Below are 72,089 nucleotides of genomic sequence, written 5' to 3' on the forward strand. Positions count from 1 at the left end.
TTTCCCAAAATGATTTCTTATATTTTAGATTCTTCCAGCACCTACTACGAGCTTTATATCTTAACAGCCTTTAATGTGGGAAACGGGTACAAGAAACGTAGAACGAAAAGATTATTAAGAAAGGACTGAATTGTCACGTAGCTGGTTGTTTCTCTATGAAGTTGACTCACTTGATCAAAGATGAATTCTTTTAGATGAACGAATTGGACATGTACAAAAAAAATAATAAGTGATATTACATTGATGTATCTGTAGCTTGGTTGTCTAGTCGATGGAATTGGTGATAGCAAGTTGGAATTACTACAAGATAATTCCATGGACTCCCCATAGGATTAACTTAAATTAAGTTAAATTTGGGGAAAACCCCGAAAATCCTCAAATATGAAATGTAACCAAGCAGAATTAGAGCACACGCTCAACGAGGAATCGGAGCACGTGCTTCGCTCGTTATCTGGGTGATCTTTCTTTTCCTTCGAAGTACAGTAGTGGCAAAAAAAAACCAGACCGACCCTTGTAGCTGATTTCAGAGCCTTGTTCACTCCAGAGCACGATAGACTGGTAACTAAGACTTTAGTGGTTCGAATTCTGCCTGGGAAGGAAACATTTTCTTCTTAATAATAATAATAATAATAATAATAATAATAATAATAATAATAATAATCATTTATTTAACCTGGCAGAGTTAAGGCCATACGGCCTTCTCTAACACTCAACCAGGAGTAAAGACTGCGTTACAAAAACTCTACAAATTTACAAATTACACTACAATTTTACACACAAAACTGAATAAGATAATAATAATAATAATAATAATAATAATAATAATAAATAAACAACAAATAAGAAGAAATCAAACATAATATATAACATACAGAAAGAAAGAAAAAAGCATAATAATATGTGAACAGCAGGTCAAAATAAATGAGGCATACAAAAAAAAGACAATTATTCGTAATAATAATAATAATAATAATAATAATAATAATAATAATAATAATAATAATAATAATAATAAGAATAAGAATAGTAATAATGATGATGATAATAATAATAATAATAATAATAATAATACTAATAGTAGTAATAAAATAGTGCAGTACAAAGTATACAGTGAATACAATATTTCTAAGTACACACAATAAGGAAAATTAAGATTATATATAGCTCAACTTATCACATTAGAGATATAACATTATCGGAAAATATGAAAACAAAAATATAAAATAAGTTGAATATCATTAGAACATAAAAAAAATGTGAATACGTGGAAACATGCAATACAACACTTGTCATAATAGTAAGTTAGTTTGGCAACTCGTCATAAGATAATTTTCTAACTTGGATTTGAAAGAATTCAATGTTCGGCAGCCCTTGACTTCAGGCGGCAGAGAGTTCCAGTGACGAGAGGTAGCAACAGTGAAGGATGAGGAATACAGAGACGATGCGTGAAGTGAAATTTCTAGCGTGTTATCGCGTTGTGATCGAGTATTAATATTATGATAGCGAGAGAGAGTATGAAATCGAGCGAATAAATAACAGGGGGATGAAGAGTGCATAATTCGATATAAGAGAGAAAGTGAGTGCAGATTTCTCCTCTCATGTAACCTAAGCCACGATAACTTCTTGAAAGAAGGTGAGATATGATCATAGTATCGAACATTACAAATGAAGCGGACGCACGCGTTATGAACACGCTGTAGTTTCTGAGCGGAATCAATCCTGAGATCACTGAACAAAACGTCGCAATAATCGAAGTGAGGTAGAATGAGCGTCTGTACCAGCGCCTGTTTTAATTTAGTTGGATAATGATACAATCTTTTTAGTGAATGGAGAATAGAGAATGCCTTCTTACATGTATATTTAATATGCGTATCCCAATTGAGATTAGATTCGAAATGTACTCCGAGATTTTTGACGGTAGAGCTAAACGGGATGATTGTTTTATTCAGTTTCACAGGTGGAATATTCAGGTCGTTGACTTCAGGAATTAATCTACGGTTCGCGAACAGAATAGCCTGTGATTTACATGCGTTTAGGTTAAGCCCAAATTGTTGAGACCAGGAAGAGATGGAATCAAGATCTTCATTCAGACTATTAATGCTATCGTTTAGTGCGTCGGGACGGGCTGAAATATACAATTGAACGTCGTCTGCATATATTTGATATCTGCAGTGCTTAAATGAGTTGGAAATTCCATTTATATAAATAGAGAAGAGCAAGGGGCCTAATACTGATCCCTGAGGAACTCCTGTATCTACAGTACGCCAGGATGAGAAACGATTATTAGATATGACACGCTGCTGGCGGCCAGTAAGGTAGGAGTACATCCAGGTGATAGCACTATCAGAAAGGTGTAGCGTTTGTAGTTTAGTTAATAGTAGATCGAAGTCAACAGAATCAAAGGCTTTGCTATAGTCCAATAAAACTAGTACAGTAGCCTGTCGTTTATCCATGGCTGCGCGTATGTCCTCAGTAACATTCAACAAAGCAGTAGAAGTGCTATGGCCATTTCTGAAACCTGATTGTAAAGGGTCTAAAAGATTAAATTCTATTAGGTAGTCTGACAACTGCTTATGAATGATGCGTTCCAGAGCTTTAGATAAAACGGGAAGAATGGAGATTGGCCTATAGTCTTTTGCAGAAGTAGGTGAATTTACTTTAGGAAGTGGGCGTACCAAAGCTGTTTTCCAGAGTTGCGGATAAACAGACGTGATAACTGAAGAATTGAAAATATGGGTTATTACAGGAAGCACGATATCAACTAACTTATTGATAAAGACTATGCTTATGTTGTCAGAGCCTTGTGCTTTAGATTTAATGCTTTTAAGAGCCCTTCTTACTTCAGAATCAGTAATGTGCGAGAAGAAAAATTTTTCGCGAGAAGGTGGAGGATTAGCTAGGAGAGTATTAATTGTATTTCGTTTTGACTGTTTTTCAGGTCGTATAGTGGGAGGTGAGGTAAAGTATTCATTGAGTTTATCAAGCGGTATGTTTATAACTTCAGCTTCTGATGCTTTCTTCCCTACTCCCATATCACGTAAGTTATTCCAAAGACACCGAGGGGAAATGGACGGGTCGACGAGACTCAGGGCGTGACGGCGTTTAGCATTCCTAATGCTTTGTGTGGTTTTGTTTCTAAGTTTTTTGTAGTTAAAGTTTTCGGCAGATTTGTTGTGTCTGTACTTCCGGAAAGCAGCGTCACGTGACGTCATAAGATTACGAATACTGTCATTCAGCCATGGGGCAGGTCGGTGAGTGACACGTCTCTTCTTTAAAGGTGCATGTTTGTCGAATAATTGTATTACCATGTCATTAAAGGTGGCAACTTTTTCGTCAACTGTGATTAAATTAAAAATAGTATGCCATGGCATTTGTAGGGCGTCAGAAATTAGTTGGTCGTTGTCAATGCCTTTTAGATCTCTGTAAGTAATTACCTTAGCTGCATTTTTTGGGTACTGAAGAGAGTACTCGGCAAAAATAAGATCATGACCAGATATTCCCGGAACTGGTAACTGTCCTGAGGTTAGAATTCTATCAGAATTATTCGTAATGATTAGGTCAATTAAAGTATCAGAAGTAGGTGTGTGGTGGGTAGGATTGAGTGGAAGAATTGTTAGATTGAAAGTTTCGAACAAATTACGCAGTTGATTAGTCCCATTTGATCTGACAGCCAGAAGATTAATATTGAAATCCCCCATAAGTAAGATATGTTCATATTGCGGTAAAAGATCGGCTAACGGGCTTTCTAAATCGGATAAATGTCCAGCTTTGGGAGGCTTATAAATAACTGCTAAGAGACATTTATGAAGACTTGCTTGTATTTCTACGAACAAATATTCGGGTCGTAATGCATCGCCTTGTGATTTTAGAATAATTTTAGGGTGCAGATCATTCCTAATATATGCGCAAACTCCACCCCCTCGTTTGTATAATCTGTCATTTCTACATAACGTATAGCCGTTTAAGTGAACGAGTGAGGAAGACAACGAGGGTTTTAGCCACGTCTCGCTAACAAGAATACATTGGACATCTATATTAGTGAAAATAGAAGAGAATTCCTGGAAGTGAGGAGTAATGCTTTGACAATTTAAATGTGCTATTTTCAAAGATTTGGGGTCAGGTGAGAAAGACTGCTTTAACAGCTGAGAGGTAGACAATAGAGGGGTTGGGGAGGATGACAGACAAGTGGACAGAGTTGTGGGAACAGGTTGTCGACAGTGAGGAGGGTCGGGGAGGCTAGACGAGCCATCAGCCTGAGGGCATGCCACAGAAAGCGGGACGATATAGGCAATAGTGCCAACCTAACTAAAAATAGACTAAATTTACTGAGGTTCCTTATTAAAATTTATTCCCAATACTTTTCGATTGCTGGTAATATTCATGTTCTGGGAATAATAAGTTAATTAAGTAGTAAAATATCGCTGCAATCGAAAAGCATTGGGAATAAATTTGAATAAAGAACAAAAAAAGTTTCCTTCCTAGGCAGGATTCGAACCACGAAAATCTTAGTTACCAGTCTATCGTGCTCTGGAATGAACAATGGGTTCGGTTTTTTTGCCACTATTGTGCATTCATTTGCTTACCATTTTTATTCCGCTCTTTTAATATTGTTACTTCTTCCTATTGAAGATGTAGGTAGACAGCTACAGAAACACTTCAGCACAAATGTCCTGCATTGCATCCCATAAAGTAGAAACCATTACAGGGGACCCTAATGGGTGACCAGATTGACGATGCTCCTGGGTTTGATTTCCAGAATCTTCTGTGCAAGAAACTATTTATCCGAGATACCATTGCCTCTATGGGGCCCAATACATGCATATTTTCAAATGACAATATCCAGTCAGAAGTCAGGTTGTCCATTTGAATTTCTCCTTTCCAGACCCAGAATTAGTTAAGTCAGATATAGGTTCGCCGATAAGGAGTTTGTCTGGTGCTGATCTCCATGCCCTCAGTCTCATCTTCAGTAGAAGCTGTTTTATTATGTAATGAAGAAATATCGAGATAATACAGTATGGTTCCGGACCATAGCACTGCAACCACTGCATACTTGAACCAAAGTAAGTTGTGCTTTATTATTTCTTGATAGGTTTTCCAGGGTGATTCTTTTTTCGTCAACCAGCCTTGAGTCTACTCTGAACGCGCTTCTTGCACGCGTAGTAGTCCCTCTATCAGAACAAATCTAGATACTCATACATTTGCATGACCTGTTTAGGTTTTCCTGAGCGCGCACAAATAGCTGACGCTTCAGATTGAGCTAATATTACCACACTCAGCGATTCTGAATAGACTGCAAAAATTGTCTTCAAATAATGAACTAGGAAGGGAGAGGACTAAGAAATGGAGTTGAAATGTGACACTATTTTGAGCATGAGCGTAGCTGTAGTGTAAATCAGACTCTAAACGTAAAGCTGGTTGTGCTGAATTGGGATGGACTTGTGGAGTGTGATCAGAATAGATACATAAAACGTGATGAGTCTATTCTCGACGTCAGGGTAGCGATGATGCGGAATCAATATCTTGGAAGAAGACGAGGGCAGAATCCGCCGCCAGATCGGCCGATGTGACAGATGTCTGTTGTTACAGAAAGAATTTGACAACGTAATTGGATATATACCAACAAATAAAATGATTTCGTATTATGACATGCTGAAATATGTGGTTCACAGTTTCGAAAGTTAGAATGAATCCGAGTAGTGAACTGAAGTTAACTCCATCATTTAGAGACACAAGATACACATCGAATGATTTTTGTAATTTGTTTTGTGAACACAGCCACTGATGAGAAATCGCAATTATTTTTTCGAATCCCACGCCGAAATTTACATGTTTTTACTTTAGCAGTGAGGCGACGTGTGTCGTACTAGATCAGTGCCGGCGAGCAATACTCCCCGTTTTGGCAATACAGAACTGGAGCGTGCCCATATGGGAACATAGCTGAGTGGTGACGTGCACTGTGGCTCTACAGTTGTGATGTACATTAGCGGCGCAGTGGTGAAAGGTCATGCTTATATCTTACCAGTAGTAGAGCCCGATCGCAAACTCGTGGCATCTGCGCGAAAGACGAATTGGCATCCACTTACATGGACTCGCCCAAGAGTCTTGGTGTTTGAACAGTACGCTCTATGAGTAAGCAGTCGCCTGCACACACAGAACCCCCCACTCCGAAGCCTCAGAAAGAAGTTCGCGCATGTTGGAGCCACGAGTTTGTGATCGGGCTCTACCACAGCTTGATTGTAAATAATTGTAACTAATAAAATAATCAGTAGGCTAACAAGAGAAACGAACTAAATTAACAGTAACTAACCATGTCTATTCTACTCGTATTAAATTATAATAGTATTTACTATGCTTGAATAGTGGTAGTGGTAGTAAAATTATAGTAAACAAATCACAGCTTTTACGTTAAATTTCTTGTCAAAGAAAATAACATTATCGCAGTTTATAAAATCTAAAACTTAAAAAAAAAAAAACATAAGCGTACCTAGTAAACAAGCACATTATAGTGAAAATAATAACGTAACAGAAACGAATACATAAAGTTCATACACGTAAACATTGAAAATCAGAATACAAAATAATAAATATATCTTATTGCCAAAAAAAAAAAAAACACACACAGATTTACAAAGGACTTACAAGCTTCTGGTGTACTTTTCAAATTTCAGAGATTCTAGAAATAAAGGACAGTGCTTGCTCGTGGATAAAATAGTGTAGAAACAATTGATACGACTGAAATTAAACAAAATATTAGTTTAATATTTTCAAAATATTTTCTTTAGAATTATGTATTGTCGTCGTAAATTGGTATCAATTAAACATTTATTGTACGAGTAATACACACAAAGGCGTACACTGACTTCTTAATAATTATATATTTATTTCTGTAAATATATTGTGAGTTTATTTCAACTCAACAAAGGATTTTATTCTTCCAACAATAATTCCTTTCTACAATTCACCTTAAACGCTCTCGTCAACAATAGGATTTTCACTCAACACAGCATTCGTTATAGCACTCCACTGATGGCAATGACAATTTACTTGAACTATTACGAACAACAATGAACTATTAATCTTAACTAATATTTACAAACCACTATTTACAAATCATAACTATCAGTTCTCAGTTCACAGTTCTTCTATCTCGGTCACTCGAGTTCACAGTATCTCGAACCACAGACCTTCAGAGACAGTTCACTGTACTCGAACTCAGGTCCCTCAAACTGCGGACCAGTGCACTCGAACTCAGGCCTTCGGATGCTGACGCATTTGCGGACGCACACTCGAGTCGAACTCCGGTACACAAGACTGGCTTGCTCTGTTCACTGGCTTACTGACTGAACTAACCATGAATGACACACACACTCCTTCGCGTCCGTAATTTATAACCACAGCAACGTAACCGAGAGACTTCGAATTCGCGATTTTTCCACTTCGACGGGCTTCTGGAAGAGTCGGGAAGGTCCGTTCCCCCTTTACTCCGTAAGCAGCTGCGCGCGCGATCTCTCTCTCCACTCTCTCGCCGCGTAGGCCCTTTCCCCTTTCCCCTTTCCCCGCCGCGCGCCGACCCTCAGTACTCCGTGAAGCCCGCGCGATATGCTCTCTCGCGGGACGCTGGTCGTGAGTTCGAATCTCACGTCGCTGTCACAATATTTACATGTTCCAAATATACCCATTCAGATATAAAACTATTTATTTCTAATTGCGACGACTCCGTGAAAAGAACCATAAGAAGACCGTCTTGCAATGACCACTCAGTCCAGCGGTCATCAGCACAGAGCACCCTAGTGCTAGCGTCTCTTACCCGCGGATAAGAGACTGCACTATGGTGCATCCGTAGCTGCTGGCGGGTATGCTCTCTCCCTCTCTGCCTCCTGCACGACGGGACATATGATGTTGCACCAAATACCCTTTACCCATTTCAGCTAGGGCTGCCAACCACAGACTTAGTCAATGCATAATATATAGAACCCATCGGTTCGTGACATCAGATCTTGGAGCTCAATATAAGTTTATTGTGTTGAAGAAGTGTACATAGTGTAAAAGAAATAACTTATCTGGTGAACATAAAGTTGCAGATTTGAGAGATATTGAAGACGAAGGAAAAAATGTTGGTGGTTATGATGACTATGTTAAGAAAGATCAAGACTATGATGTGAGTGAAGATGAATATTATGGTAAAATTGAAGGTGGGATAAAGTGGGATAAAGTTCATTATGATCAACGTAAATATACAGGGTGTTTAAAAAATACGGGGCATAATTTCAGGTATGTATTTCCCACATGTAGACAATCAAAATAGTTCATTACAACATGTGTCCGGAAATGCTTTATTTCCGAGTTATGGCCTTCACAACATTGAAATTCACCGGAACGTTTTTCTTTCAGCAGGTCGTTGCCGTCAAAGGAGACATCAAGAGGGCACTCTGACAGTTCATTCCGAGGCGAAGGTTACATTCAGTGTTGTGTAGGCGTTAGACTGTGCGATATGTATTCAAATCAAGAGCTGGCAGAGATACACTTCATGTACGGTAAAGCGGACGGCAATGTTGCGCTGGCTCGTCTTTTGTACCAGGAGAGGTACAAACAGCGACAATGTCCAGATCGGAGGACATTTGTACGTCTCCATTACCGTCTGTACGAGTATGGAAAATTTAATTCTCCTGGTTTGGGAAGGGGACGACCAAGATCTACAACTTCAGAAGTACAGGAGGAGATTCTGGAGGCTGTGAACATGACTCCTTCTATCAGCACACGAAGGGTAGCGTTGCAAGTCAAATGTTCCTCATACGACTGTCTGGAGACTGTTGAAAGAGTATCAATTGTATCCTTATCATTTGCAACGTGTACAGGCCCTGTCACCAGCAGATTACCCTGCACGAGTTAGGTTCTGTCAGTGGTTCTTGCAGCAGTGTGGTGTAAATCCGAACTTTCCTGCCTTAGTATTATGAAGCACAGTTCACACGAGATGGCATAACAAATTTCCACAAACAGCATGTATGGGCATATGAAAACTCACGTGCAACGGTTCCATCTCATCACCAGGTGCGGTTCTCCCTCAACATGTGGGGCGGTATCATTGGTGATCGATTAGTTGGACCCCATGTACTTGTAAACAGACTTACGGAGCAGGCGTACACAAACTTCCTGGAAAACACCATACCTCATATTTTAGAAGACACTCCACTGATCAATCGTCAACACATTCACTTCTTGCATGATGGCGCTCCTGCACACTTCAGTCGTACGGCTCGCCGGTACTTGGATCGAAGGTTTCCTGATCGATGGATAGGTAGAGGTGGCCCAATTGCTTGGCCTCCACGCTCACCTGATCTGAACCCTCTCGATTTCTACTTGTGGGGCCATTTAAAATCATTGGTTTATTCGTCTCCGGTGCGTGATTTGGAATCCCTTCGGAATCGAATTGTGGCATGTTCTGAGGACATACGCAATACACCTGGAGTTTGGGATCGTGTTCGCAGGTCAATGAGACATCGATGTGAGGTCTGTATTCAAGCAGGAGGTGGACATTTTGAACGTCTTCTGTAATGACAACGACCTGCGGAAAGAAAAACGTTCCGGTGAATTTCAATGTTGTGAAGGCCATAACTCGGAAATGAAGCATTTCCGGACACATGTTGTAATGAACTATTTTAATTGTCTACATGTGGGAAATACATACCTGAAATTATGCCCCGTATTTTTTAAACACCCTGTATAGAATTGGCAAAGAAGAGACTGATACTATAATATTGAATGTGAAAAGGATATTTATTTCGAAGAATCATTTTGACAGATATATTCTTCAAATGGATTTTGATCGCTGGCATAAATAAAGTGGTTGAGACTATCCTAATCATTATTGTGGTCATGGTAATGATAGGCCTATAATAAAGAAGAGTTTGAAAGCAATAATGAAGATGAAAGGGACATTGATTTCAAAGAAAATTTTTGGTACTGCTGTTCAAGTACATTTTCTTCACAGGCGTAATGCAGTGGCTAGGTCTCTCTCCATTGTTATTATTATATTCGTGGTAAATGTAAAGATGACGACAAATAGGATTTTGATGATGATAATAATTATGGCAAAATTAATACAGATTTTGACGGAAGATTTTGGAACGGGTGCTCTTAAAGTGGTTTTTTTTCCTCAAGCACTCTTTGGATTGTCTTTTTATGATCATGGTGCAGATAAAAGTCATGACAACAAAGAGATAGATGACAATAATGAAGGTGTAAACGATATTCAATTCGAATAACATTTTGGAACGACAGCTCTTCATGTGGATTTTGTTTTCAGGCACAGTAAAGTAACTGAGAATCTCCCGATCGTTATTAGTTATTGTTATGGTCATGATGATGATGAAATAGAAGAGGTTGATAATAGTAATGACAGTGAAAAGGATATTAGTTTTGAAGAATCAATTTGACAAGTAGATCTTCAAGTAGATTTTGGTCGCAGATTAAGGAAGTTGGCTGGGACTTTCTCAAACATTATGGTCATGGTGATGAAAATGGTTATGACAGAGGAGAATTTGATGGCAATAATGAAGATGAAATTGGCTGAGTCCTGCGCCGACGCGACGCCTCGTGGTCAATGACATCATGCCTAGGACTCGCATTACGCAATGATTACTGATTCGAGCCCTCAAGTAGAGGGATACTTTCTCATAATATTTCGGCACACCCAACATCGTGATGAATTTGGGTAGCTACAATACCCATAGATAGCGAAATTCGTTTAATAAAAACAAGCTATGTAATGGTTGGATGATCATAGTGCTCAACACGATATCTCCGTTCTAGTTGAATGATCATTCACCACTGCTGAGGCATATGGACGTGAGGCCAGCAGTAAGTTGATCGGTCTTGGCCCTTTATAGGCTGTTCCAACACGGATTAATAAAGGTGAAGTGGAGATTGATTTCGAAGAATCATTTTGGTATGACTGTTCAGGTGGATTTTGTTCCTTTAAAAGTATTTATATCTAAATACAACATTTTGACATGTTTGAGTTCTTTATTCAAAATCTCTCAATCAATTTTAATTGCAGTTGTGCGCCTGCTTTGAAAAATTATGTGTACAAAGTAAAGCGTAAGTAATGTCATTAAATGCAGGAGTTATTCTTTGTGATATTAAAAAAAGAGTTAATTAAAATTTTGCTCGTTTTTGCTTTCTTTTCGAGATATTTTTTTATGAAAGAGTTCATAGTGTGTTTTGAGAAAGCCATTGATTAATTCACAATATGCTCAGTCAATTTAAAAGAGCAGTGCATTATGATGATAAATTACTGAAAGAATTTTAGTGTTGTGCAGAAATTTGATCAGAACAAATGTATCTTTTCGTTGTGCAAAGGAATTTTACAATGTAGTATTTGTTCGGATCAAATTCTGCATATTGAAAGGACAACATTAAAATTCTTTCAATCATTCATTATCAAAATACACTGCTCTCTCAAATTGAATGAGCACGTTAGGAATCAAATCAATGGCTTTCCAAAAGCACGCGATGAAATGTTTCATATAAAACAATTTTTATCTCGAAAAGAAAACAAAACCAGCAAAATTTATTAAACTTTATTGTTTGAAATATCTTAAAGGATAACCCCCTGAAATTAATAACATTAGTTTCGGTTCACCCTGTATGTATGTATGTGTGTGTGTGTGTGTGTGTGTGTGTGTGTGTGTGTGTGTATATATATATATATATATATATATATATATATATATATATATATATATTCTATTTACTAGGTAGTCCTAATAAATACCAGTTGAGATTTTATTTTGCATAGGTAAATTTCCCCGTAATTAAAATTCGTCCTAAATTTATCGGTAAATTGGAAACATGTCGTTGCACTACCCATTATGTTAAACACCGACATTCTTATTCCTCATAAAATCATAGCACAGCATCTGTGGCTGTGACTCATCCCTTTGTTCCGAGACAGGGAACAGAGCTGAGATGAATTGTGTTTGACAAGGGGTGTTTAGGAGAATGAACGGCAGGCTTCTTAACTCCATACCATTAATATCCTCTTGGAAGTCCTCTTCAAGACGATCGACTTTCTCCCTCACTACGGCAGCAAGTACATACGCAGTCGAAGTCTGAAAGTAAATGGATCATTCTTGTCTTCGCACGATAGCTTTAAAATTACCACAACATATGTGCATATCCTGGAATTCTTCTTCATCTAACACGTTAGATTTACACCCGGTGAGACTTGTTACGTCGGTGAACATGATTCAGAATGACTCCTTAATTTCTTTTTAGAATAATAATTGCAGCTCTGACATAAAAAAACAATCTTTGACAACATAAAGAACTTTATGAATTGTCATATACAGTATTTCATATAGGTATTTCCTTTTCCATATTTGAGTTTTGAATATCATTATAGAATAGAATAGAATGTTTTATTTTCGCTGGCAGAGTTAAGCTCATAAGGCCATCTCTTCCACTCAACCAGCCTTAATCAGTACAATAGTTACATAGATATTTAAATTATTTATATTTACAATACACTTAAAAGATTCTCCAGCAATATTCTTCAGTTAAGTTTTAACGACTAGTACAAGTTTATTTAAATTGAGATAAAAGTTTAAGATAAAATAATAAATTAATTTATGAACTAATTTCATTCAATCCAGTGTATATGCAATATGTAAAGAATTATAATTAATTTGAGATAGCTAGTTGGTTAAAATGATGATGCATACATACATACATACATACATACATACATACTTATATACATGCATGCATACATACATACATACATACATACATACATACATACATACATACATACATACATACATACATACTGGTCTGCCAGATGGCAGGTCTTTCTCTGTAAACCCAGCATTCTCCAGTCTTTCCTATTTTCTGTCTTTCTCTTAGTCTCCGCGTATGATCCATATAACTTAATGTCGTCTATCATCTGATACCTTCTTCTCCCGTTCACCATTCCTTCCAGTGCATCCTTCAGTAGACAGTTTCTTCTCAGCCAGTGACCCAACCAATTCCTTTTTCTCTTCCTGATCAGTTTCAGCTTCATTCTTTCTTCGCAAACTCTTTCCAACCTAGTGTCATCACTATACATATATCCATTAATAATTTTAGAAAGTATATAGTCCAGTGCTTATTACAATATTTTTGAAAAGCGAGAACAAGTTCCCATTTTGAACTCAGTTCTCCAATTGAAAAAAAAAAGTTATTTTATTTAACGACGCTAGCATCTGCCGAGGTTATATCAGCGTCGCCAGTGTGCCGGAATTTTTGTTCCGCAGTTCTTTTACATGCCAGTAAATACTGACATGAGCCTATCGCATTTAAGCACACTTAAATGCCATCAACCTGGCCCGGGATCGAACCCGCAATCTCGGGCATAGAAGGCCAGCTCTATACCAACTGCGCCAACCAGGCCGACTCTCCGCTTAATTAATTATAAATTTGTTTTCTCTGATTATCATAATTTGATGTCGTCTATTTAGGCGAATACAACCGAATATGTATGTAGAAACAATAGCCTACAATGGCAATAAAATTACGTAGAGGTCGTTTAGATTTTAAGCCTTCATAGTTGTAAGATGGTTGTAAGTTGTGTATCTTACGCCATGTCAAGGAGGGACAGTCCCCTCTTTGACGCGGCGCATATACCCAAAAACTTTACTGCGGAGTTTTGATTGGAAGCCCCGAGGGAAAATGACGACTAGGGTGGCCGAGACGAAGAGGGGGGAGAAATATTAGGATGGTTTTGGGGGGAGTGAGTTGTGATGTGAAATGAATCCACTCAGTTCAAAATAGGGTCCAGTGGCGGACTAGGGCAGGAAGCTGAAGTGAATTCTTCATTGAACTTAGGGGAATTTGGTTGTTAAGCCATATGAAAGTTTGAAAATATAAAATATATCCCCGGCGCCGGAGCGAATTTTTCTCCTAAATATTAAGTGTCAATATTACAGATAAATTCTGTAGGACAATTTAATATATTTATGATCGACCATGCCGAAATGTAGTAATTGTACACCTGGTAGCAGTCCTTTAATGCATGTCGTTAAAGTACACCTATTCATTAAAGTTTAGGTTTTCGATTATTCTCGGATATGCAATCGAAAGACAACGAGGGAAACGTCACGGAGGCTGCAAATCCAATATTGTCGCAGAAGGTTATGTTCTGTTACTATAATAATTAACGTTAATTGTAAATAATATTCAAATAAATTCAATTTGTCATCTCGTTTTTCAATTCTAAATCAATTTCCAGGCTATATCAAAATTAGTTCATGTTACATTACATCAAGGTCATTGACATTATTGTTCCTCGAAAAAAATCAATACATTCGCGTCTGCGCACATCTTACGAGCTATGAACAAGGTCATTTCCGATCTTCTGTCAGATACAAATAAAATGAATACTTCTGAATAATTTCAAGTTAGAAATATGGTCGAGCATAAAAAGTGGTATGAAACTTGCCTATAATGGTAATTAAAACGCTCGTATGAAAATTATGAAACTCGCTTGCGCTCGTTTCATAAACAAACATACTCGCGTCTTAATTACTATCATTATAGGCTCGTTGCATAATGTACTATTATAATAGTCTCTTAGCTAGCAGTGCATAATAACTGCGGATTCCCGACCAACAGGTCACTCAGCTGAGTGCGCTACTAGTATAATGGCAGTTGACATTAGATGCACGTCAACATATATATGTCTAACTTGGAGTCAGGCCAGAAAGGGAAACATCGAAGGAGGAAGGTTCGATCCAGTGCTTTTGGATTGAATTCGGCGTAGCTCAGTGGTCAGAGCGCTTGGTGCGTAGAACCAAGGACCCGGGTTCGATCCCCGGCGCCGGAGCCAATTTTTCTCCTAAAATATTAGGGTAATGTTGCCTATTTCCGTGATACCCGTAATCCTGTAATACTTTTTTAAAAATTTAATGTCAGTCAAAGCTTTGCCATTCTACTATAGCGACAGACATCTTTCTCGAAAGATTGCATCTTTCGCCTACTTTTGAGACATCGGTGAACTTCCTAGCAAGATACCCAACCCCGTGACATTCAGTGAAAAACGTATCACGGGATTAGGAGTATCACGGAATTAGACAACTTTACCCTACATGTTAGCTTAAATGTATATCAGAGTAACAGTCTTAATACAAAATATTAAATTACTTAGCATATTCTGTGCAATGAAATAAATTGATTACTATTCTCCAGGTATCCAAAGTCAGGGCATAATGTAATCCGTTAAATTGAATCCCAAGTTTACTACAGGTATTCTACAAGCAAAACTCAGCTCGGACTCCTCGCGGCGCGCATGCTATACCCCTCTTACCCACGTGCAGTAGGCGTGAGAGCATGCTGGAAACGGGAGCATACGTCATCTGCGCGAGACAGTCTCACCCGCTGGTTTCCTTGTTGGATGTCTATAGTTCCAAGCTTGATTGTAGGTTATTATTATATAAGGTACTTCGAGCCACCGGTGTAGATCATGCGGTAGCGCGTTTGTCTGCTGATTCAGAATTGTGCTCGAGCGTGGGTTCGATTCCCTCTCGGGCTGATTACCTGGTTCGGTTTTTGCTAGGTTTTCCCCAACCGTAAGCCGAATATCAGGTAATAAATCGCGAATCCTCGGCCTCATCTCGCAAAATACCATCTCACTGTCACCAATTCCATCGACGCTAAATAACCGAATAGTTGATACAGCGTCGTTAATTGACCAAGTAAAAAGGTACTATTTATTATTATTATTATTATTATTATTATTATTATTATTATTATTATTTATACTACTATTGTTTTTATTTTCTTCACTAAATTCTTCGTTAGAGTACCATTATTTTTTTCAGGATACGATAATATTGAGACTACGATAAATTATTATGTTAGGGGAAACGGGAAAATTCTACTGTAGCATTGCAAATATCCGTTACGTGTTTCACATTTCTTTTCCCAGTATTTGTGGTCTGATCTCCGTTGTGGATAGCAGATGCGCTAGCCGCTCTTTAACTACATAGGCCTAGGACTGTTTAATAATTCGACTATTTTATGCGTAATCAAAGGAGTCCACTCACATGCTTACTAACTCACTAGCCATCTGTGGTTGAAATGTTGTGGCCCGAAGCGTTTTATGATCCACTGATAGCAGTATTATCAAAGTAAACGCAGTAGCTCAGGTTTCTTCATTGAGAAATGATAGATTATGCACAACGGCCTGTGGGGTTGCGAAACGATCGTTATTCTATAATACTATTATGGCGGTGACCCTGGGGGGCCCGAGGCCTGCACCTGCCCAGGAAGGGGCGAGAGCCGCGATATCAGATGACAGTAGTCTCAATTTATTTTTAACACTTCGGATTTCCTGCGGCGAAACACATCAACTTTGGAACTCTGAGGGAGTATCCAACTATATGAAAACCAAGAAAACTTTATCTTGTACTAGCCAACACAAGTTAAATGCGTCTTGGGAAACTTACAAGCTACACACTTACTACACAAATATAATGCTGTTGTAGAAGTACGTTCGATTACGCTATCTACACGGATATATTATTATGTTGCGGTTCTGTACCAGGATACTTCTAAAGACTTTAAATTAGAAATAAAATATATCACCCATTCAATTCTTTTACATACAGATGTGAAATTTTCACGTAAGTAGGAATAGTGCTATAGTTTGGACCTAAATAGAAACTTAGCACAGTAGTAGTATTGATAGTGGTGTTGGTGACTTTGTTAGTGGTTTCTATTGTCGTAGTGGTGTAATAATTACATTAGTTGTTGTAGTGAATGTAGTAGTATTTTTTCTTTTAATACAGTTATTGAAGGAGTAGTTATAATTGTTGCAGCAGTAGTTGTAGTTTTTATAGTAGCTGCATATATTTTAGTTAATTTAGTTTAGATGATAGCGATGTGATAGTTCGTTCATATGAGCCGGTAGCGATGCTGTAGTTTGGTAAGATCAGCCGGTAGCAATGCGGTAGTTTGGTGATACGAGCCTGTAGGGATACGGTTGTTTGCCAGTAACGATGTGGTAGTTTGGTGATATGAGCCTGTAGTAGTGCAGTATTTTGGTGAGGTGAGTCGGTAGCAATGCGGTAGTTTGGTGAGATAAGTCGGTAGCGATGCGGTAGTTTGGCGAAATGAGTCGGTAGCGATGCGGTAGTTTGGCGAAATGAGTCGGCAGCGATGCTGTAGTTTGGTGAGATGAGTCGGTAGCGATGCGGTAGTTTGGCGAAATGAGTCGGTAGCGATGCGGTAGTTTGGTGAAATGAGTCGGTAGTAGTGCAGTAGTTTGGCGAAATGAGTCGGTAGCGATGCGGTAGTTTGGTGAGATGAGTCGGTAGCGATGCGGTAGTTTGGCGAAATGAGTCGGTAGCGATGCGGTAGTTTGGTGAGATGAGTCGGTAGCGATGCGGTAGTTTGGTGAAATGAGTCGGTAGAGATGTGGTAGTTTGATGAGATGAGCCTGTAGTAGTGCAGTAGTTTGGCGAAATGAGTCGGTAGCGATGCGGTAGTTTGGTGAGATGAGTCTGTAGCGATGCGGTAGTTTGGTGAAATGAGTCGGTAGCGATGCGGTAGTTTGGTGAAATGAGCCGGTATCGACGAGGTAATTTGGCGGTACAAGCCAGTAGCGATTCGATAGTTTGGTGAGATGAATCGGTAGCGATGCGGTAGTTTGGTGAGATGAACCGGTAACGATGAGGTAATTTCGCGATATAAGCCGGTAGCGATTCGGTAGTTTGATGAGATGAGCCGGTATCGATGAGGTAATTTGGCGATACAAGTCGGTAGCGATTCAGTAGTTTGGTGAGATGAGCCGATAGCGTTGTAGTAGTTTACTGCCACAAAATTGAAATTTTATTGAAAGCAGTAACTTGAAACCAAAGGAGACTTATTGCGAAAATATAGAAATAACAGAAGCAGGTTTCCACAGTTATTATAGTCAAAATATATAATTTGTACAGATCTTAGAGAAGTAATAAACGATATTTTACCGACTGCTAGTTTTTCTTCAATTGTGTGTTAATCTGTCCCAGGTTTTGCACAGCTTTCTCAATTTCACTAATACTGTAAATGTAATAGCATTACTTTTTGGGCACATGGATCAATGGGTCTTCTGTTGGAACTTATTCTCCATTAATATTGTTAATTTAAATTTGTTTTCATTTTTTTTATCTGATAGAAAAATAGGCTATAGACCTTTTCCAATAGCACGTTTTGAACTTTGTCAGAAATTTTACTTCAAATTAACCTCTTATAACGTCTGAGTATTAATTGTGTTTAAGTGGTAGTAATATCAGTGGTAGAATTTTATTTATAGGTTTATAAAATGAAGAGCAAGTATTATTTTGGTATTTGAAAAAGTAACTAACATTTTGGCTTGTGTGTTCCTTAAAGACTAACTAAAATAAAATATCATAAAAAATTCATGATCAACTGATCATAACAAAATATTAATTTCTGGTTTAAAAATTCTCGCTATTTCAACCGACACGGAATACGCACACAAAAGGAGTTAAGGTTAGCTCCCTATGTTCAGTCAAAATGAATGTAAGGGGAAATGGGAAGAAGAAAAGTTGGAAGTTACACGATCGCGTGTCCTTGTAAAGAAATTTTTGTCTGTGAGGAAGAATCTATGTGAGCTCTAAATCTGGGCAGAACGAGTGGTGAGAGTGGGCGTCGCTATCCTCGCTACACAAGAGATCTAAGCTATTGCACTGGGCGAGTGAGGAGCAAGTAAGCTCACCAAGAAGTACCAAAGGCTACATGCTAAAACTGAGGCCCTGATTTCTGGAGACTTAAACTAGAAAAATACAAAATTATGTGTGGGGAAAACATGAATGTTCGTGGCCCATTTCTTTAGGACCCCTCTCAACATTTGTCTTAGCGCCTTTGGAAAACCACAAAAAGTCACATGCAGGTCGTCTATGATCTGTACGTATGTTACGACCGCTTGCTTGGTAAACGTGAGAGATCAACTCAGGCTGGCCTAGCTTTAGTTACATTAAGATTAGGTTAGTACAAGGTACGAAGTTACGGACTTTGGCGGTGGGATGTACTGTTGAATATTTCCATGAAGTTTTTTCTCTCCTTGAAAGATATTTCATAGCGTGACCGGCAGATACGCGTATTTAATATACTCGTGAACTTGGCTGTGGGAATGCCCGTTATGCTGCATGGTGTTACCTGTAATCTGTTCTGTTATACTAAAATTCCTACTCGAATTGGACGGAACTTAGACGTGCCTCGCTGCTACTGCAACCAAGCAAAAGGTCATTTCTACAGAAATAATCTTCCACAATTATTCACAGTTGTTAAAATATCAACCTATGAAACAATATTGTGGTTCATACCGTGTCAGGTTATTCTCTGTTGATTGCCTTGAAGAAGAAAAAATAAGTAGATTGATGCAAATGCACCACATTTATTCGTGAGAGAAATACGAAATCCATCTCCGTACATTGAAGTTGTGCAATACTACGAGAAGAATTGCAGAATTGCATGTTGCAGCTAGGATTTATGGATGTTCATTTACACCGGGAGCGGAGCACAAGAAGCATTTCCAAGATTTATTTTCTGCAAACCAATTCAATTCAATTCATAGCTCGAAGCAGCGGAAAACATATTCGTAGGTTTCAGTGCCGACTGCTTCTTATCGAAGGGATCTGTAGTCGATCACCGGTGGATTTGATGAGTTTATTGTGGGCAAAGCGGCTGCGGAACAGGTTTTCTGCGAGTGATACGATGTCACTTGTAATTTTATTCTACAATTTCTCCATTATTTTGAAACCACCGGACGAGGGTACTAAATAAATCCTGCTGCAATAAAACACTACTTCACAGAGAATTGCTTCACTTCAGTGCGGAACAGTACTTCATTTCGAGTTCATTTTAATATCATGCATGCTGTATATCATTTTGATACGTGAAACAACTGAATTTTGAAAAATGTATTTCTGTAGTCACTGAACGGCTCTTATAATCATGATTTAGAAGACATGGAGCAATCTTGTAAATTGTGAACAATCATTTGTAAAGGATAACAAGATTAGGGCCTTCACTTGTGACCATGAGCGTGACCCGCCGAAGTGGTGTACAACTAGAAAATGGGTCACAGTTCTGCCATCTATCCGCAGCATGAGGAACCCGAATAACGCAAGTGAAGTGGGTGAGCATTGGATACACACACACACACACACACACTTGTGACCATGAAGGAAAGGAAAATGGAGGATAAGATAAAAGGAATAAATGTGAGAAATAGGAAGACATAATTTCATTGCATTTCTTTTTCATTTCATTTATTCTATTCCATAGATCTTACATTAGCAATGAAGCTTTAAGATGTGGACTAACTCGTTGGTTATTTTACGACGCTTTATCAACAGCTCAGGTTATTTAGCGTCTGAATGAGATCTAGGTGATAATGCCGGTGAAATGAGTCTGGGGTCCAACACCGAAAGTTACCCAGCATTTGCTCATATTGGGTTGAGGGAAAACCCCGGAAAAACCTCAACCAGGTAACTTGCCCCGACCAGGAATCGAACCTGGGCCACCTGGTTTCGCGGCTAGGCATGCTAACCGTTACTCCACAGGTGTGGACTTAAGATGTGGAACAAGTCAAAATTTTACAAGATGACAATTACAATTATGTCTACAATTTTTACAAATTTCTTTACAACTTTTACGATTTTCTAAAATTTTTTACAATCTTTTGGCAAGATGTATTGAGATAAGGTGAGGCCCCAGGATTCGCCAAAATATTACCTGGCATTTGCCTTATGGTTGAGGAAAACCTCGGAAAAAAACCCAACCAGGTAATCAGACCAAAGAGTGTGAAATGAAGTGAGGCCGAGGATTCGCCATTTTATTGTATTATATTGTATTTATTAACATTCCATGGTATTCATACATTGCTTCACAGCTAGAATATGGAACAAGTCAAAAAAATTTATAATAATATTAAGTCTTAATTTATAGTCACAGTCTAGATGAAATATATACAGACGAGATTTATAATATAGTCTACTAGTACAACACATAGTTTTAGTATCAATTTCATGAAGTGTTATTCAATGTCATGAATTCACCTACAGAATAGAAGGCGTGAGAAATTAGGTACTTTCTTAATTTGGCCCTAAATAATCTTATGTTTTGAGTTTCATTTTTTATATCGATAGGGAGGCTATTAAAAATTTTACTGCCATATAACTCACTCCTTTTTGATAGCACGCGATAGACTTGCCGATGGAGTATGAAAGTCATTTTTTGACGTGTATTTATGCTATGAACTGTTGAATTAGTTACAAAATTTTCACGATTACATACGAGGAAGAGTATTAATGAAAAGATATACTGATAAGCCATGGGCATTATTTGTAGTTTTTTTAAAGTAGTCCTGCACGATTCCCTAGATTTGGTACCTACTATTATTCTAATTACTCTTTTTTTGTGATATACCATCCGGCATCAGTCCCACTGCTGGGGAAAACCTCGGAAGAAACCAATCAATGACATCGAACGGGGGATCCAACCCAAGCCCGAGCGCAGGAAAAAATAAAAAAAGAAAGGTCTAGAGGAGGGAAAAATTAATTATGGATTGTTGAGAATAGGTGCAATCTGAATCTTTCCTGTTCTATTTATGAATAAGATTTCACAAAACATCGAAGATTGGTACTGAATTTTCTTCAGGTGAACAAGGAAGAATGAACATCCGTGTATCCTACTCGTTGGGGTCGTTGCAAACATCTAAATCCGTTGTAATTAGTCAGTCGTTATGATTGTTACAAAAAACTAAATCCACTTGAATCAGTCACTCATCAAAGTTGTTACAGAGAATAAATTTCAATTGTGTGAGTCATACGTTAGGATTATTACTACCGAATTCACTTAAATCAGTCGCTTGTTATGATCGATACAAACAAGTAAATCCACTTGAGTCAGTCACTTGTCATAATGGTTAGAAACGGCTAAATTCATTTGCACCAGTCTCTTATTAAGTTCGTTACTAACAGTTAAATACAATCGAGTCTGTAACATGTCAAGGTCACTATTACAAAATGCTTAAATCCATTTGAATCAGTGAGCTATTATGGCAGTTAACATTGGCTAATTCAATTAAGTTACTCGGTCGTTAAAATGGTACAAACGGACAAATTCACTTGAGTCAGTCATACGTTAGGATCGCTACAAACTGCTAAATTCACTTAAATCAGTCTCTTGTTGAGGCTGTTAAAACGGTTAAATTCTCTCGATTCAGTCACTCGTGAAGGTCGTTACAGACGATTAGATGCACTTCATCTGTCACTCATTGGGATCGTTACGAACTACTAAAACAACTTGAGCCAGTCACTCGTTAGTGTCATTGCGAACGGCTACAGGCTGATCCACAACAAACCGGGAACGAGAACCAGAACGAGAACGAGAAGCGAAGAACTTGAAGATGAAGATTTTTGATTCACAATAAACCGAGAACGGAAACTTATGAATCTAGATAGGTACGTCAATAACGATAAGTAAAGTCGATATTACGCATTCTGATGTTATTTGTGTATACTTGACCAGTGACATTCTGTCATGAGTACAAGCCAGCCAGTCCACACCTGTGGAGTAACGGTTAGCGCGTCTGACCGCGAAACCAGGTGGCCCGGGTTCGAATCCCGGTCGGGGCAAGTTACGTGGTTGAGGTTTTTTCCGGGGTTTTCCCTCAACCCAATACGAGCAAATGCTGGGTAATTTTCGGTGCTGGACCCCGGACTCATTTCATCGGCATTATCATCTTCATTTCATTCAGACGCTAAATAACCTAGATGTTGATAAAGCGTCGTAAAATAACCCAATAAAAAAAAAATGCAAGCCAACCAACATAAACACAGGTTAACCAACTACGAAATTAAAGACACGGAATATTTAAGAATTCAATTCACGTGGTAGTCTATGGAAAGTGAATATATTGAATTTCTGCGTTAGTTACAAGCAATGAATGGACAAGATATTATGTCACGGCCTCCTTGCTACAAAATATACCACGAGCAAATAGCTTTTTGATGACAAGAGAATAAATCTAGTGGGCTGTGTTCTGAAACGAGAACGGCGAAGTTAAATCTTTACCAATTCTCCGTTTCTGTTCTCGGGCTCTGGCAAGCTTCTCGTTAATTGCGAATGCTCACATTTAAATACATTAATTTTAAAGATATTACCGTTATCGTTCTCGTTGTCGTTTCCGTTACCGGTTTATTGTGAACCAACGTTAAATTCACTATAGTCACTCGCATGTTAAAGGGAGTGTTTTTAACTCCTAACTTAAGTAAACACATTTGAGTCATTTACTCGTTACTGCCATTGAATTGGCTAAATCCAATGCAGTCCGTCATTCGTTAGGACTGTTAAGGCTGGTTCACAATAAATCGGGAATGGAAACGATAACGAGAACGGAAATAATCTTAAAATAAATTTATTTCAATGTGAGCATTCACAATAGTTAATTGTGAACGCTCACATGTACGGTAAACATTGGTAATTTCGTGGCAGTGGTTATTTCGTGACACTTTTTCTTTGCTCTTTTGAGAACTAACCAATGGTGTTACGAGATTCAAATTTCCGCCAAGGGACTGCATATGTTGTCAGTTTCCAGAAACATACAGCTACGCTTTGTGTGACTATTGTAGCTGCTTCAGTGAGCTTTTATGTTTGGAGAGAGCAAGTTAGTGTCGACTTCTCAGGCGTACAAATTTTGTGGATGTTTGTAATTACATTACAGGCTTATTACTAAAGGTAAGCATATGATATTTGGTACAATTATTTATTATATCTTAATGAAATTTTATCGAAATTTTAGATACAGCTGTAGTCGCCATATAGGCTTAGTTTTACTGATAGAAATCTTAGCTGTTTGAGGCGAAATTTTGTTGAGCATTAAGCTTTACATTTTATACTATTTTAAAAATTGTATTACAATACGAATTTTAGAAATCTGAAGATAAGATATGGTAACAAAAAAGAAAAGGGGAACGCAGTGGATTCAGTGAAGCTTCTTTTTGATTTGTTATCATGCTAAGTGCCAATGATAAGTGGTAGATGACTTACTTGCAATAATTGTGACAGAAGATGAAACATGGCTCCACCATTTTGGACCGGAGACAAAGAGGCAGACAATGGAGTGGCATCATGCAAATTCACCAAGGAAATAGAAATTCGAAAGTACACCTTCGGCAGGAAAAGTTATGACTGCTGTGTTTTTCGATTCAGAAGGACTCATGCTTGTGGATATCATGCCACACGGAACCACTATTAATTCTGACGCATATGTGGCATATGTGTTCGACGACATCGGGAGAAGCAGGATGTTCTGCTATTGCATGACAACGCACAGCCATATGTCAGTCACAAGACCACAGACCAGATCAGAACTTTTGTATAGACAACACTGAAACATCCGCCTTACAGTCCTGAACTGGCACCGTGCGATTACCATCTCTTTGGTAAACTGAAGGATTCCTTCACGGGACGACGTTAGAAGATGACTCTCTTGTGCACGCTGCTAAAGAGTGGCTCAGACGTGTTGGTCCAGACTTTTATCGTGCTGGTCTACAGGCCCTCGTTCCTAGTTTACGTAAGGCAATTGAAAGGGACGGGATTATGTGGAAAAGTCACATTTTGTTCCTAAATGGTGTATCTACATTCTGTGAAAATAGCAAAGCTGTAGGATAAAAATATAATTTTTAAACAAATGTTATGCATTACTTTTGGAGATACCCTAATAATATAGGCTATAGTAAAGTCCGTAATAAGAGTGTTCACCATTTCAGGGCAAAGAAGATCCCTTTTCAATTTCAATTTTTACTTTGATTTCATTCTCATTATGTATTGATATGTATTTCTATGTTTTCTTGCTATGAATATTAGACGGAATTACTATGTTTGAAGTCTTGTAACAATAAATGGGAATTTCATTTGACTTTAATGAATTTTTCCACAATTCTTCTACCTCTAACGAAATTATCAATGCAATATCACGAAATTACCAAGGTTATCACGAAATAACCAACCTTTTAGCTCGAGTTGTAAAAGTGGTTTTTGGCACTTGTTCAAGAACGTGTCCAATCTTTCATGTCTCCAGATATGTACAGCAAATTACTGTCTTTTATATGAAAAAATCGGAATAAGGGTATATTTACACATTTGCATTTTAAATTAATTTTCATGAAATTATCACGAAATTACCAACGTTTACCCTAAATACATTTATTTCAACAATATTTCCGTTCTCGTTCTCGTTGTCGTTTCCGTTCCCGGTTTATTGTAAACCAGCCTTTACAGTTTTCTAAATCTGCTTGAATCTGTCACTGGTTGAGACTGTTAAAATGACTCACTCTATTTTGAGTCAATCATATGTTAGTGTAAATGATGCTAAATCCACTTCGATCATTAACCTTCCAGTGTTCGCGTGGATCACAATACTGATCCAGTATTTTATTTATGAGTGGTGATCCGAGATGGCAGCACTCATTTTATCTGTCATCTTGGTACCTTTCGTTCGTATATTTTGTTTAACCTCTCGGCTATTCGCTGTAATTGAAAAGTGTGAAGCTAGTGTTTTCTTGGCGCGTAATTAAGTTGGTCCGTTACTGGATCGGGACTGCTCCGCACGGATATTCTGAGTCTCTGAATTATGGTTTTACAGCATTTATTATAATATGTAATTGGACAAACAATTGTTTTCTTAATTTTAAAAAAAATGAATATAATTGGATTCTGTTAATACCAATGATTAATAATTAACCAGGAAATATAAAAAGTAGCATTATATTATTATAACATTTCACATATTATATCAAAATAAACTTAGGATATGGATCACCCTGTGACCCAGCGACCACTAACGTTGCATTTGAGCGCGCGACTACTGGAGGGTTAATTCGTTATGATCGTTGCAAACTGCTAAATACATTTGAGCCAATGAAGCGGACTTAGAAATGACTCCATGGAGTAACATAGCCTACTCCATTTTCAGTGTTCACCTGAAGACGATAAATTATAAATTAACCCTTAAAAATATTGTGAAGTACTGTTCAGAATTTACTCACTGGCTTTTAAGGAACCCGCAGGTTCATTGCCACCCTCACATAAGACCGCCTTTGGTCCCTATTCTGAGCAAGATTTTTATTTATTTATTTATTTATTTATTTATTTATTTATTTATTTATTTATTTATTTATTTATTTATTTATTTATTTATTTATTTATTTATTTATTATTTATTTATGTATTTATTTATTTATGTATTTATTTATTTATTTATTTATTTATTTATTCATTTATTTATTTAATCTGACAGGATTAAGGCAATAAGGTCTTCTCTTCCATCCTACAAGATAGCACATATAAATACAAAAAAGGAATACAAACACTGATGAAAATAATACATATTAAATTAAAGCCTTATAGAGGGTCAGTAGAGTCAAAAGAACACCATAGAGCTCTCATCGAGCTAATACAAGAAAAAAGAAAGAAAACAGAGATAGCAATGATGATAGTGATGACTGATAACTGATGATGATGGTGGTGATGATGATGATGATGATGATGATAATAATAATAATAATAATAATAATAATAATAATAATAATAATAAATACATTACATATTAATTGTCAAATTTACAACAGCATAGTTACAATATTTACTATATGTCATGGGTTAAGCCGACGTTGCGCAACCTGACAGGTGTTCAAAAAGCAATTCCATGAACTAGAATGTGGGTTTTTAATTTAAATTTGAATTTTAATATTGTCCGACAGTCTCTGACATGGTCAGGCAGAGAGTTCCAGAGGCGTGGAATAGCCTAGATATGCTGAAAAATGATGAGTAGAAGGATGTTCTGTGCAGAGGAATAGGGAGAAGGTACATGTTCCGGGTTCCAGTCTCTACCATCATATTCCACCTCCCTCAAATTCATTTTAATATTATCTTCCCATCTACGTCTCGGCCTCCTCAAAGTTCTTTTTCCCTCCGGCCTCCCAATTAACACACTATATACATTTCTGGATTAGTCCATACGTGCTACATGCCCTGCCCATTGTACGATGTCAACAAAAGTGATATTCCTCGAAAGTTACTGCAGTTAGTCTTGTCCCCCTTTTTAAAGATAGGTACGGTTATGTACTCCTTCCATTGTTCTGGTACAATTTCCTTTTCACTATTCGGAACTAAGAATAGAAAAAGTCCAAACTATGGCTCATCAGAATTGAACTAAAAAAAAAGAAAGAAATAGAGTAAGAAAAAAAAATTAAGTGGAGAAGAAGTGTAAATAAAAAGAAGAAATCGACATGTTCCAATTGGCAAAAAAGGGGATATGAAAGAAGATTAGAAATGAAAGATAGGAGGAAGAGAAGAGAATTATGTGAAGATGGAGGGAGAGTAGGAATGGAGGAGGCAGAGCAAGTGGTAAAGAACTTAGAAGGAAAATAACATCAAGAGGAAAAATGAGCTATAGATAACGAAGATGAAATATTAAGAAAATAGGGAGAGAAGAGAAAGGAGATTTTGGAAAAGAGAAATGGTTAAAGAGGAATTCAGAGAACGGGGAAAGAAGAAAAAGAAGAAAAGAGGAAACAGAAGCGGCAGAAAAGGTTAAAAAATAAATTTAAAAGAGTTAAATGAAACTTCAGTAATGGTAATATGGAGAGGAATCAGTCAGGAAGGAAAAAAAGAGTAAAGTGCTGGAGAAATAGAGATGAGGAAGAGGAATAGGATTATAGGATTGTTGGGGAATGTAGAACTATAGGTAAAACAGGAGAAAGTATAGGAAGATGTACGTTGGAGAAGGAAATGATAGCAGCGTTTCTCAAACTATGGTCCTCGGACCACCTGTGGTCCTCGAGGTCTGCCCTTGTGGTCCTTCAAAAAAGACAGACGAAAAAATAAAATTCAAACGAATTGCGTATTACATTATAGCTGAAAATCTCAGAGCTTGGAAATTACACATGGCAATCGCTTTCACTTTTTCTCCCAGTACTGACATTTTATGAAATTTATTACCCTACCCGTCTATTGACTTCCCACTCTACTCTCAGCAACAAACGAGAGATTTAAAGCACTATGAACGTGGTGTTTCTTGCCATCTTTTCCCTGCACTTCTGGTGCTGCATCTGTAACCCAGCCAGGGACCACCCGAATTCATTACAGAGGACCAGAGTACCGAACCTTTTCATGTATTTATGACTTTAAATCTTTGTTATGTGGTACACGCTAGTACTTGTCTATGTCTCTGTTAAATAGTGCCCATTATACACAATGAAAAACTGGCTTCGATCCGGATCTTTGAAAAGAAAGGAACGTGATGATACGCTTCATTTAGGCTCTGCAAATAGTTCAGAAGCTATGTGTGAAGATATTAATATCAATTATTTTAGTGCCATTAAAGAAATATCTTGTCATTCAACAACTGTGTAAGAATCGACAGGCTCATTCATTTCATTAATGTGAGTACCAACTTTTATTTTTTTTTTTTTAGTTAATAAGTTAAATATTATCCAAATTCTAATAGCCTTGAATTATGAAAAAAACGGAAATAAATTTTCATCTATTAACATTAACTTAATTAGCTAATACTAATATAAAATTAATTGAATTAAATTAATTTTAATTAATTATAATTTAAAATATAAGTATAATGGTATTAAATATGCTACAAAAATTATAAAATTACTTTCGAAGGGAACAAGGGTAAGATGGTCCGCGAAACTGTTGTGACTTAAAAAAGTGGTCCCCACTTCAAAAAAGTTGGAGAAACGCTGATATAGAGGAAGGAAGAAATTGAAAAAATATTGATGTATGAGAAACGACAAGTCACGGAGATGAGAGGAAATAAAACTGTGCAGAAAGACAGAGCAGAAAGAGGACAAAACCTTGGAAAACAAGAAATCTCGTACCTTTCCTCGTCTCAAACTTCATATACTTGTGTTTGTTCATGGAGCGAGGGTAGTATTACTGGCATGCCGAGAGGGATTGACTTTATCCGCGGAGTGCGGAAGAATGTGAAAAGCTTCCCTCGGAAGCCGAGAAATGTCGGAAATAAAAGATTGTGTTGATTATTACGTGGGAGCGTGCGTACGGACGTCTTGAATTCCGCAGTATTGGTGTTGACAGATGTCCGCGGAATGTGCATGAAATCCTTGTTTTGCCGGGAAGTAATATGCTGTGGTCTCAGTATTACAACAGTGGAATGTTACCTCTACTTGCCAGAGCTCCGGATAGTTGGGATAACTCATTGAAAATCAATTTGAGGTGACCAGACTTTACTTAAACTGAATCGATACTGTGGACGAGAAGCCTCCCTCAAGCACCTTCGGAGTACCTGCCCTCGAGTGTCTTCACCGGGCGGAGGTCCCAGGTTTCCAGCTCCCGGGGTCAAATGATACAATGGGAGACAGAACTAATGAGGTTTTCTTCGAAAACTGTCAGTGTTTAATGCTATCTATGCCAGTAAATTTCCTTACATGCGACCAAATTTATCTTGCGATATTTATTCTAATCCGAAGTAGGCAATGTTAACTAAGTCTGTCATCCTTAATTATTTTTCAGTATTCACTGTATTATGGAGTAACGTTAGCGCATCTGGCCTCGAAACCAGGTGGCCCGGGTTCGATTCCCGGTCGGGGCAAGATACCTGGTTGAGGTTTTTTCCGGGGTTTTCCCTCAACCCAATATGAGCAAATGCTGGGTAACTTCGGTGCTGGACCCCGGACTCATTTCACCGGCATTATCACCTTCATCTCATTCAGACGCTAAATAACCTAAGATGTTGACAAAGCGTCGTAAAATAACCTACTAAAATAAAAATTCACTGTATTTAAGCGGGGATCTAGGCAAAGATGCAGTCAATTACACAATATTTTACCACTAATACAGTTTTCAGTTCAGAAGGTTACAATTTTCCATGCGCATTATAAGTGGTGTTAATCTATGTACTGAATTTTTTCAAGTCACTTTTTCATTATACAGGGTGAAAGTGAAATAGTCTTGCAGATTTCAAAGCGAATAGCTCATGTATGTAAAAAAAATTATATCATTTTTATGGAAATTAATAGTTTTTTTTTCAGAAAAAGAAAAGATTTTTTTTTTCCAAATGTTTAACCGGTTATTCAGTAACTATTGCAGGTAAGATCGTAATTTTTGTCCATATCGATAGGAAAACTATTAATTATATGTTTAATTTGGGGGTGCAATTTGTGTAGGAAAACTTGGTTTCCTTAATATCCCGTGCAGTTTTGTAAGTTTTTTTTTATCTTATTTCCTATTTTATTAATAATAATTGAAGAGTCCACTGCAAGAATGATGGATGTCACTTTCTTGTCGAAAATGAACCAAGACTGTCAATGCATAGCTTAAGACATATATAATGTACATAGAGAGTTATATGGCATTAACACTGATAGTCATTGTCCAGTAATGATCGGAAAATCACAGTTAAGCTTCGAGCGCTAAGCATTTCAAACTTTCAATTGCTTCTCCTGCAAAATGTATTCCAAATGACATCCATCATTCTTGCAGTGGACTCTTCAATTTGTATGTTAACAAAGCCTACCTTTATCATTTGAATAAATAAAGAACAAATATTGTTTTGAACTTTGACCATGAATTGTAAAATATAAATATTACAGAAAGAATTATTAATGAAAAAAGAACTTAAATTGATGAGGTAGTGCTAGAGACAGGGTTTGTTAACGCATTCATTATGAATAAAGTAGAAAAGGAAGCATTAAAAATATTCAAAGTTTACAAGTTATGAGGGAAACCAATTTTGCATGTACAAATCTCACCCTCAAATAAAAAATATAATTATACTTGAGGAATTATAAAAATTGTCCATTAATATAGATGTATTGTCTGATCAATATAACAAATTGCAACACAAAATTAAGTCAGAATAATGTAAGAATTAAATTTTGAAATTTGCTTTAATTTATACTGTCTTGCTAGAGGTGTACATACGTCCTTAAACACTTGATTATCTCGGTTCCAGTAGTATAACAGCATCTCTCTTCTTTTTAGTTATACAAGACGAACCGTAGGCAATGTCATTAATTGCAGGTTATCCATTAAAATATTTCAAACAAGAAAGTTTAATGGAACAATTTTGCTCGTTTTTGCTCGCATTTCTAGATAAAAGTTGTGTTGTATGAAACATTTTATTGCGTGTTTTTGAAAAGCCATTGATTTAATTCTCTATATGCTAAATCAGTTTAAGAGAGCAGTGTATTATGAAGATAAATCATTCAAATAATTTTTAGTTTCATCCTTTAAATGTGCAGAAATTTGGTGCGAACAAACGTAGCATTTAATTATAATTATATTATGATAATAATTAAAAAAAAATAGATTTGTCTTGTAAATGTGCAGAAATTTTCGTTCTGCAAAGAAATGTTGAAATGTTCCTCGATTTCTAAATCAAAGGTTACGTGACAGACGAATAGGTAGATATGAACCAATACCTTGACCCCTGCGTTCTACAGACCTAAACTCACTAGACTTTTATTTGTGGGGTCATTTAAAAGAGCTTGTAAATGGAACCCCGGTGTAAGACGAAGACAGTCTTTGAGCCCTTATTTTGGAAGACTGCGAGACAAAACGACATTCTCCATGGATACATCAGCGCATCAGAGATTGAATGCGACAATGGGTTGATGCATGTATTCTTGCTAACGGGGACTATCTGGAACACTTCCTGTAAGGCAGATTTTCATGTTGTATGCTATTTTTATTTCATAATGTACCGCATCATACAATGTAAGCAGAGTTGTAAGAAAAGGGCTGTAACAAGGAATTAAAGCGATTCCGGACCAATGTTCATATAACATTTTTTTGGTCCTATATATGAAAGGAATATGCCCCTAAAAGTTTGACATACATTTTAGTTACACCCTGTATTTCTCAGAAAAATATCTTCAAAATGTTAACAATTATTTACTTGGTAAGTAGGGCCTTCTATCCGTACGATTCTGTTCATTACACTTACCATTACAGAAACTGATAAAGAATAATTTATCCCTTTCCAGTTCTAAAATTGAATGGATGATTTTCTTGCAAATTAAATAAAAATATTTGCGCGTATCGTTATTTTCTGTCATCTGTAAAATCTACTGCGGTGACGAAGGACGCAACGCTGCTACTCAGACCCAATTCGTGTGTGTTTTCGTAGGTGAGCCGGCGATGCGACGTTGCCAATGTACGCAGAATTTTAGTCTATTATTCTAATTAACAAATCACTTGATTACAAAACGCATAATAAATTTTATTTTAATTAATTCCTTTGTCCCTTTCAATCTGCCAAGTTACATCACTTCCACTCTATTTCATTGGCCGCCGGCAGGCATTGGGTTCCTGCAATATGAAATTCATCCCTAAACAATTGACAATAGCTTTAGAAATTGATTAGCGGAACAATAAAATTGAAAAAAATGTTCAAGGTTGTAATATTTAATTTTGAACTACGTACTTTCATTTAGTGAATTACCCCCAAGATAAGAATGTTTGTAATACTGATGTTTGAATAAGACTATATGGAGAATGTATTAATATATAATTTACACAAACAGAAACAGATTATATTATAAATGAAAGTATTTAATATTCATATTTGCTAGCATGTCCATCACGTAATATCAAGGCCCTTTGTATTGGTAAGGAAATACATACTTAATGGCTTTTAAGGAACCCGGAGGTTTATTGCCGCCCTCACATAAGCCCGCCATTGGTCCCTATCCTGAGCAAGATTAATCCAGTCTCTATCATCATATCCCACCTCCCTCAAATCCATTTTAATATTATCTTCCCATCTACGTCTCGGCCTCCCCAAGGGTCTTTTTCCCTCCGGCCTCCCAACTAACACTCTATATGCATTTCTGGATTCGCCCATGCGTGCTATATGTCCTGCCCATCTCAAACGTCTAGATTTAATGTTCCTAATTATGTCAGGTGAAGAATACAATGCGTGCAGTTCTGCGTTGTGTAACTTTCTGCATTCTCCTGTAACTTCATCCCTCTTAGCCCCAAATATTTTCCTAAGCACCTTATTCTCAAACACCCGTAGTCTCTGTTCCTCTCTCAAAGTGAGAGTCCAAATTTCACAACCATAAAGAACAACCGGTAATATAACTGTTTTATAAATTCTAACTTTCAGAATTTTTGACAGCAGACTGGATGATAAAAGCTTCTCAACCGAATAATAACAGGCATTTCCCACATTTATTCTGTTTTTAATTTCCTCCCGTGTATAATTTATATTTGTTACTGTTGCTCCCAGATATTTGAATTTTTCCACCTCTTTAAAAGAAAAATTTCCAATTGTTAAGAATATAGTGAAAATATTTTGCTCCTGAACTTCTGGTGTAACAAGATAATAAACAAATGAGCATTAGCTACATTACGATTTTTTTGTCAGAATTGCCGTTCATAGCTGGTTTCGATTGGTTGACTCTGTAGATCCTTGCAGTAAATTGATGCATTAGTACATGAGCGAAATACACGCATTAAATAACATTTTATCATAATCATTTCAAATTAAGATTTCTTTATTCATTTCCATGTGTTAATGCGAGTATCTATACCGGTGTACCTTTACTAAATCATTCTCTAATATCTCACATGGATGTCATTTTTATGGATGTCCACCTCTGTGGAGTAACGGTTAGCATGCCTGACCGTGAAACGAACTGGCCCGGGTTCAAATCCTGGTTGGGCAAGTTACCTGTTTTTTTTCGTGGTTTTCTCTCAACCCTTTAAACCCTTGGTTTTTCTGAACCGACGCATGCTACGTGCGAGGTGCGAGGCCCGCCTCGCACAAATCCGGACTACACGAGAGGTGGTGAGTGGTTTCTATAACTGCGAGATGCGAGGTCTGCGCACGTCGCCGTTATAGAAACCACTCACTATCTCTCGTGTAGTCCGGATTTGTGCGACGCGGGCCTCGGACGTCGCATGCGTCGGTTCAGAAAAACCAAAGCTTAAAAGCAAATGCTGGGTAACTTTCGGCGCTGGACCCTGGACTCATTTCGCTGGTATTGTTACCTTCATTTCATTCAGACGCTAGATAAACATAGGAGTTGACAAAGCCTCGTAAAATAACCGATTAAACAAAATATTTTATGCATTTTCTCGCCGGCTGCGTTAAGTTTAACACAAGATAAAAATGTGATGGTAATTTTGTTATTATTTACTATAGTATTTAAAAACAATGAACATTATTTCTTGGTATTTAAACCAAAGGATGAAATGTATTAATTATGGGAAACAATTTAATTATTTGTTGTTGTAAAGGTTGTTACCTCGTCTGTTAACGGTCTGTAGGCCAGCATTTGTAACCCTTTCCTTCTTTTCTAATTTTAAACTATTCATGCGCCTCAGGGATATTTTAGCTTGAAAAATAAAATTAGGTTGGTTACTTTTACTTACACATTTGGCCTTGGGAATAGGAAGCAACAAATTAGTGATGATCGTGATGAGGTGCTGTCCTCCAGCATCGCCTCCCCGAACTGCCGCGCTGGTGTGATAATTTGAATAAGAATACACCATAAGTGTAATTTAATCAAGCATATACATGAATAAACGTTTTCAACTTCTTTCTTCCGCTCTCTATGTTCGTAAAAGAACATTTCTCTGCTTGTGTATTTGCTAACACAGTAATTAAGGAAGCCAGTTTCTTTATACTTAACGCGATAGTAATTTTGTCGCTTAATCATTAATTTACATATCCTTTTTCATTGTTTATGTATTGTGAAATGCTCATATCTTCACATTATTGTAGTTATTTATTTATTACTTACTTCTTGTCAGTCCATTTTATTCATTCATTCATTCATTCATTCATTCATTCATTCATTCATTCATTCATTATAGTCCATAGATCTTACATGAGCAATGAAGCATTAAGATGTGGAACAAGTAAAAAATTACAATATTCCTTTTACAATTTAGTTATTTTCTACAATTTTTTTTACAATTTTCTGCAATTTTTTACAATATTTTGGCGAGATGTAGTGAGATGAGGTGAGGTCCGAGGATTCGCCAAAAGATTACCCGACAATTTCAGTCTTCCATATCGTACTCCACAAGTCAAAATCAAATTCAGGGAAATTTTGGCATGAAAAAAAAATCAAATTGTAAAGAAAAAGATAATTGTGTTTAAAGAACTTTCCAACATTTAATTTTCTGAAAGCCACCGGCGTTGTTCAATCGATTAAGGCGCTTGCCTGCCGAAGTGAAGTTGCGCTCGGGACCGGGTTCGATCCCTACTTGGGCTGATTACCTGGTTCGGTTTTTTCCGAGGTTTTCTCCAACCGTAAGGTGAATGCCAGGTAATGTACGGCTAATCCTCGGCCTCATCTCGCCAAATACCATCTCGCTATCACCAATCTCATCGACGCTAAATAGCCTCGTGGTTGATACAGCGTCGCTCAATAACAAACTAAAAAAATATGTGAAATAGTTCCCTAATCCTTAATTTAGGTATTTCTTCTTCAGTTTTTTGTTGATTATTTAACGTCGATGGGAGTGGTGATAGTGAGATGGTATTTGGCGAAATGAGGCCGAGGATTCGCCATAGATTACTTGACATTCACCTTATGATTGGGGAAAACCTCGAAAAGAGCCCAACCAGGTAATCAGGCCGAGCGGGAATCGAACCAACGCCCGAGCGCAACTCCGGATCATCAGGCAAGTGCCTCAGCTGATTAAGCTACGCCGGTGACTAGAAATTTATTTTGATTAGTATGTTAATGAAATACATAATTTTAAATCCTGATCACTCAGAATGATGTCGAAATATATTATCTGACATAGGCCTAATCGAAATGGATAAATGAATTCCGCACCTCCTGAATGACATTTCTCCCTAACATATTTAAGACTTTGAGCAATAAAATAGCTCGGATAATGAAAATACCACGTAAGTCCTTAAAATACATTATTTGAAATTTGTGACAGGAAATTTATAAGAATCCATACCTGAGGAAAGTGAGGAGTCAAGGACCAAAGTGTAAATTTTTCATGCCATCGTGTTCTTCGTGTTAACACTTGAAACAAAAAATCAATTACTAGTAATTTAAACCCTGAATAAAAACTTAATTCGAGAGTTAAGCAAGACATATTTTGAAACAAATGCAAAAAGTTTAATGCATCAAAATGTCCTTTATCATTTTAGTAAAAACATCACTAACACAATGACTAAGGAAGAAACGCTAGCAACCTCGCCTGAGGGTAGTTGACTTCGTAATAATATCCACAGCGCCCCTAAATACTGTATAAAATACATAATGCGTAAGAAATTGGACTAAGCCATGAATATAGTCATTAAATTATAAATATTAATATTTATCGCTTCTACGAAAGAAAAATTGTGAAATTCTTTGCATGAAATCATTCTAGATTTAGGTGCTAATCCTGAAACTTAGAAAAAAATGCAACACTTAAGTTAGTAGGTACTTGCTATGTCTGTAATGGTATGTTATTTAATGCAATGTATCAAACGCAATTTATATAATGTAATGCATGTAACCTAATGTATGTAATGTGCGTAATTTAATGTAATGTAATGCAGTATCATGTCATGTTATGTAACGTAGTGTATGTACTAGTATGTATGTATGTATGTATGTATGTATGTATGTATGTATGTATGTATGTATGTATGTATGTACAGTATGTATGTATGTATGTATGTATGTATGTATGTAGGGTAAAGTTACCTTACCTACTTCCGTGAGACCACTAATTCAGTGATACTTTTTTAGATTGAATATCAGTCAAAGTTTTGCTGTTCGACCATAGCGCCAGACATCTTTTTTCGAAACAGTGCATCTTTCGCCTACTTTTGAGACATCGGTGAACTTCCTATCAAGATACCCAATCCCGCCACATTCAGCGAAAAAAAAACGTATCACAGAATTAGGCAACTTTACCCTATGTATGTATGTATGTATGAATGAATATGTATGTATGTATGTACTGCGTGTTCATTTCAAAGTGTGTCATGACGTCAATGTTGTTGGGTCACCGATTTGAAGCGAGTTTCAGCTTATATGTTAGAGAAGTTGCCTATTATTTAAGGCGTTCTTCAATCTGAACTTGAGAACGTGTACGGTATAACTTGAACGTCGTAGCAACAGATGGCGGTCTGTACGGTCTGTGTGCTACCATAACCTCTTTCGAACTGTGTTTTGCGCCGGCAAGTCGTACGCAGGGTATTTGTTATCATCGGTTGCGTACGGTAACATTCCACAACACAAATCAAATGCTCCGTGTCCATGTTGACCGTCGAAGTTAATGTCAACAAATACGTAAGTAATCGTCTTAACCCTCTCCCCATATCCCGACAGTACGTATTTCCAAACAGTTCACATTCCTGCCACTACCGGCGTTACCGTACGTATCGGCACGTACTCTTCAGTATGAACGCCGTACTTGCTAGCCAACTTCTCTGCCTCTTAGATTATACACCTGAGCTGCGGAAGTTAGGAGGATTGAATTCTCTAGGCTCGTCAGCTAGCCACATGACGGCATACAGCGAGCCAAGACACATTTTGAACTGAACACCCAGTATGTATGTATGTATGTATGTATGTATGTATGTATGTATGTATGTATGTATGCATGCATGCAAAAAATGTTATGTTTTATTTAACGACGCTCGCAACTGCAAAGGTTATATCAGCGTCGCCGGATGTGCCGGAATTTTGTCCTGCAGGAGTTCTTTTACATTCCAACTGACATGAGCCTGTCGCATTTAAGCACACTTAAATGGCATCGACCTGGCCCGGGATCGAACCCGCAACCTTGGGCATAGAAGACCAGCGCTATACCAACTCGCCAACCAGGTCGACTGTATGTGTGTGTATGTATGTATGTATGTATGTATGTATGTATGTATGTATGTATGTATGTATGTATGTATGTATGTATGCATTTTTAGTGAACAAGATGCTCCATTACAGAATAATACATGTTTCTATTTAGGGTTTTCCCTTTCCCACGATAAATATACATGTAAGTATGTATGTATGTATGTATGTATGTATGTATGTATGTGCGTATGTATGTATGTATGTATGTAATGTATGTATATACCTTTTTTGAGCAGCATGTTCCATTAGAAATGAGAAGTAATACTACATGCCTAGGTTTACCTTCAAGTACATAATCCATTTACATTATATATTATTATGTTGCCGTTCTAGATTATATATGGATTAGTGTAGTTCATCTACTATGTGTAACTGTCAAGATAATATTCGTACTTCTTAATCTAACTTATTTTCCTATTCCTAACCTATAAAGTACAATAATCTTTTTACATATTCTAGCATTTAAATATTTACAGTGTTTACATATTTACTATCTTTTTGATGATCCTATTTTCAGATAAATTATATCATCTAAAATTCTAGCTTATTTACAGAATGTAAGTAACCTATTTTGGACCCTTATCACTTAATTCTGACTTTTAACCTCTTTGTCTTCCAAAATAACTTATACTTATATACTAGCCAGCCTACTGTAGTTGTTTAAAGTCTATACTATTTGCAAACTTTATAAAATATTTTACATAACTTTTCACTAATTTTGTCTTGTCCACAGGCCACTTCCCACCACATTTATGTATAGACTGGATTAGTGTTTCTCTTTCCTTTACTAATTTCGTACAGTCATAAATAATATGATCCACTGTCTGATCCCCATCCCCACAGACACATGTTGCACTATTCTTGATTTTAAATCGATGAAAATATGCGTTGAGTCTTCCGTGTCCGGTCAACAGAGTCGTCAAGTTAGGAGTTAGATCTATCTTCAATTTCAATCTATCTTGGACTCTAGGGAAGAACGTCTTGGTTAGAGTACCTTTGGAGGTAGTTGACCATTCACTTTCCCATTTTCCTTTGGATATGACTTCTAGCTGGTTCCTTACTTCCCTCATCGGGACCTTGTCGTAACAGATCTGTAGATCGACGTCACTCGCTGCCTGCTTCGCTAGACGATCTGCCATGTATGTATGTATGTATGTATGTATGTATGTATGTATGTATGTATGTATGTATGTATGTATGTATGTATGTATGTATGTATGTATGTATGTGTGTGTGTGTGTGTGTATGTATGTATGTATGTATGTATGTATGTATGTATGTATGTATGTATGTATGTATGCATGCATGCATGCATGCATGTTTTTGTTTGTTTGCTTATTTGTCTCTTTATTTATTTGTTCTGTTTTTGTATTTCTTTATTTATTCATTTATGCAATTTGTTCATTTATTTGTTTGTTTTTTGTTCGTTTGATTATTTATTTATTTATTTATTTATTTATTTATTTATTTATTTATTTATTTATTTATTTATTTATTTATTTATTAGCCAGTCCCTTTACGTAATGTTATTTTTTTAGATAAAGACTTGCCTGAAGTATGATACAAATTTAATTTAATGTAAATGGTTATTTATCTCCCCTTTTCACAGAGAAAGAAAAGGATGTATATAACCAGAGTAAAATCAGAGCAAAGGATTAAATTCTAAAAGCTTTTAAACACTAAGCCAACACTTCAACGTTAAAGAGATGACAGTGGCGCCATTCGCTACATCACACTTTGGTCACAAATCTGTCATAACACGTTTCTTGCGGTGCTCGGGAACAAGCTAACCGATCTTCATCAAACTCATGACGCTACAGCGGGATGGCGGAAAGGCTAATGTGAGTTGATTATCAAATAATTAGGTCACACGAGTTGTCTTGCTAAAGAGAGAACAGGAAAAGTAAAACACTCTCTCTCCGTGTTGCAGGCCATTTTCGTACGTTCCGAACTTAACTCATCCCTGCTACGTAATTTCCACCGAAATGATAATTTCTAGCTAAAGTTATATTTTTTATCTTTCGGCAGTAGACTGTAGTTATACATTTTTACTATGCCTGATAAAATGGCATTACCAACTTTATAGTGAGATAGCCACACCGAGTCCGCCACCAGAGCACGCGATCTCTGCATTAGGACAACTCCTGCACTTAATCTAAAAAAAAAAGGAATGTTGACGTCAAAGATTTTTTGTAACTATATAACTACTGGTCATCAATATCCATGATATTCGGTCTCCATCATTTGGGGTATTTGGTTGAGCATTCATGGACTTAAATCCAGCTTTCTTCCGAAGGTAGTTATTTTGATTATGAGTTATATTTTTAAGATGCTAGAGATTTTTATTTGCTAGTTGCAACTCTTCCTTTTTGTTCTGTTGTAAACAACTCGGCGCAGTGTTACTGCCCGTCCTTGGCTCCACCATCCATCTTAAGAAAAAATAACGGGATGGAATATCTCGTGAGTTACAGCAGAAGCTGAAACATTTGCATCGTGGGCTACCATTCGCCCAAACATTCTTACAGTGGGTATCATAATATCAAACTTACTTCTTACTACTCACTATTCATGGATCGTGTTGAAGTACAGTATTCACAAATGGCAAACATGAGCCTGTACTTCCTGTCGGATATTTAACAATGCTGTACCAATTTCAAGGCTGTATAAGGTCGATTAGTGACAGCTACCGGTAAGTGATATTTGGGCGAGGATTCGCCATAGGATTACTTGATATTCGCCTAACAGTACGGGAACACCTCGTAGAAAAACCCACCTAGGTAACCAGCTTAACGGAATTCCAAAAACCACTCTGTGTCGTAAACTATTTACTAAGATTGAAAAAGCTTATACCGTCTAGTGCTTTAGGCCTACTACATTCTTACTAATCTTTTTTTTTCATGCACATTTGAACCATGGTGTACTTCTATAGGAAACAGTGCTGGTGCTAAAGATGTTTTTATTCTTCAAAAGAAGACATTGCAGGGTGTGATCCTAGAGAACACTGTAAACAAATTTTTAAATATTTAAAGGTATTAACACACTCTCCTCTCTATGTTCTTGCCTGTGTCTTGTCTGTTTATGAGATATGTTGATATGAGAGTAGCTCTGAACGATGCTCACAATAGAAGGGGTAGATTCCAAACTGGCCTAAGTCCAGATGACAAGTTATGAGAAAATTGACAAAAACTGATAAAATCAATTTGATGCCCTTAGATCCGTTTGAAAAAAACATATGCAGACATTAAGTCAAGACATAGGAGAGTCTGTTAAATAAACTTACACAGTCATATATGAAGGGTACATGGGAAAAACGATCAAGGTCCATCAAAAATCGAAATTGAGTTAATAATGCTATCTTATAGTGGAAAGAAAGTACTATCATGTGGTCTAACTAGTAATAAGAAATCATCATTCTTGACATTCCAATACGTCAATTTCTATTAAATACACACGTAACTAAGAATTAAGTGCTTAAACTTTAAAATTCGTTTTTCTCGAAACTTTCTAAAATGGACCTTGATCGTTATTCCCGTGTACCCTTCATATGAGTTTGAAACGGATAAATTAAAACGTAAATAAAGCAAGTTAGAATCTTAAAAAAGGACTTAGGATACTTTGGAACCCACCTCTTCAATTACAGTACGAGAAGTAATTTGAATTTAGTTGTTCCCAAATGCTAATTAAACAAAATGTTGGATAATCACATTATTTTGGAAATTAGTTTTTATAACTGCCTGAAAATATTAAGAAAATTCACTATCTGAAGACTTTCATACATAATGTTAATACACTTTTGTTAAAAAAAATTATAATGTGCAAGAGTACTTAAATAACGATTTTATTTGAATGTTTTTATTTGTAACGCAACTTATTGCAAAGTGATCCTGTTTTATAATACAGCGCAGATCAATATAGAGCAGAACAGAAGCCTCGCGCGGCCATGGGTCCCCCACCTCCGCGCGCATAGCCGTCCGGCCAACCGTGAAACCTGTTTTGCTTTATACTGTTCACCCAGTATATTATGTATGTTTACGTGTATTTTTATTGTGCAAATTATTTTTTTTTTACTATTGCAATTATGTTGGATTGTTGAATGATTGTTATAAATTAAATTACTGTACAGACCACAGCCTCAAAGCGAGAGCCCGCTCGCCACTTGCAGACTACATTGATCGTATGAGACTATGAACAAATATGAATACAGTATTATCTACATAAATTAGGCCGCTCGGACATTCACACATTTAGTAAAGAATTTAAGTGGTTATTACAGTCTAAATTATTTAGAATTTAAATGATTTAATGGTCATATATATTTAATTTTTTCAATGACGTTTAAAAATTAAATTCAGTGCTTAAATCATCGGTATCTTTTCCTTGAGCGTCCCGCTCTTCTACACTTTTCGCGCAGATAATATAATACCAAGAGCTGAAAAGTTACCCATTTTCATATGTGTTGACTACCTGAGACATGCCTTTATTCGTCTTTTATCCTTTTACTTTTCAGTGTCGAGGTTTGTAATTGCAGACCACACATTGTTAGTGAAAGTGATCATTTTTACTGTAACAGACTTACTACATTGTATAATAAAGTAATTTAAATGAATTAGGTAAATTTTAAATTTACAAAATACCTTTAATTGACTATTATACGATTAGAAGAAATAAAGTACTCTAATACTTACTTATTTACTTACTTATGGTTATGGTTTTGAAGGAACCCGGAGGTTCATTGCCGCCCTCACATAAGCCCGCCATCGGTCCCTATCCTGAGCAAGATTAGTCCAGTCCCTACCATCATGTATGTATGTATGTATGTATGTATGTATGTATGTATGTATGTATGTATGTATGTGTTTATTCACACAGCAAATGGGTATATACCCGGTGGCAGTAACTAATTACGCTCAATAATGACAATTAATAATAAACACAACTAATAAAAAACAATAATTAATAATAATGATAAATAATAATAATAATAATAATAATAATAATAATAATAATGAGCATCCTAAATTAAATGAAGCATGATCACTTGAAATAACATTTAAAGTAAATCTAATTTGTATCTTAATCCTAAGTTCGAACAAAGACCCACGAGTGTGACAGGTTTATACCTGCACAAGTACCTTTCGGCACTACACTTACTTCGCTGTCAACTCACTCACTGCACTGATTCTATCCTGATTTCACTAACACTTCAAAACCATTTCACTGTTCAAATACTTTGCACAGCCACTTCACTGACACAAACACACTTCACTTACACAATAGACTTCACTGACACTACACACTTCACTGACACAACAAACTTCCTCACTGACAGAACACTTCAAATAACAAGGTATCAGTTACACCCTTTAAATAGATTACACTCTTTAAATATTCCACCTCCCTCATATCCATTTTAATATTTTTCTCCCATCTACGTCTCGGCCTCCCCAAAGGTCTTTTTCCCTTCGGTCTCCCAACTAACACTCTATGTGGATTTCTGGATTCGCCCATACGTGCTACATGCCCTGTCCATCTCAAACGTCTGGATTTAATGTTCCTAATTATGTCAGGAGAAGAATAAAATGCGTAAAAATACTCTAATACAATAAAATATTAATTGACTTATTAAAATTCTGTCGCCCTAATGGTAACTGCACCAAAAGGTTTGAACGGAGCAGCCATTTTCAGTTGACTGTCTATGCGGTAAACAAATGGCAATCCCAAAGCATGATTTATAGTACCATAAAGAATTTGCAGTTTGAAATGTTGGCAAACAAAGAAACAAATGGTAGGGAGGTGATAGAAAAAGAAGAAAGTATATAAAGATTAGAAGAAATAAAGTAGTCTATTACAATAAATAATTATCGTAGCTGATGGGAACATAAGGAAAGAGACTGAAGATTGTTGAAATGTACTGATCTCAAAATAGAAATGGGACGCATGTGGGATGTACTATTATAGTAATTATCTCCGATGCTCTAGGAAATGTTACAAAATTGCTCACTGAACATCTTCCTACCGTTCCTGGAGCTCCAGACGTGAACACATTACAGAGAATAGCAATTTCAGACACTACTCACATCAATGGCCAGACGATTCGATGGCATCATAATCTTCCTAATTGTAACCCTAAGAATGTGATTCATTCTCGGCTACTGTTATTTCTCCAGCTTACAAATTGTATGCAGTGATATTTTATTTAACTGTAGAGGTAATTCAACGTGGGCGAGAAATAATCGGTAAATTTTGCCTGAAGCCCTCCATTACGTACAGAAATTCTTAAAGTTCTTTAAATCTACAACTCGGGCTACTAGGTTTACTTACCTCGGCGAAAAACCATGCTAATTGTAGGAATCTTATCTCCCTCTACTGGGTTTCAATCGGCGAATCTCTGATCCACTGGCAGCATAACGATAGAAAACCCACCGAGAGTGAATAGAGTTGTATATAATAATGTATTTATTTATTTATTTATTGATATTTATGTGCTGGACAACAGCCATTGGCCAATAAACGTCCAGCACAGTGATACAATTAATACAATAAAATGAACAACTATGGTACAAATTAAATAATTGAGATAACAACAAAATGAAGAACGTAGATTACAATGACTATTACACTTTTACTACGTCATACTACTTTTGACCAATAAAACGGTACGAAAGGGCGTATTTCAACCAATCATGGCTGCTTATCGCACAATTTTATCGCGTCCCAAGCATTTGTTTAATTGTATCGCGTCCCTAGCATTTGTTTAATTTTATCGCGTCCGTAGCATTTGTTTCTTTGTTTGCCAACATTTGAAAATGCGCTGGTCTGGACGTCAAAAAAAATATATATACCGGTATATATAACATTACAAACCACTCCAGTAGATGCACAGCAGTTTCAAATATGACTCGCATTGGCATTCAAGAACAAGAATTAATAAAAATCACTTATCATACCTATGCATCTTCAGAAATCCGATTTACAAATAAATGAAGAGCACCATTCGGAAATCCTGAATAAGTTGAATGCACCATGTAGGCCTAAATCAACGAGTTCCACTTCTATTACGCACACGTCCAATATAACATAAATTGAACCACCAACCACATTCAAATTTGAAACTTGTACATTCAAGAATTATTCCTTTTAAAATTATTCATGTTTATTTTTTATGTCATCGTCGTTAATTAAAACTTTTCTAACACTTGTGTATATTAGTTAGGTTATGTTATAGCTTCTGCTATATGATATTATGGATAGACACGTAACAGAGATTGTTTAATATTAAGATTTATTGAAAATCATCTGTCAAGTGACGTTGATTACTGGGATTCGGATAATTGAAGTGGAATGTTGCATTTTAATAAAAATGAAACTGAATCAACAAAGCCTTCTTGACTAGTAACATTGCCATCGTGTATGTATAGATCGAGAACTTCTCGACGAGAAGGCATTGCTCACTACTGCCATCTAGCATGCATCTAGAGTAATATTTGTAATGTTGAGATGGTACAATAATACATTTGAAGATAGTTGTGTTTTCGTAAGTCAATATTTTATTGTATTGGAGTACTTCGTTACTTCTAATCTTTATATACTTTCTTCTAATCGTGTAATAGTCAATTAAATCCCACTCGAGTTTTGATTTTCTCTAGATAGATCAAAACGTCTAGTGCGATTACTGTTGATAAATTTACAAGAATTAATACTATAAAATTTTATGGAAAAGAATTGATTCTTACAAAAGTTTTACCAATTTTTATATAAGGGTTATGCAAATAATATTAACAAAGACATTGCCATATTCTAGTACTTCTATACATTGAATGGATCGAAATCGCCTACATGTAAGTTTTAATACATGTGGAGACCGGCGAGGAAGATTTAGAATGTCTAATATAGAAGAGTTTGTGATGTCTCATGTCCTTCATAGGAATACGAAGGCTGACACAATAATAATAATAATAATAATAATAATAATAATAATAATAATAATAATAATAATAATAATAATAATTAGGGACATTAAGTCTAGACGTTTGAGACGGGCAGATCATGTAGCACGTATGGGCGAATCCAGAAATGCGTACAGAGTTTTAATTGGGAGGCTGGAGGGAATAAGAACTTTTGGGAGGCCGAGACATGGATGGGATTATAATATTAAAAAGGATTTGAGGGAGATGGGATATGATAGTAGACACTGGATTAATCTTGCTCAGGATAGAAACGGATGGCGGGGATATGTGAGGGCGGCAATGAACCTCTGAGCTCCTTAAAAGCAGTAAATAATAATAATAATAATAATAATAATAATAATAATAATAATAATAATATAATGCAGGTAACGTTCATGAGACGCGATAACATTTCTGAAACTACATTTATTCTCTGGAAATTGCTGTATATTACCCAGTATGAAATGAACTGATCGTAGTAATTTATGTATCGAGGGTTTATACCCTTCTGAGAGGTTTCACTTTAGACATTTTTAGGGCTCTTTCCAATCCACACTATATGTGCATATTGCGGAAAGTCATGACATGGGTTGAACATGACGCCGAACCTGCAGCTAAGATATCATTGAACGTTATACTTGCAACAGTGCCCTAGGCGAGATTCCAAACGTGGCTTCTACGTATCATTAAAGCTGTGTGCCTTAGCCGCTACATTCGCCGCGATCTGCCAATCGATATAGTTCTGTGGTTCCAAGGCAAAAGTTGGTATGTCAATTTTTGGCGAAAATGAGATTTTGCGATATGTTTGCATTCTGATGGTTGAGGAAGAGGTGCAAATATGGAGTACCATTTTCTTTTGTTTTTTTTTTTGTTTCATTTTTGAACCTACATGTTTTGAATAGTGAACGTAAAGTATCGTCCTGTTTACCGTTGAATGTCCCTGTGAATTATACATCGGACTTAGGGGTTCATAAAATGTTATAAAAACAATTTCCTCAAAATCTAACATATTTCCTTAATAAAAATGGAGGTACAAATATGGAATACTATTAACAAGTTACAATATTAACAAAATTGCAAAGTCAAAATGGCATCTCCTAAGGAAAGTATACGGAAAAAGCATTCAACATCTTCATTAGAAGGTGTTTTCCAAACCGGAATACTGAATCCAGATGAATCGTCTCTTACGATTTTCCCCGAACTTGTTTTATGGCTTCTTGCATTGCCTTTTCATTCCACTGTTTTCTACATTTTTTGGAAGGTGAGATTTTCCCTTCACTTACAGGTGCGAACACAAGTAACGAAACAGAAAACCAGAGAATTAAGATGGAATAATAATAATAATAATAATAATAATAATAATAATAATAATAATAATAATAGCATATCATATTTGTGAAACACTCGTGTTGTAAGTCATAACGTCAAAACGTCATAATTAAAACGAAATCAATTAAATATATGTACATTGTTATAAACGTAGATTATTTATCTTTAAGTATATGTATCATTAATATTTCTAACATTGAGGAATAACAATGTATATTCAAGAAAATAACTAATCAACAAAATTTTCCCTTTCCTCGAAAACGCAATAATGATAAACGTTTCAACAGTTCAGCTTCTAACTGCAAACTAACACATTCCCGTAAAAGAGAGTACCAGTGCGTAGTAATTTGAAAGGCTTCCGCTAGAATACAACTCGTTTCAGATCGTATGTCACACTATTTCACATTTGTACCTCTACATCATATTTTTGTAACACTTCCTCTATCTTTATTGTTACCAGAGATGACGTGCATAGCTATCTCTATTGTTTTTCTCCCCAACACGTTGTCATGAAACACGATTCCTACGATTTTATACGGTCGTTCAAACTTTAAATGCTCACATCTGAAGAACTTCAAGAAATGACATCACATTTTTCCTCGAAGATGCATATTACAAAGAGCGAAACACGTTTTCGCAAAACTAATTTTTATTGGTTTCATTATAATATAACGAAGAACATAGTAATGAACTTTGTTGAATGGTGCGAATTACGTCTAAAATATAGGCCTATGTTTATTTTGGCAAATGTAAGAAATTTTTGTGTTGTAAGATTGATTTCTTAATATGGACATTACGAAGAAATGTAAAATAGGGCCTAGATCTCAGCCAGGTGAGTTGGATAGTTGCTTCCAACTCACCTGGCTGGGAATTCGAGAAGAGTTATTCTACATCAAACGCCGGGAAAGCCTCAAGTCATACATAGAGCTAGATGTTTTAAGAATTCTGAAGTCTACACCTGTGGAGTAACGGTTAGCGCGTCTGGCCTCGAAACCAGGTGGCCCGGATTCGAATCATGGTCGGGACAAGTTACCTGGTTGAGGTTTTTTCCGGAGTTTTCCCTCAACCCAATATGAGCAAATGTGGGTAACTATCGGTGCTTGACCCCGGACTCATTTCACCGGCATTATCACCTTCATCTCATTCAGTCGCTAAATAACCTGAGATGTCGATGAAGCGTCGTAAAATAACCTACTAAAAAAAAGAATTCTGAAACGAACAAGTTTTTGACATTTCTCTATAGGTAATGCCAATTTGATTCGAAACATGAATTTTTTTAATAGATTAACAAATAGAAACAGAAATTTAACATTTTCTGAAGAATAGCCCACAGGGAGGTCGGTTTAAATGTATATTTGTAGGCCTAAACGTTTTCAGGAAATGTAATTTTCTTAAAATCGTGGCAGCATAATGAATATAGTCATAAACTCTGTTCGAAAGCATGAATTATGCCTATATAGATGTTTATTTTGAAGGTTTCGAGTAATTATATTTTCAATTCTAAAATTCATCCGTTACCAGTGGATTTATATTGCAATGCTAAATCGATGTTTCCAGAGTCCGGTTGGAACTAAATTGACATTTCCTTGTTACACTAAGAAAATAATACCAGTTAGCTTCCAGTCTTGGAACTATTGATAGGTATGTCTGTAAAACGAGAACTTAACATTGTTTTACATATCCTGGAGTTGGGCTTGAACTTAAAATATGTATGAAGATTTTCCGGGAAATAATTTTTAAGTCGTGAGAGTATAAGGAAGAATATAGACATGGACACCGTTCGAAGGTACAAATTTATTTTAATGTATTATGCTTAGTTAAACAGTTGTACAGAATTTTTTATTTTACTTGTAAGATGCAATTAACCCTAGTTTACTAGTAATTCGTCGGACAGACAACTCAGGTTAGCAACATTGCTTATTTAAGGTATTTCTGGTTGCGCGAGACGTACACCAGTTTTAGTATCTTCATCAATCTACATTAAAAGGATGTCGCTGTGATTACTGTTGAAAATGACTGAATTTTTAATAATATATCAATGCAATATTGTCTATCATATGAGTGTTCAGTAATAACGAAGTGTATATGTTTTATATTATCAGCAAATGGTGATAAAATCAAATTTCTGGATATGAACCAGAAATCTGTAACTTGACGCGCTTTTGAACAGGATCATAAATTAATATATTTGCGTATTTGTGCAAAAAGTTTGCTTGGAATTACGCAATTCGTTTGGAGTCATTGCTCAAGGAACACTGTTCAAAGAAAAGACTATTGTGAATAGGGAGGAGGGGTTGTAAGAGATGTAAACGTGTTAAAATGATTAATCATAAGCCTTAAAATAACATGCCCTTATTTAAGTAAACATAATTTTAATTAGTGAAATTCTAGACGAAAATATATTTACGCATTTTATAGAAGTCTTGTAGCGTTTATATATGGTCTTTGTGAAGTACGTAGAATATAGTAATAATAATTTATTTATTTTATAATTTATTTATTTTATTTATTGATATTTATGTGCTGGACAACAGCCATTGGCCAATAAAAGTCCAGCACAGTAATATAATTAATAAAATAAAATGAATAACTATGGTACAAATTAAATAATTGAAATAACAAAATGAAGAACATAGATTAAAATGATTAATTTACAAGAATTAATACTATAATATTTTATGGAAAGGAGTTGATTCTTACAAAAGTATTACCAATTTGTGTATAAGGATTATGCAAATAATATTAGCAAAGACATTGCCGTAGGCTACTGTAATACTTCTATACAGTGAATGGCTCGAAATCACCTACATGTAAGTTAGCATTTTTAATACATCTGGAGACCGGCGAGGAAGATTTAGAATTTCTAATATAGAAGAGTTTGTGATGTCTCATGTCCTTCATAGGAATACGAAGGCTGACACTGTTTAAGAAAGATTGACAATTAATGTCATCTTTAAGGACCTTACATAGAATAAATAATCGAGATCATGACGTCTAGCATATAAGCTTCGACATATAAAGTACTCGCACTTTTTATCATAGTTATACCTAGAGTTATTAGGCAGAAATCTGTACAAACATAATGAAATGAATTTCCTTTGAATATTTTCCAGTTTTGCCGAATCAGTACTAGTAATAGTTCCAAACTACAGACGCATATTCGAGTTTCGATCTCACTAATGTATTGTATGGTATTAAAAGAGAGTCAGCTGTTGAAAAAGAATAAGTAATTGACCGAATTATTCCTAACATTCTTATTGCATGGTTATAAATATAATCAATGTGGTTTGAAAATATAATTTATTTTCAGTTAATACAACGAGGTCTCTTATGCAATCTTTCCTGTTAATTAATACATTTTTATGCTCGACCATGCCGAAATGTACTAATTATACATCTGGTAGCAGTCCTTTAATGCATGTCATTAAAGTACACCTACTCATTAAAGTACAGGTCTTCAGCCAATGATAACTCAGCTTACAGGTGTTCAGCCAATGACAAGTCAGCTTTGTACCGTTATAAAACCGCAAGTATCGATTATTCTCGGATATGCAATCGAAAGAGAATTAGCGAAAAGTCACGGAGGCTGGAAATCCAATACTGTCGCAGAAGATTATGTTCTGTTACTGTAATAATTAGCGTTAATTGTAAATAATATTCAAATAAATTCAATTTTTCATCTCGTTTTTCAATGTCGAATTCAATAATCAAGGTTATAATATTATAATATTATCAAGTTTAACGGGACTACGTCAAGGTCAATGACATTATTGTTCCTCGGAAAAAATCAATACTTTCGCGTCTGCGCACATCTCACAATTCACGACCTAGAACGAGGTAACTTCCGATCTTGTCAGTTACAAATAAAATGTATACATCTGAATACCGGTAATTTCAAGTTAGAAATATGGTCGAGCATAAAAAGTCGTATGAAACTCGCCTATAATGGTAATTAAGAAGCTCGTATGAAAATTATGAAACTCGCTTGCGCTCGTTTCATAAATATCCATACTCGATTCTTAATTACTATCATTATAGGCTCGTTGCATAATGTACTATTAGATGATAGTTATATTTTAGTGTAGAGGTTTTTCTTGAAAATGATGTTACGTAAGTAATAATAATAATAATAATAATAATAATAATAATAATAATAATAATAATAATAATAATAATAATAATAAAGACATGTTACACACTCTCTTCTTCAAGTCTTTAATTTAAAAGGTTACAAAATTGTAATAAGTAAATTCACTTGGTTTTAATATGTATAGTGCCGTTGTGAAGTAATACACGCTTGTCAATAATCTAGATTTCACAATCCGTTGTAGCGGTGCGTTAAAGCGAAAACTGTGTGAACGCGAACACCGTCCTGTCTACCTCGGCCCAAGACCGCGGGCGAGCCGGTGGTCTCCTTTGCCGGCCACCTTTCTTTATCATCACCCTATAATTGGGAATAAACGCAATATCCCCGCCTTACGGACGCTCCCATCTAAAGTGAATTCTTTGCCAAGGCGCTCAGAAGCCACAAAAGGTTGAATAGATCACATCTGTATAGCCATTAGAACAGGAACTCTACACGAACAGGCGTTTGCCTCTGCTAGCCGCCTTTACCACGGGTATAGTGAGAAGATTGTGTTGCTTAATGACTTAATAAGACTTCTCTATTAACGGTTTGCGCCAAATTCAGATATTCGTGACACTTCAGCAGCTGAGAAACAACGGCTGCTAATTATTGTCTGGTTTCGTAGGTGTCTCGGACTTAATACAAATAAGATGTCTGTTCCTTAAAAAAAAAGAATGATGGACCCATGTCCCTCATTAATCATATTTTACTGGAAGGGAAGAGTCACCGTCAACAAAAATGAAATATTTATTTAGTATAATGAAGTCTTGTATTAATGAAAGTTGAGGATAATGGAATTATAGAAGATACACTGCTCATACAAAGTGTTATTATATTTATCTTAAGTTGTCTTATCTTTTGACGCGATTACGTCTTTATTGGAGGTGCAAAGGGAAAAAGTAACATTTTATGTGTAACCTGATGCAGTGACGTCATGTACTGAACAAAAAGTATAAAAAGATTGCATATTATAAGAGAGGAGTATCGCCAAAAACAAACGAAATCATAGGACGAGTCGATCTCATACGAAGTGGAATTCTGAAGTTGTTCAGCAACTAATATATATACTATATATCGTCGTTGTTCCTGCAATAACTCCTATGTGACATGTTTATCGATTTTCAGATTTTTGCTCTATTAAATAACTTAAAATAGTGAAACAGCAAATAATAAAATCTTCTATATGTAATGTATTCCACTATGTTTATTTTTATTTTATGAGGTCAATTTTATGTAACTACCTCTTTTGATCTCATTATGTACCTAAATTGTATCAGTATGTAATTACTTAATTCCGATCCAGTTTTATGTTCAACTGTGTAAGCAAGTTTTAATCCTGGTTGAGTTTAAGAGAAGGCCTTACGGCCTTAACTCTGCCAGGTTAAATAAAGCCATTATTATTATTATTATTATTATTATTATTATTATTATTATTATATTTCTTTGTATCGAAAATGTAACAATTCACAGTCTCCTAAGTACGGCTGCTATAGGATGAATAAATGTGTTTTTCTCCCTACTGAAAACTTTTATATTTTGCATATAGGAGTTACTGCAGGAACAACGACGATATACTGTTATTTATATAGTTACTGAACTAATATATATATATATATATATATATATATAATTAATTAGGCATAAATATAATTCATGCACTAACAAATATATTGTCTATACAATTGTAACATAGTACCACTTAATATCCTAGAGCAGTTATTAAACATGTGCACGTCTCTATGGAAATAATTAATGGCGGTCCTGTTACAGTCCTGTTTATCAGGTACTCGGCCTGAGTCTTACAATAAACAGTCTATTTAACAGTTGAAGAACGTGGTCACAAAACGCGTTCAGTCCATTTTTATGAGCGAGTTTTGAAGTGACATGCATAATAACACAAACTTTTAGATGAGGATTGGTGTTGTTTAGGAAGAAAACAAGCTTAAAATATAATGCTAGAGTTTAAAAAAATCATATATATGTCGAGGGCTTAACGTAACTACAATTGATGTTTTATTCACAACAAAATTCTTAAAAGATAATACGCTTATTTCACATGTTCTATACCATCATGTTTTGTAGTTACAAGATTGTTCCGAACTGAATTGCGATTATTTGTGACCAAGTAGGACGAATTATTATTGATTGGTGTAAAACGAAAAAAAATGTCAAATTTTGTAGTTACTTTAGTTTCACACAAAGCCTATGATGTATGTCATTAAAATGGCCAAATAGACTGAGGGAGTTTTGGGATCATACCTATACTTCAAACTCTTAATATTAGTCGATCCTTGTTAAATCCAAAATACTGTATTTTTCTTTATCTTATCATCAGGCTTCGGCCTAGGGACACAGAGTAACCAGTATGAGGTTTAGAGTACACGGAGTATAAATGACGTCATGACCCGTGTGCAGTCACACGACTGCAACAGCACAGGTGGGTCCGTAATGTGCATTACCGTTGTGTGTATTGCTGCTTGGCTGCGGTACGTGTAACAGGCTTCGGCGTAGGGACACCTGATTGAAGGTTACAACTCACGTTAATACTTCAATGGTAGACATTTATTGTCTACACTAGGAATGTATTGTATATACTGCATCTGCACAGGATGAAATACTGTGACGGACTGTTTACATGTTGAGACACGACGTAACGGCGCGCTCCATCTTTCACTCCACTCGAACAGAACACTATCGTCCGTGCGTTCTGAAGTTCATGCGTTTCTGTGCCCAGGACCGAAGCCTGCTTATCATTATTAAAACACGATAACGAGACTTCTAACGTTTTATTTATAACCTAGAGCATTCCAAGATATTATCTTCTTGTCTTATCTTATAGAAATTTACCGGTACCTAATTTTTCATATTGTTCTCAAAGTTACGCATAATTTATTATAGGCTATTATGATGTTTAGTTTCAGACGAAGATTTACAAATGCTGTCAGAATTTCAAATAAGTTCCACAGTGCATTCTTCTTTTCTTAAGACATTTGAAGAAAAATTAGGATAATGTAAACCGCGATAAGAACACAAAGATCTTCAGTATATGAAATAAAAGTCTCTTTAATTAATTTTTGCCAAAATTTGTCCGAATAAACACGAATTCTTCAACTGTCGCATTGTTTGTTGCAGTTGTGTATACGAAAAATTGTTCAAATCTAGACAAGAATTCGAAATATTGCGGATTGTTCACGAAAAAACAAAGGATTTGAATTAATTTATTTGCAAAATAGTTTTATTTTTGAATAGTCGATTGTTGCATTTTACTTATTAATCCTTATAGACTAGACCAAAAAAATTATATACAACAATTTTCGTGGGAAAAATTTCTAGACGACCATCTGCAAGGAATGCGTTTGAAGATATAAAACGCTGCAGTTGACCGTAAATAAAATTGGACTCACATTAAATTATACATTGAGTATAAGGGGCAAGAAACAAAAGCACTTGGACGCTATCATATGAATTTTATATGTAATAAAATGTAATGTAATTTTTGTTGAAATATAAATTGCTGTCATTCTCCAGTCCACGGCATTTTAAGAACAGTTTAATTAACTGTGAAAATAATTCTTACTATATATGAGACGGGGCAATTTCGTTAATACGTCCGTGGTGTGAAATAATTTTATGTTATGTTTTATAGCACGACAAAGGATGTTCTTTTGGTAGACAATTTCTTATTTCTTTTTAGTAATGTCATATGCAGCGTTCCTTCAGCAGACGTTACGGACTATTACTCTTAAAGTGCTTAAGAAGATATTTTTGTACGAAGTTTCGAGAACTCAGTGTTTTGCTTCTTCTTAACATTTCGTAATAAAATATTATTCGTCCTATGTGCTGTAGAGTTTAAGACGCTATGCATTCGACCCAATGTTCGAGGCGTCGAATCAAGGCGACTGCAATGGTTTTTTAGGAGATTCCTTCGGAAGAAAAATAAAACTGGGCATCTCGTGTCATAGATATCTCTGATTCAGGACTTCGAAAACTTATCGATAATTTCTAGCCAAGTTAAAAATAGGTGGTCGTGAAATTATCTCACCCTCTAACAGTAATGCAATGTAACACAATAATAATAATAATAATAATAATAATAATAATAATAATAATAATAATAATAATAATAATAATAATCCTAGGCGCCAGAGTCAATGAAGGCGACGTTCCACAAGCCAGCTGCTGGTCACACGTCGAAAGCCTGAGAAGTGAACGATCATCCAATCAGTACATAGGCAACGTGTGGTTAGCACGATGATCCTCCAGCTGTTATAACGGGTTTTCGGAACCATTTTTCGCTACCTATCGTAGCTCCTCAAATTCATAACGATGCTGGGTGGGCACCTGTCCCACACAGGCCGAAATTTCACGAGAAATATATTCCACATGAGGACTCGAACCAGCACGTATTCCGCAAAGCGAGTCCTACAAAAAAACATGACGCTACGCCGCAGGATAATAGTGATGTTGATGATGATGATGATGATGATGATGATAATAATAAAATGATAACACTAACAATAATAAACCTTAATAATGACGATGAAATGAAAATAACGGTCTAATAATGATGATGATGATGATCTCTGAACGGAAAAATAATAGGCATTTCAAGCTATCCTTACGTGTTTAAAACTAGGCTAAATGTCCATGTTTCAAAGCACTTTCGTCATATTATTTATCTAACTTTGTTATTTTAATTATCTTCATGTAAAGTAGGAATTAATTCTTTATTGCGTCATGTTGTTTCATAAGTTTGTTATAGGCCTAAATTATTGTTCGTCCTTTCCTTGTCATTCAATTGCTTGTTAGTTACAAAGATAAACACAGTAAACATTGCATTACAATTAATAGACTACTAAGGCATTCTATGTTGTGCAGTGTTGTCTGCCCAGTTGTGTAATGAAAAATTATACAAACGACGTTTTCTCACTAGCAGTCTCATTTACATTTTCATCCAGGATTCATACAACGTAACCCGTATGAGCAAATTTCGGGATAGTTTGTATAAACCTAAATGAAATAAAATGAAATACATACGCTAAATATAAAAAGATACTTAGGCCTACTGTCATTTGATCACATTGAATAACATCTATAATTTGGAGGGATTTGTAAGTGAAGATTTTTTTTAGCAAACTATTGATCTAACGTCATTCTTTTGTCTCGTACCATATCAGTAGTCATGCATGTAAGCTTAATAGGCCTAACTTTTTCTCTCTATTTCAGTTGCTGTTCGGAAGAAATAGTGGTCAAAATTGAAGCCCCAAAGGTAAGACCAGAAAGTGTACGTTCGATAAGTAATAGAATGTTAGATAATATGGATAAACCGTTTGGTATTTGTACATATTGTCTCTTGTTATCAATTTTAGTAATGTATAATATTATATAATCCTGCTTGCGTTACAAAGTTATGTCGACAATGGCACTTCCTATACAATTTTGTCTTTTTATTATATTTGAGGACAAGAGAATTCCATTTCACTTTATGTTGCTGGGATACGTAATCCAGAATACTTTTTGTCGACCCACGTATCTTAATGACATTATAAGCTATTCCCCATGTTTCTTATAGTGATTTTTTTTGTTTCTCCTTGACCATCTCTATAGCCTAGCAGAACAATTTTGTCTGCAATTTTGTGTATATTAGAGTGTACTTGAAGCCATGGAGTGAAGTTAGCTAAATAATAATAATAATAATAATAATAATAATAATAATAATAATAATAATAATAATAATAATAATATTAGAATGTTGTAATAGGTAAATAAGTTACTCTTTTTCTAGCCCTGATTCACTATTAACACTTCCCTTTCATTATATTAACGAGATCGAAACTTAAATATGCGTCTGTAATTTGGAATACTGTTGCAACATCTCACTGTGTTAAACTGGAATTTATCCGGCGCAAATTCATATCGTTACGTTCGTATAGATTTCTGCCCAGTTACTCCAAAAGCAGTAAAGAAAATATTTGTTTATTTCAATTCTCACAGTTTTTAGACTTCAAGTTCATGTCCTATTTTTATTCAAGGTCCATAAGTATAATATAGTCATAAGGATAATATAATCATAAATAGCCCCAGAGGTTAGATTCCGTCACCTTACGACAGGCATTAAAATTATAAATCTCTCTACAACGGATATTCTAAAAGTCTTTCATCTGTTTCCAGATGCATTGAAACAACTTGTATAGCAGTAATTTTGATCCATTTACATTATGAATTTAGAATTTGCAAGACGGTAAAATATTTATTATTATTATTATTATTATTATTATTATTATTATTATTATTATTATTATTATTATTATTCTGTTATTCATAATTACCCATTTACTTACCTCTGTTTGGCTAATTATTAGGAAGGGCCCGAAGGCTTCCCCTGCTGCCTGGGGCTTATTTTGTTTACTACTCCTATCCTTTGAATGATATTTGTCGCCGAACGGCAGCGCTCTTGTATGTATACAGCACGTGAACTTAAATCGCGCTATGGTAATGATGGCAATGATATTTAAATTAATGATGGCGATATAAGTCCGCGATCCGACGTATATCATTAATAAGAAGAAAATATGATTGTCCATATTTGAATCGGTAATTCCAGAAAGGGCATGAGTCACAAAAAAGTAAAATTTTCAGGAACAGCAAAAAGCTATTATATCAATACTAGACGGGAATAATTTGCGTAGTGTAATTATTTCAATTCTGACATCTTAGTTCAGGAGAAAAAATTTATAAAATTGGTTCACTCATGACTTTTCTGCAGTCAATATTATTTTGTTTGGCAAAGAAAATAGGAAAATGAAGAAAAGAGAATTACTTAATATTATCGCACATTTTAGGCATTTTATACTATAATGGCATATCGTTTTGTATTTATAATTGTCGTACGAAATTATAATTGCTTATCGTACAACCTGGTAAATTGCTCAGAACTAATATGATTGTTGAAATTTGAAAAGAGATTAAAAATTCAAACAAACAAATTGAAGACCTACCTGGAATAAGAATGTAACGAACGAAACTATAATTCATGTTTCAGGATAGTAGTAACAGTAGCAGTAGTATTACATTGAGTGGCTTGGGGCGGGTTAGGTACGACTCTTCAGCGCGTCAGCTCGACAGTGGCCAAATGTGCACCCCGATTTTGGGATGAATGAGAATGGGGTGTACCAGCCCACCGGCCGCATGAGACTCCTAACTCGCTCATCCAATGGGCCCCCTTTATCCTCCCGTCTTAAGTTCATACCGCCAAGATGAGAAGCAACACGGAATTCATTTCGACAAACCTAAGGTGTCGAAGAGCCCTCGGAAGTGCTTTTAAGGAATGAATCCTGGCAGAGATATTGCGAAAGGCTTGGAACTCAGAGACGGATTCGGAGAGGACGTCCCTTCTTCAAGCGGACGAAAATATGCGTCATGACCTGAATATGCCTATGGAATGAGTTGATGATGAATGATATGATATATGAAATCTAAATTCTTTTTCTACAAGGAAGAGGAAGGGAAATGTACCGTGGCAGTTAAAATTCCAACCCGGTATTTGCCTAAGTAACTGTGGGAAACCACAAAAAAAAAAAACAGTCAGGTTGGACGGTCCGTGGATTTTAACTCGAATGCGAGTCTCTTTCGGAACGCATGAGCCACCTCGCTTGGTATGTTTCAGGATAAAGAGAAACAATTTTAGGGGCCTATTTCATTAGGCACATAATTTTACTAGCAGAACCATTTAACTAAACTAGGATACAAGTTTATTCTACTATTGAATGCAATAATTTATTGTTGCGTAGGAATTCTTCAAAATTACTTTTTCCTCCTAAGTCACATATTTCAATAATTTGATGTTACATCCTTTTTACTGGGAGGTTTTTAATAAAAGACGGAAACGTCAGTTCTGCTTCATCATTGATACATCCATTCACTGAAGATAGGGCACGAGACATTGACTCATAACCTTTATGCAAGGACTGGAAATTTACAAGCCGTAAAACACTGGACACAAATTCGTGACTGAATCCTTTATTCTGCAGAATGTTAGATCTACTTCTAAACTATACGTTTCAATGAAATATATTTCCGCTAAAAAATGCTGACTTCTGTCCTTTCTGTAATGACCGGTTCAATTAACGAATAGATATCCTTGCGTCTCGAAACACTGTCACTATAACCTTTTCGGGGCTTGACCCATAATTAAGAAATCGTGTCAGTGTAGACATTTGGAACGACGAAAATGCCCAAAGCCACATTTTTCAGTTGAGTATAATACCACAGTCTAGTATATACAGCCACGAAGCTTTAGTTTTGGGGTTGCTAGGAACAATAAACTGTCCCGGTACTATTTTGCATTGTCTATAATGAGGGGATATTAGCGATCCTAGTGGTTAGCAACTATCTATGGATGCATATTTACTACGTATTGAGCTTCGTGACTGTATATACTAGACTGTGATAATACAGTCTGCGGTGGGTCATGAATTACGACCTCTGCCTATATCAAAACAGGCATCACGTGAAGGAAGTTTCCCAGAAAATCTTGAAAATTTAAAACAAAAATTGATAGGGTATAAAAAAATTTTTCCTTTGTACAGCGTAACCTATATTTACCCCATCTGCAGTAACGTCGGCTAGACGGAAGAAATTGACTTCAGACACACACACACACACACATAACAGAACTCTAGTAGCAGTCTAAACATTTTTCCCTGGTAAGAAATATTATATGAGGTCAGTTATATCGACCCTCGAGTCGTACTGTCACAGGAGGAGGTGTGCGGGTTGCGGCCCCCGTATAAATTAAACATTCTCTTTAGCCATCCCCGTCCGTCAGTCAGTAAAAATAATTCTAACTAATGAAGTCTTTATAATCCTCGCAAGGGCGCTTTAACACGTGTATTTCAGAAATAAGCTAGAGCATGGACTGTACTGGAGTATTCCAAGTATATTATAAAATTCATTGTCTCAAGCACGAACTAATGAGAAATATTATTTTGTAACATGTATAAAACGTTGAATTGTCTACAGAATAAGTTGATCATGGATCGTATAGTGGTAGCTTTCATGTTGCCTAGAAGCTGTAGTTGAGTTTTCGAATTCCTCCCAGAGCATGGATATTTTTCTGATGTTAATACAATGTTTTTCTTTGTTTTATTATAGTCACAGCGTTGCTCTGACACTAGGTAAAGGAAGTTTCTCCGTGTCTATTCGTAACACGTAGAATAGAAGTTAAAATAGACTGAGGTTACATTTCATTAAAGGTACGATTAAAGAATAAATACATAGAAAAATAGATGAATGTCTCCATTAATAAATACATTTATGGATGGATGAATGGATTGATTGATTGATATTTGAATGTGTCCGCCGAATTATCTCTGTGGTAACGCGTTTGCCTATTATTATTATCATTATTATTATTATTATTATTATTATTATTATTATTATTATTATTATTATTATTATTGGTGGTGGTGGTGGTGGTCTATGCAAGCTTCAGAATTTTGCACTAATTTCTTCTGTTTAAAGAACAATTCTTAAGTAGTCTACATTGAACATTTTAAAATTGCTCTCCAAATTGTCAAACCATTTAAATTAGGGTTTCATAATGGTCTTCTTCCTGTTGTTATTTCTTCGGTTGATGAAATCAAACTATTCGGCTTAGATCTCTTGACATACCCAATGCATTTAATAAGTTGAACAATTTTAGTGTGTAACGTCATTGTGTAAAATCTCGTTGTTTTATTATTATTATTATTATTATTATTATTATTATTAATTACTTACTAGCTTCTAAGGAACCCGGGGGTTCATTGCCGCCCTCACATAAGCCCGCCATTGGCCCCTATCCTGAGCAAGATTAATCCAGTCCTTACCATCATATCCCACCTCCCTCAAATCCATTTTCTGCTAATGTTAACCCTCCTGTTCTATATAGACTTGTAACATTCCAAGTACCTTATTCCTTTGCTGTGGTCGTGCCAGAAAAACAGTCCCATTCCGAGGCTTATTTTGAGGTTTCGCGACAAGCTGTTTTTACGGTGATGGATTGTTAGCCCTTCGCCCAACCCTTATGCTGGAGGACCACCCCTTATCGGCTGTCCGCGACTGCTTATTCAAAATATTCACAGCTACCCTCCATATCTGGAGGCCGTCTCCTCGATCCGCGACCTGAGGACGCGCCATGCCGTGGTGATAGGGACTCACAATACATCATTATTATTATTATTATTATTATTATTATTATTATTATTATTATTATTATTATTATTAATCCGTGGCGCTACAGCCCACGAAGGGCCAAGACCGACCAGCCGGCTGCTGGTCTCACGACCACATGCCGAAGCAGAGGTGGACGATCATCCAACCAGAATGGAGGTATCGTGTGGTTAGCACGATGAGCTCCCCAGTCGTTATAGCTGGTTTGCGTAACTGGATTTCGCTACCTATCGTAGCTTCCCAAGTGTATCACGATGCTGGGTGGGCACCGGTCCCATACACTGGCCGAAATTTCATGAACCAGCGCGCATTCCCTAACGCGAGTCCTAGGAAGGATGCCTTAGACCACGGCGCGGGACAATATTATTATTATTATTATTATTATTATTATTATTATTATCATCATCATCATCATCATCATCATCATCATCACTTTACTGAGTGAGATTTGCAGTTGAAGCCAAGGTAATTGAAGTCGTAATATCATAATGAGCAAATAAATTTAACATGGAACGAACATTTTCGGAAACGTGAATCACGAACCGTTTCTCCACCCGTAAATGTTGAAATATTTCCTGGGAATCTGTTATTAATTCTGTAATGGAAGACCTTCACTTAACAGAGCAAAGACTACCCCTGCAAAACTTTTGTAACAGAAGAAAATGACAATAATTATGTAACATTTAGATTTAACACAGTTTGGATTATGTGGTTAGTCAAGCTCTGCGTTAAAGGAAACATCTGAGCTTGAAATTAAGTCAGTGTTAAAAGATAATAGAAACTTGCTTTGGAATCGTGACGTCGTTGAAGAACCGCCTGCAGCTTTATATGACACCTATACAGTCCAGTTTTACAGCATCGTCTGAGTCCACTTCTACGGGCCCGCCCTTACCTCCGAAGATGTGGAATAACGCCTTGGCGACTGGATATAGAATATGTGTGTGGTAATATTGTATCATTAGAGATATAGGCGAGTCCAAAAATACTCTTACAGGACCATTGTTGTGGAATTGATCAGGCCCGAGGTCTCGAAACGCTGAAGGGAACCTGTCATTTTGTCGTGTCTCCTCACCGTAGAATTATATATAATTTCAGTTGAAAGACATTTAAAAGATTCCTCTGAAAGATGAGTTGAACTTTGAACCATTCCGTGTTTCTTTTGTTTTTCCACTTTGTGAATATACAGTGACACATCTTTGAAGCATTCTGACTCCGTATTTCTACTTTCCCAATACAAAAATGTTATCAAGATGTTATTGTTATATTACAAAAATGCACTTAGATGATTATTTAATTAAAGGGTACTAAACTAAGGATTTAATATATAGCAGTTAAAATTCCAGAAAAGACTTTCAAATATCTTCTTCTTTAAGGCAATATAGGCCTATGTTCTAAAACAGCCTTGGCGAAAATGCGACTCGGGAGCACATTGTGGCTCGCAATGATAGCTGTGCTTTTCTCTTTCTTCCTACCACCCCTAACCCCCACCCTCTCACTCACTGGAGTCAAACTCCGTTCCATTTGTATTTGTCTCTGACCTGCGAGTGGCGTATCGTCGCAGTATCTCTCTCGAAACCATGTACCTCTACAAAAACGAAAGTTTCAAGTAGGATGGGAGGACGCATTTTTTTTCTGCCAATATGATGATTATATTAAATGTATGATTTGTTCACAAGTATTACAAGGAAAACGGTTGTATAACATAAAACGACTTTATACTACTGTACATGTCACTCATGAAAGATTAAAAGGTTAAGTGTTATTATTATTATTATTATTATTATTATTATTATTATTATTATTATTATTGTTGTTGTTGTTGTTATTATTATTATTATTATTATTATTATTATTATTATTATTATTATTATTATTATTATTATTATTATATTACCTCTGTACGTCGATCCTTTTTCAGCAGATATACGAATAATGCGGTTAGATCTTCAATTTAAACTCACAGATTTACTTACAATGTGATGTTAGAAGAAAGCTAGATGATTGTAAGGACTTGACAAATGTCGAACTTTTCAAATCTTTGTCAAAAAATAAATATCCGAAGCTTCGTTCTTTCGCTTGCTCCGTTGAAGCCATGTTCGCTGCAACTTACGTTTGTGAAAAATTATTTTCAACAATGAAATCAGTAAAAACCAAATTTAGATCACGACTGACAAACAAATACCTTCGTAATCAACCACGACTGGCAGTAAGTGACATAATTCCTGAATTTGAAACTCTGTTGCAGAGACATTCTGAAGATCGTTAATTTTAGGTTGTGATGTGTCCTGTGTTTTCTTATTAATTTCTTTCTTCGTTACACGTATTAAACATTAGTTCGTAATCTTGTACTGTATAAAATTATATGTATGTGCTTGACGTTAGGAAAATGAAAATCCGTTATTAAGTCAGACAGTTGTTTACTTCCCCTTCGGGTGTCCGCCTCCCTCCATAGGTGCTATGCACGTTGCAGGTCACACAGTGGCTCGGCGCACGATTACATTTTCGCCACGGCTGTTCTGAAACATTGAATTTACTCCTTTTAATTTCACTCATTATTTGCCATTACGGATAAAACAGGAAACCCACAGGTAAGCATGAAATTACATAAGTGACTAGTATTGACCCTTTGATGAAATGAAATGAAATGGATCATTTCGGTGTTAAACCTGTCACTATTTTGGGTGGGTAGCTCATGAATAAATTATCAATTAAATGTAGAACTATGTATAAAACTTTTTCTTACTTTTTTTCGCTTACACATATCACATATCAGCATCACCGAAATATAAACTAAGCATGGTTTCTACGTGGTAATTGTCACCATAAAGTTTTATGCGGTTGTCAGTGAGTATTTTAGTCTACACAGAAAAACTTCTCTCACAATTTATATTAGATGTAGAGAACCACACTGTCTGCAAACAATCCACCCAAATTCATTGTGGTTCATTGTTAGTCACCCAAAAACTTGAACAACCTGCTTATTTTATATTTTGGTGATGCTGATATGTGATATATGTAAGCAAAACAAAAAAAAAGGAACAACAAATTTTATATTAATCCTTTACATTTGTACTCCTCAGTTCCAAAATTATAAAAGTGATATTAGTTCTAGGTAGGGTTTAATCTAGGAAATAAATAATTGTCGCACAAAGCAAAAATGAAAAATTATATTTGTGCAAATGCTTGTGCAATAATTTAAATAATTATGCAGAAAGATAAAATTAATTAAGTATGCAGAAACGAAAAGTTAATTTAATTTGTTTCTTGGAGTGTTATTACTCTGAATCCACCTTATCACATTAAAATACATTATTTAATGGGCTCTCTAAACATGAAATTCTTTACTATTAGGCTTTCAAGATTTATTGTTAGCTAACTCTTTACTGAACGGCGGTTTCTAATTCCAGTTTTTACAAGGTTCATGCAACTAAATCCACGCTCACAATTTACAGTATGCGATGGAATTATATAAATCAATTAGAAGAAATTGTTTACTTAACTAACATGAATTGCACCAACTCTTTGAAATCAATTCCTGAACATCTATTGCTCAAGTCCACGCCTGTGGAGTAACGGTTAGCACGTCTAGCCGCGAAACCAGGTGGCCCGGGTTCGATTCCCGGTCGGGACAAGTTACCTGGTTGAGGTTTTTTCCGGGTTTTTCCCTCAACCCAATATGAGCAAATGCTGGGTAACTTTCGGTGTTGGACCCCGGACTCATTTCACCGGCATTATCACCTTCATCTCATTCAGACGCTAAGTAACCAAAGCTGTTGATAAAGCGTCGTAAAATAACCTTACTCTATTGCTCAATACCTTTTTGAACATTGCCTATGCCATTAGCATTTCATTTAAATTCAGATTAGTTCAAACATTTCATTTTGTCCATTACCATCTTCGTTTCTGAAGTCCAATTTGGTTGTCGCATTTTTGCACATTTACATTCAAAGTTTGTTGCATTTTTAGAAGTCGAGTAACAAAATGTGAAAAATGCTACTGTGGCTTAAACCCTGGTTCTAGTTGTTCTAAAAATGATGTTAGACGATAAATTTCGTATAATGGAAACAATAGTGAGACGTATGTTAGCTATATTCACAGCCAGAACCACAAAGAGAAGGATCAGCAGTCAAAACGACCAACATCTTCGCATCTCACTAAAAACCTCCAGTGCATAGGCCTAACATACTGCAGAAAATGTTGAACAATGTTGCATAAAACATTCTTCAATCTATGCTGCAGTCGAATACAGAAATCGATATTTTTTACATAGCATAGAGATAGAGAGAATGTGAAATTGAATGTATATTATATCCATAGAGGAAATAAAGAAATATTGGCGTTACCAAGCGATTAACAAATTTGACTAAAACCAAAGTCACAAACATGATTTTTAACCATATAGAATAAAATGTTTGTACATATTTCGTAGTTTTTGCAATAGAGGGTTTATATTTCATGGTTTTTGACATATTTCACACAATGATACAAATTTCGTGTCATTTCACGAGTTCGTTTTGCTTAAATATGATAGCTTAGGTATCTAGAAGGGTAATGGTAACAAAGAAAGTAATTGCGGAATATTTTGCGAGTATCGCTATTACTAAAAACATATGGTTCATATCGTTTATGTCGAGAAGATGGGATGGGTACTTCTTATTTTGGGATCGCACAAGGATTTTAATAGCAATATTTTCAAATAGTTTTAAATGTGGTATTACTTTCCCTTCAGTCTTTACATGACCTTGGCATTAATCATTATTCAAGGAAAATTCTATTTTGGTTCACAAATACATTGAAAATTTTCCTCTGTTTAGTGTGTAGCTTATGAAGAAAGCTAGGAAGTTCGTACTGAAACTGTTAAGTTGTGTGAACTTGGACTATATCTCTACCTAATGAAAAGTAGCAACGCAGCTCTAGACATCAACAAACATACAGTCGGACGATAACCAAACTTGTCTTGTGCCAATGGCCCATGGCCATATGAAAAGAAACACAGCAAATTGTATAAAACTACACGTCAATTAAAGCCTTCATCATTTGCGATCTAAAATAATTTACGCACACGTATAAGAGTAAGAAATCAAATGCATTGTGATATGTCTTTAGAACTGTCACAACACTTAATAATGTACATTTTCAGTTTATCAAAAAATGATCCATGTTCATATAAACTAATTGTATGCTAAATATATTCGTTCTATGCCGTAAGACGTGACTTGAGTAAATCTTAAATAATATGATACAGTATTTCTTACTATATCGTACTTGACTTAGGTTTAGAAGAAGACGATTTCTTTTCATTGCTCTATTTCCCATGTAACGTGTGTTTTTGGACTACTATTCATTTTATATATTAAATTTCCGCATTACATTATTTCCAGGAAAATCTTTCTCCATTTGTCACTATTGTTATCAGAAAAATATTAAATTATTGCTTTCAACTTCATGTCATTGGATGATTTAACTCCACTGTGAACGTTAGTACTTAATGGAACTGATTCTCTACTGGCATATTATTGTAATGTAGTTTAGTCACCCACCCACAGTTGCGGATATACTGTGAGTTGTTTATGAGAATATAGATGTATGTATATACCTGGCTGTACTCAAACTTTTCAAATTTATTTATTTAATACATTAGGTTTCAGCTACACTAGGCATTGCAGATCGAAAGAGCAGAAACTCGTGATCGGGCTCAGTTAACTTCAGTTATACAAAATATTTTACAGAATTGTGGAGTGTTCATTCAGTACAATAGCATTAACATGGAGTGAAATAAATAAAGGATCTATACTAATAATAAATCTGATAGCCAAAATTTTTCTGGTAATTTTCGATTTTCCAAAAATAATTGGTGTTAACATGTATAATTAACCATCCTGAAACCGAAAATCGATTTTTTTAAATACAACACAGAACTGCACGCATTGCATTCTTCACCTGACATAATTAGGAACATCCAGACGTTTGATATGGGCAGGGCATGTAGCACGTATGGGCGAATCCAGAAATGCATATAGAGTGTTAGTTGGGAGGCCGGAGGGAAAAAGACCTTTAGGGAAACCGAGACGTAGGTGGGAGGATAATATTAAAATGGATTTGAGGGAGGTGGGATATGATGATAAAGAATGGATTAATCTTGCTCAGGATAGGGACCAATGGCGAGCTTATGTGAGGGCGGCAATGAACCTCCGGGTTCCTTAAAAGCAAGTAAGTAAGTGAGTAAGTAAGTAAGTATGTCTATCTGTCTGTCCGTCTGTCTAGATGTTTGTTACCTTTTCACACGATAATGGCTGAACCGATTTATATGAAAATTGGAATATAAATTAAGTTCCTTGTAGCTTAGATTTTAGGCTATATGGCATTCAAAATACTTTATTTAAAAGAGGGGTTTTAAGGGGGCCTGAATTAAATCGAAATATCTCGCTTATTATTGATTTTTGTGAAAAATGTTACATAACAAAAGTTTCTTTAAAAATGATTTCCGATTCGTTTTATTCCAAGCAAAATTTTGATGGGACCAAATTGCACCAAAAACGCATGTTCTCTGAACCAAATGATCATATTTTAATTATTTGCATGTAATAACAATTAAGAATCATGTTAAAAGAATTACCATTGCACTAAATGAGTGGTCTGTGGACCAAAATGATCGCATTTTAGTTATTTAAATGCAATTTAAATTAAGTGACATATTAAACGATTTACCCTTCTATCAAACACGAATTTTCCCTGGACCAGATGTCCTATTTTAATTATGTAACTACTTTATATTTATTTCTAACAACTGCATCGGAGCGCACGGGTGCAGCTAGTATAATAATATATACAAATACAGAAACTACAAAAGTATATGAGTATTAGATTTAAATTTTAAACTCAGTTAGCTTAAGAAAAGAAATAAAACAATGAAATAATTAATCTAATATTTGTTTCCTAAATCTATGTGTGTTAAGTGTACTTAGTTCAGGGTAAGCTCTAATTAATGCATTATATATTCTAGGTCCAAAATTTCTGCTGTGTTTTAATCCAGCAGGTGTGGCTTTTGGGAGTGGTTAGAAAGAAACTGTAGTTTTGTTTCGTACAGTATTAATGAAGATGAACTTTAAATTTGTTTCGTTTTTTTTTTTAATGGAGTAAATTAGCAATGTTTGTTTATAAATTTGTTCTAGATATGATACACCAAATTCCTGAAAAATTAATTTTGTTGGGTAATCTACAGATTTATATAGACAAATTTTAATAATTCCTTTTGGAGCAAATTTAAAGGGTGGAGTGAAAACTATGTTTTGGTACGAACATCCTAAGACTGCTATGAGTAATCTCAGTATAGCTGAGGACGAGGAAGTGTGTTCTAGACAGCACTCTGAGAAATTTCCAAGAAATTCTTGATCGTATATCATCATTCTGTCTATCAACCCAACACCTATAACTAGGGATTCCCAGCTGTGAGAAAGGCAACATGAGGCGTACAAAATTTCCACAGTGGAATTCCATTCAAAAAGGCGACGGAAACTGCTATAATGTCTAGTCACAACATCCTTCATCCTGGACGCGAACTCCAATCATTTGAATAGAACTTCAACCCGTTCTGAGAATCCCCGGAGGCAATTTTGTTTGAGCGATTATACTCTCTTGCAGTATCATACTTTCATCGCATAACATAATTGAAGTTAAATATTTATAATTATGACAGTTTTACAATATATTTCGCTGCTTTGAAAGGTAGGCAGCATTATTTAATTATTGCTAGCACTGAAATAGAATGTTAGGTATCAAGCTTCGAATCCAGTGTACCCTGGTTCGATTCCGAAAGGAGAAATTTATTTATTTATTTATTTATTTATTTATTTATTTATTTATTTATTTATTTATTTATTTATTTATTTATTTATTTATTTATTTATTTATTTATGTATTCATTTATTTATTTTTTCATTTCTTTATTTTTTCATTTCTTTATTTATTTTTATTTATTTATTTCTCTCTTTATTTATTTATTTACTTATATATTTATTTATTATATATTTATTTATATACTTGTTTTTATATTTATTTATATATATTTATTTAGTTATTAATTAACTAATTAATTAATTAATGTATTTATTATTTATTTATTTACTTATCTATTTATTTAAAGTTTGAAATGAATATAAATTAATAAATACAATGAAAGATAAACTAGTCCACTCCTGAATGAGTAAGACTCGTGCTCAGGAGGGGATTCCAATACAGACAAAATGTACATATGTTTTCCTTCCTTGGGAAATATATGTCTACAATTTTTCTTAAGTCATCATCATCATCATCCTTCACGAATTAGGCCTCTGTAGACCTGTTTCGGCCCCATCTAGCAGTCTTCTTAACGGTCTTCCTGGTCGACGATGTCCTCTAGGTTTATATTGCATCATAATTTTTGGGATTCTTGAATTTTCCATTCTTCTTACATGATCTAGCCAATTGAATTTGTATCTGGTGATTTTTTCTTCTACTGACTCTACTTCTAATTGTTCTAAAATTTCTTCATTCCTTTTTCGGTCTAAAAGAGTATATCCTGCTGTTCTCCTGAAAAATTTCATTTCCGTTGCTTTGATTCTGTTCATGTCTTTTTTCTTTAATGTCCAAATCTCGCTTCCGTATAGAAGGGTGGGTAATGCTAGTGTATTATATATTTTTATTCTTGTAGATTTTTGTACTAATTTAGCTTTTAATGTATTGTTTATTATTCCTAGAATTTGTGTAAATTTGGTAATTTTCTTGTTCACATCTTTTTCATTTTGATAAGATATTTCACAACCCAGATAATTGAAATTTTGCACTTGTTCGAGGCATTGGTTATTGTGTATTATCTTACTTCTCACTGGGTCTTGTCCTAAAAATGCCATTACTTTTGATTTTTGTGCTGAAATTTCCATCTCAAAATCTTTTTTCTTAAGTCTCTCATAAATTATGTTAGCACATAATCGAAGAGTCAACTAGAAACTGCGTAGTGTTGGTTAGATTATTAGAAGTAGTATTCAGCCGCAAATCATTATGTTGTGAAACAGTTTAACGGTAGAAATTAAAATTACTAGCCTACTCTTCTAGTTCGTTTAGCCGGCTAAAACAATTGTAATCAAGATTTAATAACTGTTACAGAAAGGAAAATTAGACTCTAGTCAAGTATTTCAATACATTCTGAGCAGTCATACACTTGATTTTAATGTCTGAAACAACTAAATCGAAAACAACGTATTATCGCCTGCATTCCAAGCTCTTTCGGTGCATAGGACACATGATTCAAAATATGTCAAGCGTTTTGAGTTTCTCATGTGCGTATTTAGTGCACTAATTATCTCTGAAATTGTGGATGTAATTAAAAGCAACATCGAAAAATCTTAATAACTTACGACCTTACAACTTGTCCAAGGAGCGAAATTTGCTTACGTGGCCTAGCAAGAAAAGTTTTGCAAGAATATTTTTGGGATATATTTTGCCAATTTATCGTCAACATACGATAGTTAGCACGAGATATCCTAGCGAGTTACATCATTCTCTCTCTACACTGTATATGTTAATTCTAAAACGCCTAGATTCCTCTCGCTTAACCCGTAGGATTATTTTCCCTTTGATCGATTGAAAACTGGAACTAGTGGGCCTATACTGCTAGAACTGCATCCAAATTTGATGTGCTTGCTATGACGGCAAAAGATGTATTATGCGACTAAGCGTTCATCCGTATCGGCGAAATACTGACCTAAACGTCTTACGTCATTCTTGACAACCGCAGAGCGCACGAAACACCAGACCTGCCAACCTATGAAAGATGAAATACAGCGCATGGAAATATAGTAGGGGCTACTCTTTTTAATAATAATAATAATAATAATAATAATAATAACAGAAAAGCCACGGAAACGCAATATTAAAGACGAAAATTATGCAATCACCCCTAAATTCTAGAGATTATAGTGTCAATGCGGGAGAGCGGAAGTCGTCTTCTAATATTGGGGGTGACTCGCTTCTACTCACCTGGCATTAGTTCAGTACGGTAAGACCTCTCTCTCAAGCCTTTTGTAATGTAATGTCCTGAAGTTTTTTTTCATGCAACTCGTATTTCATGAAGCACCGTTGTTCATAATTTCTAAACATCCCCTTAGAGCGGTGTCACTTACTCCATATGTAAGAAAACAATTAAAGTATATTCACAAAATATTATCAGTATAAAATTTAAAATTTCATGTCAGAAGGTGCAAAAAATGGAATACCTTGGGGCAACATTAACAGATATAAATGACACTCTAGAAGAAATTAAACGCAGAATAAATAAATAATTAATATATATGGGGAATGCTTGTTATTATTCGGTTGATAAGCTTTAGTCTTCAAATTTGCTTTCACTGAAAGTTAGAGTTTATAAAACAGTTATATTACCAGTTGTTCTGTATGGTTGTGAAACTTGGACTCTCACTTTGAGAGAGGAACAGAGGACAAGGGTGTTCGAGAATAAGGTGCTTAGGAAAATATTTGGGGCTAAGAGGGATGAAGTTACAGGAGAATGGAGAAAGTTACATAACACAGAAC

This window comes from Periplaneta americana, chromosome 10, assembly GCF_040183065.1.
Source record: "Periplaneta americana isolate PAMFEO1 chromosome 10, P.americana_PAMFEO1_priV1, whole genome shotgun sequence".
NCBI lineage: Eukaryota > Metazoa > Arthropoda > Insecta > Blattodea > Blattidae > Periplaneta > Periplaneta americana.